This window comes from Vicia villosa, linkage group LG5 (genome assembly GCF_029867415.1).
Source record: "Vicia villosa cultivar HV-30 ecotype Madison, WI linkage group LG5, Vvil1.0, whole genome shotgun sequence".
Lineage (NCBI taxonomy): Eukaryota > Viridiplantae > Streptophyta > Magnoliopsida > Fabales > Fabaceae > Vicia > Vicia villosa.
The window spans coordinates 26,947,052-27,019,140 of record NC_081184.1 but is presented as its reverse complement, the minus strand read 5'-3'; the positions used below and the strand labels follow the sequence as shown (position 1 = coordinate 27,019,140).

The following is a 72,089-nucleotide window of genomic DNA, read 5'->3' as shown; positions in this document are numbered from 1 at the left end:
TAGAGATCAATTTCCCATAACGGTTTTTGAAGTTGTCAAGATTAGGAACCAAAGTTGCTAGCTCTTTCAATTCCTTTGCACTAGAATTTCTGAAAGTGTACTTCTTGATGCTTCTCTTTTGATCCATGGTACCTGTTATGTTTACAAAGAAAGTCTCTAAGTTCCTTGAAAACCATTTGTGAATGTCATTTTTATGAATGCATGAATGCATGGTTTATGCATCAATCACAATCAAGAGCACACAAAATCACAGCAAATCACACAAAATCACACAGTCCAGGTTCTTAGGTTCGACGTCACGAGCATGGAGCCATGGGTCTACCCATCCCACAAGGCGTGATCTAACGAATCTTGTACCTGCCAATCGGGTTCTACAAAGGTTCCCAGAGTTTTCAATCTTCTATCGGATATCACCGGCACGCACAATTGCTCATGGGCGCCAATAATATGCCTAAAAAGACCTCGTCTGAGCGTAGTATCGCATGACAACAAGCTCAAATTGGTACTTGATCTTGTTTCTGCACTACATCCTAAAAAGGCTTAGATTGGTTAAAAGGTTCTAGGCCATTCAGCTTCTACGGACACTCACTATTGAAAGTAATAGCGTTATCACGATGGTTCGTAACAACCTCTACTACCTTCCATGAGGCCTCCACTGATTGGGGTTCCACCATATGACGCTCATGGTAAGGATTGCTCCTGACATGCGACTATTGGTCTTACCACCTCCTATCTCAAGTTACTCACAAAAGTCCGGGTTAGAACTTTATCTCATCACAGAGGAACCATCGAGCACCAAAAAGAAAAAAAAAGAAGATAAACAAACAAAGCACACAACAATATATACAGATAAAAACACACAGATAAACAAAAATAGGCTTAACACACTTAAAATCTGGATCCCCAGTGAAGTCGCCATTTTTCTGTAGCGGGGAAAATCTGATATCGAAGCCATGGGATTAACTCGAATCAATATTTCGTTTGAAATCCCCACCGCGCTTTATTTTTTCAAAGGAAAAGGGAAAAGAACGAAAAACCCAAAGTTTTGTTTTTAAAACAAGAAAGAGAACTCAGGTTTGGGTGTTGATTATATGAGGGGAAGGTTTAAAGCACCCCTCATATCTGTGGTACTCCACAGGAACCTTTTTGAAAATCTGTGTCGTGTGTGCTAAAAAAAACGGTTTATTTTATTTTTAAAATAAGCTCGGCAAAGCATTAAGCTTTGTGCCTACATACCTCCTCGGTGCAATGGAGAAGTCAGAGCTAATGTAGTTCCGCTTAAAGGGAAAACATTTTAAAAACGAATAAACACTTTATCATCGTTGGAGAGAAATACTCAGCCATTGATCTTGAGCATGAGAACAAATGAGTTCTTTGCATCGCAAATGAAAGAAGGGCTCCAACTCGGATGAAATCAACGAGTATGCCACTAGCTCTCTCACGCGGAAAAGATCTCATTATATCAATCAATTTCAAAATCGTGGGGTATAACCACTCGTTTCGACAATTAACAGTGTCTAAACTTTTTGAAGAAAAGGCCATTGAAGGCAAAAGATATTTTAAAAGAAAAGGTTTTGAAAAGGTTTGCAAACATAAGAAGGTTTTTGAAAAAAGGGAGAAGATTTTGAAAATTTAAGAATGGGAGGAGATGAAGAGGCTATCCTATTGCGTAAAATAAAAGCTAAGGAAAAGAACGGTCTAACCGAAATAAGAAGCCAACACTTGACGTTATGAGTCAAGGTAGATTTCCCATCCTTTGGACTATCAATACCAAACCAATGCATTACCACTTGGGGATCCAGATGAACTTATTGTCTTAGCACCACTTTGCATTAAGCACATTAAAATTCTGACGAAAATCGGGCAGAGTAACGGCTGTTTTCGGGTAAAATCCTTATCTCAATGCCTTGGAATTAACCATCAAGGGCTTTCAAGGAAATACCAATTCTTGAACAAAACTTAGATCCACTTCAACAATCACCAACACAAATCTTGATCTCTCAACAATTGAAGAAAAAGGAGTGAAATGGATGGTGGTTTAGCTCAAAGTTTGTGAGGTTCAAGGTGTGACTCACAAACTTTATGAAAGAATAAAGAGCTTTGGTGAATTTGGTAGGGATGAGGAGAGAAATTGCAAGAGGTTTTTTGGCTCTCAAAGCTTGAGAAATGAGAGAGTAGAGGTCTCTATTTATAGAATTGGAGCAAGAGTAGTGGCAAATTGGTCTTTTTGTGTTTGGTAATTAATTTGTGGTTAATTGGTAATTAAAGTGGGATTTAAATGGCAAAATGATGTTTAAGTGGGTTTAATGAAGGAGTTAATTTTGATGAGGTGGAAAATTGATAAAATGATCAAATAAAAAGGTGCCAAAATGATGTCAAGCTTCCCTCCTTATATTTTTTTGAATTTTGCGCACAGGAAATCGATTTCCCACAGGGGTAAATCGATTTCCACCTTCAAATTTTCAAAAATTGTTTTCTTGCACTGTTTTGACTTTTGCCCGATCTTTCACCTGTAAAATATAAACAAAAGAGACAAAACACATATTTTTTTGAATTTTGGTTAGCACTAAACAAATAAAAATCTAAAAGTGCTTGATGATTCCCCTCAGAGACAATCACAGTATCAAAGACAAAGCCTCACAATGGTGCTTTTGATTGATGATTGAATGCAATTGATGTATGATCTTAGGGTCAAAAATTGGGGTATTATAAGATGAGGTTGAATGAGTTAATAGATGGTTCGACAACATTCACCCATGGTCTCCGGCAGATGTGGATAATGAAACACTAACATGGATGAGATGCTTCGGCTTGCCATGTCATGTCTGGAAAAAGGAATTTTTTGAATTTATGGCAAAACCGGTTGGGGTTTTCGTGTGCATGGACCAGGAAACAATGGAGGGGAAGAGGATGGATGTAGCAAGGTTTTTAATCAGAACAAAATATTCTATGGTATTGAATGAGAGCATCAATATTGGGGTCAATGAAAATACCTATAGCATTAAATTGATGGAGGATTCGCATGGGCCGAAGAGGATAATGGTTCTTAAACAGTGGGAGAACGGAGTGAGCAACGGTGGCTCATCGGAAGAGGAGGAGGAAGATTGGGGGGAGGGCGGCGGTGGCACTTTTGAAAAAAACCTGGAAAGTAGTGCTAAGGTGTCAGAGAGTTGGAGGCAGTCGCATGATAACAAGATGGCTATGAGGTCTGCAAGGAGTGGTGAGGGTGTAGAGGATCAAAACCAATTGGAGAAAACTAGCGAACCTATGATGGAAAAGGTGAATGAAACAGTGGAAATCCAGAGCATGGGGGAGGATATGGCCATAGAGAAGAACAAACATTTAATGCAAATGGAGAGAGATCATTAAAAGTTTGCCAAGTGGAAAAGCCAAACCTTGAAGTGTGTGCGATGCCTAGTTTTAGTCAGCGGCTGAGAAGTACAAAGGACAGAGATAATAATAGTGTGGGCCAGGGTGAGGATGTTGGACTTTTGGAGAAACAGTCACAATCTGGATCGGATCAAATCTCAACCTTTGGGCCTACTATCACTCCCAGGCCCAAGAAAAGCAAACAACTGGCACAAATTTATGATAATCTAAAAATCCCTTTTGCACCATCGTATTTCTCTGCTCTCTTACAGTCACAAGAAAATAACATTACTAGCTCCCATAGATTAACTCCGGCACGAGAAATTTCTGAAGGTTCGGCCACAGGTGGTTCAAAAAACAAATCCTCAGGGGGTGATTCAATAACAGACTCAGGTATGATGCAAGGAAATAGAAGGATTTGGAAAGCAATTGAAGGGGTGCCAAAAAAGGTATGGAGATCCATAAAAGAATTAAGGGTGGAAGGTGATGAAGATGACGAAGTGTTTGAAGGGATAGTACGAGATATCGAAACCAGGGAAAGGCAGTACTTTGAAGCGAGTAGGTTGGAGAAAAATAATGTCCAATGAATTGTATATCCTTTAATATAAGAGGGGGTGGGAATCTGGTCACGAGAAAGAGGATCCAACAGATTATGAAAAAAGCTAAGGTAGATATCTGTTATCTGCAAGAAACAAAAATAAGAAAGATGGAGGAACATTATATAAGAAGTTTGTGGGGGAGTGAGGAATGCGAATGGTCAGCAGTGGACTCTGAAGGGCAATCTGGAGGGCTATTAATAATCTGGAGGAAGGGTGTGATTAGGGCGGATTTCGGTTTTAAATCTAAAGGTCTTCTGGGTGTGAATGCTCTATGGAAAGGCACGAATTGTTACTTTGTAAATGTATACCCCCATGTGCTTTAGCCGATAAGTGAGTGCTATGGAGCCAACTGTTATCTTGGAAGAATAACTTTCCCAGTGGTGAATGGATAATTGGTGGCGACTTTAATGCTGTAAAGTCGGAAGAGGAACGTATTGGTAGGGGACTGGTCAACAGAACTGAGTTGGAGGAGTTCGCAGGATTGATTGAACTATTGGAGGTGGTGGACTTACCTGTTATTGGCAATAAGTTTACTTGGGTGAAATCAGGAGGAAATGCAAGAAGTAGAATCGATAGATTCTTGATGACAAAAGGAATATTCAATCAGTGGAAGGCAGTGGCTCAGGTCTCAGGAAACAGAGACATATCAGATCATAGGCCCATTTCGTTGAAGATCAGTAATAAGGATTGGGGAGCAAAGCCATTCAAGGTATTTAATTGTTGGTATGAACATCCTGACTTGGAGAATTTTGTTGCGAAATCATGGAATTCCTTTCAATGTAAAGGCACAAGTGCCTTTGTTCTTAAGGAAAAATTAAGAATATAAGGGAAAGATTGAGATGGTGGAATCACAACATTTTTGGAAAGTTGGATCTGAATATTGAAGAAGACGTGGAGGAACTAAATGAGCTGGAAGATGCGGTCCTGCTCAGTACCGACCCATGTGATAATACGACCATTAGTAGAAGGAAGGATATACAATGTAGTATATGGAAAAATTTACATCTTAAAGAAAGTATTCTCAAGCAAAAATCGAGGGTGAGATGGATTAAGGAGGGAGATAACAATTCAAAATACTTTCATGCATCTCTAAAAGCTAGAAATAGGAAAAACTCTATTGTCATGATACAATCGCCGCAGGGTGTTCTAGAAGGTGTTGAGGAGATAAAAGAAGCAGCGCGAAAGCACTTCTAGGAGAGGTTTAGTAAGATGAATAGACAAAGACCGACACTAAAAGGCTTGGTGTTCAATAAGCTCTCTCCCATTGATGCTGCCCTTTTGGAGGAGGAGTTCTCAACAGAAGAAATCAGGGAGTCGGTATTCAGCTGTGATGGAGATAGAAGCCCAGGACCAGATGGGTTGAATCTAGATTTTATAAAAAAATTCTGGAGCATTGTCGGAGAGGATGTGACACGGTGTGTGAAGGATTTTCATTGCAAAGCATCCTTGCCAAGGGCCATGACTGCATCGTTTATTGCCTTGATTCCCAAGGTTGATAATCCACAGGCCTTCGAGGACTTTAGACCTATTTGCCTAATTGGATGTATTCTCAAAATCATATCTAAATTATTAGCAGCAAGGCTTAGCAGAGTTATTGGGAAACTTATTTCTAAGTCCCAAACAGCCTTTGTGTTAGACGCTGGCCTTAGGATCTAGAGGGGGGGGGGGGTGAATAGATCGTTCACAGTTTCGCGGAGTTAAATGACTTTTCAGCGGAAGTGATTCTGAATCGACTCGCGTCTATTCCGAACCACTATCGAAACGATTATATATGTGTTTAAAAACCAGTCAAAGACTTGAGGTAAATGATAAGAGTATATGTTGCAGAATCAAAGCGTTTCTCTTATTGAAAATCAGATTAACTTTTTGTATGATGGACAATGTTTGCAATGCAGTAAGAGTGATAGAAACAAATATACAAACACTTGGTGATAATGATCAAATTGAAGGTAATTCAATGTGTGGTGGATTGTGATGTTTATGTAAGTTCTTAATTCACAATCTTAACACTCGAATCGTTGATCAATTTGCTATTATAACCAAATATGAACAGAATGTAAATGAAAAAGTAAAAGCGACAAGAACACGATATTTGTTTAGGCAGTTCGTCGATCGTCCTCGCTACGACTACGTCTGCCCCCAATTCCAAATTGAAATTGGGTAATCTTTCATTAATGTTGAAAGTAGTATATACAAAGAAGATAACAAAGCGATAAACGATAAACCAATTATGTCGATCCTTTGAATCTTCTTCCCCCTTAATCTTGAGCAAGATCAAGGTTATCCAAGAGCTTCACTTTGATTCCCTTCTGCAGTGTCTTGATTCCTTGAACTCCCCGTTCCTCAATCGTTACACTCAGCCGAATCCTCAATGAACACCTCTTGATAAAAACCCCCAAGAACCACCCGTCGTGGAGGACAAAACCCGCAGATTTTATTCACCAACAAACCCCACAAACCTTCACCCACTAGGAATCTTCAATTCCGTTCCATGGACGTTATCGAACTCATCACTAACCCGCAACGCAAGAATGATTATGTGTAATTGTGTTGGAGATGATGAAGAACGAAGATGAGAAGCGTTTGTGTATCTTTCAGTCGTTGGTGTTGTTTTGAATAATGAACCTTTGATAATATATAAGATAGCTTAGCAGTTGGAGATGAGAGAAACAGAATTTTTGGCATTCTTGATCAGTTAGGTCGACCTCTTGTAGAGCTTAGGTCGACCTAGCAGTGCTTGCAGAATTTTGCTCCCAGTTAGGTCGACCTGTTTAAGGAGTAGGTCGACCAGAATCCTCTCAAAATGCATTCTGGGAACATTTTCTCAGATTAGGTCGACCTAGTCGTTGTGTAGGTCGACCTAGCAGACTAGTGTGTAAATTTCATCAATTTAGGTCGACCTGGATGATGTGTGAGTCGACCTAGCAGAAGTATGTGGATTTTTCTCCATTTTAGGTCGACCTGGGTTGACAGTAGGTCGACCTAACTGCTGGTTTTCTGCATTCTTCTTGATCTGCTTGTGTTGAGTCGACCTAAAGTATAATAGATCAACCTGTACTGTCATGAGTGATCAATGCTTGCTTTTCTTTGAGTTTTCTGCTTCCGCCTTGTTGTTTGAATGCTCATTTGAGTTTGCCATAAATCAAAAACATCTTTGAGTGTAATCTTGTATTCACATGCTCCCCCTTTTTGATGATGGCAAACCATTAGTCGAAGCTTTGGTGGTAAGTGATAAAGACTCAAACAAAGCTCCCCCGTACATCCAGCATCTATCTCTCAACAAGTCAATCTCTCAACACAGCTCCCCCGTACACTCAGCATCTATCTCCCCCTTTGTCAACATCAAAAAGAGATACAACGAAAATAGAAGAGTAACGAGAGAACCATAGATAAAATGCTAGCATTCTTAAAAAGGTAGTCAGTTATAGCATGAGAGTCAAATGAGCAAGAGCGATATATGTATGAAGTCACTATAAGCATGTTAATTGATAGCATATTATAGTATCAATAATATTTTTGGAAGTGAACAACAATAACGTTACCGCTTTCTCAACTTTAATGGCAGCCTTTAATCAATGTGGAATGACGCCTGGCTAGATGATGAACTACCTTTACGCTAAGAAAAATGTTAGCAAGAGAGAACATATATATATATATATATAAAGTAAAGGAATAATATTAAGAGAGAACAAACGTAATTAGCCCAAATTAGAGATATCGAGTATCCCTAATTCCCTACGAATGTTGAAGTATTGCTCCGTTGCTAGAGGTTTGGTGAATATGTCAGCTAGTTGCTTCTTGCTTTCTACATGTTCAAATGTAACGTCTCATTTTTCTACATGATCTCGTAGAAAGTTATGTCTTATTTCAATATGCTTGGTACGTGAGTGTAAGACAGGATTTTTACTCAAGTTTATGGCACTTGTGTTATCGCACATGATAGGTATGCGATCAAACTTAATACCAAAGTCAAGAAGTTGTTGCTTGAGCCATAATATTTGTGCACAGCAGCTTCCAGCAGCTACATATTCTGCCTCAGCAGTAGATAATGCAACCGATACTTGTTTCTTGCTATGCCAGCTTATCAATGAATTTGAGAATAGATGACACGTTCCACTGGTGCTTTTTCTATCGGATTTGCAGCCAGCAAAATCAGAATCAGAGAATCCTACCAAATGACACTCATTTCCCTTTGGATACCATAGGCCATATGTAGTAGTTCCACGTAAGTATCGCAGAATTCTTTTGACGGCTTTCAAGTGAGATTCTTTTGAACAAGATTGATATCTTGCACACATACACACACTAAACATGATGTCTGGTCTTGAGGCAGTAAGATACAATAGTGAACCTATCATACCTCGGTATAATTTTACGTCAACCTCTTTACCTTTCTCATCTTTGTCTAGATTAGTATTTGTTGCCATAGGTGTGTCAATTTCTTTTGCTTCACTCATTCCAAATCTTTTGAGCAGCTCCGTACAGTATTTAGTTTGATTCACAAACGTTCCATGACTGAGTTGCTTGATTTGTAGGCCAAGGAAGAAATTTAGCTCACCCATGAGACTCATCTCAAATTCACTCTGCATAAGCTTAGAAAAATCTTTGACAAGTTTTGCATTAGTCGACCCAAATATAATGTCATCTACATAAATTTGGACTAAGAGAATATCTTTATCTTTTCTTTTAATAAAGAGAGTAGTGTCAACTTTACCCCTAGAGTACCCTTGACTAAGGAGAAACTTGCTCAAACGTTCGTACCAAGCCCGAGGGGCTTGTTTAAGACCGTATAGAGCACGTTTCAGCTTATAGACATGAGTTGGATACATGTAATTCTCAAAGCCGGGTGGCTGAGCAACATAGACTTCTTCATTTATATAGCCATTTAGAAAGGCACTTTTAACATCCATTTGGAATAGTTTGAAGTCTTTAGAACAAGCATAAGCAAGTAAGAGACGAATAGCTTCGAGACGTGCTACAGGAGCGTATGTCTCTTCATAATCAATACCTTCCTCTTGATTATAACCTTGGGCAACTAATCTAGCTTTGTTTCTAGTAATAACGCCGTTTTCATCAAGTTTGTTACGAAAAACCCATCTAGTGCCTATTACTTGATGATCTCCCGGATGAGGGACTAAGTCCCAAACATCATTCCGTTTAAATTAGTTTAATTCTTATTGCATGGCCATTAGCCAATGCTCATCAAGTAATGCATCCTTAGCGTTTTTCGGCTCAACTTGTGAAACAAAAGCAAAATGATGACAGAAGTTACTTATCTTTGAGCGTGTTGTAACGCCCCTTGAGATGTCTCCTATTATATTGTCGATTGGATGGTCTTTCACGTTTGTCCAGGCCTTGGGAAGTTCTTCATTGTTTGAGATGCTTTCTTTTTCATTTTCATTGTGAGACTCATCTTTCTCTCTCTCAGCATCTTTCTTTACAATACTTTCATCCTCATCTTCCTTATCCTTGACAATGTCTTCAGTGGATGGACCTGCACCATTAAATGAAAGACCTTTCTCGACATATTTTGCATAAGATTCATCAAAAGAAACGTGTACTGACTCTTCTACTATAAGTAATCTCTTATTATATATTCGATATGCTTTGCTAGATTGTGAGTAACCAAGGAATATGCCCTCATCAGCTTTAGCATCGAATTTGCCAAGATTATCCTTACCATTGTTCAAAACAAAACACTTGCAACCGAATACATGGAGATGAGATACATTTGGTTTTCTACCTTTTAGTAATTCATAGGGAGTTTTGTTCAGTATAGGACGTATTGTTATCCTATTCAAAACATAACATGCTGTACTAATCGCGTCAGCCCAGAAATACTTTGGTAGATTACCCTCATTCAGCATTGTTCTTGCCAGCTCCTCTAGAACCCGATTTTTACGTTCAACTACTCCGTTTTGTTGAGGTGTTCTAGGAGCTGAAAAGTTATGCTCAATTCCATGTTTATCACAGTATTTTTCAAAAAGAATGTTTTCAAACTCTCCACCGTGATCACTTCGAATTGCAACTATTTTGTTGTTCATTTTGTTTTGACATAATCTTGCAAATTGTGTGAAAGCTGTAAAAGTTTGATCCTTACTAGGTAGAAAGATTGTCCAACAAAATCTCTAGTAATCATCGACAATGACAAAACCATAGGTGTTTCCACCTATGCTTTTAGTCCTTGAAGGGCCAAAGAGATCCATGTGAAGTAGTTCAAGAGGGCGTGATGTTGAAACCACGTTCTTTGATTTAAAAGAGATTTTTGTTTGCTTTCCCTTTTGACAAGCATCACATAGATGATCTTTTGAAAACTTCATTTTAGGTAAGCCGATTACTAAATATTTTGAGACAACTTTATTAAGTAAGTCAAAATTTATGTGGGCGAGACGTCTATGCCACAGCCATGAGTCATCGCCCAGAGCAACTAGACACTTGGTACTAGACTTAGATACCTCATCCAAGTTTAGCATGTAGATGTTGTTTACTCTTAAGCCCTTAAACATAATGTCTCTTTTCTTAGTATGTTCTATTGTGCAGCCAGAATTTGTAAACATTACTTTAAATTCTTTGTCACACAATTGACTTATACTTAAAAGATTATGTTTAAGACCTTCTACTAGCAGCACATCAGTTATAGTAGTGGTAGAAGGGTTACCTACACTTCCTTTACCAAGTATGGCTCCCCGATTGTTATCTCCATAGGTGACATACCCCTTTTTCTTTGCTTGAAACTCAACGAAAAGAGATAGGTCTCCAGTCATGTGTCTTGAACATCCGCTATCAAGGAACCACAACCTTTCGGCAATGTCAAGACACTTTTCCTGCAAGATTAATTTAAAGAGGGAGGTCCCCAATTTTCATTGGGTCCTTGGTAGTGAGTACACAATTTGTTGCACTTAGGCAACCATTGAAATACTCCTTTAGGAACTAAAATTCTCCTAAATTTGCATTTTTCAATGGTATGCCCCTTTTTGCAACAATAATGACAGGTAATATGATGAGAATATGGAGTTTTGCTAGTTGATACTTTTGGTACAAAAGTGTATTTGCTATATAAAGGAGTATACGATCTTTTGAACTTGTTTGGATCAACCGCAAAAGTCACTTTTGGTTGTAGAGCCTTGTCTAACTTCGCTTTTAGATCTCTTACTTCTTTTTGCCAAATGTGACATGTCTCACAACCAAACCATGATGTAGGATCTATTTCAACTTTGTCCTTTTGAATGTCTAGCATAGATTGTTTTAAAGCTTCCATATCCTTTTCGGTTTTCTCAACTTTTGATTCAAGATATGAAAATATTTTCTTATTTGAGGCCAAAAGTTTGAAAGCTTTAATTGCATCTCTATGTAATTCTTCAAAAGCAAGTTTTAGTTGAGAATGAGATACCTTATCTACGAGTTCAGGTTTAAGATGACTTACAGCTTTCTTTTTCTTGTTTTGATGAGCCATGAAACATAGGTTTGCTGATTCTTCTTCATCGCTTGATGAGCTTTCACTAGATGAATCACTTTCCCATGCTATGTAAGCTCTTTTAGATTTGTTATGACCTTTGCTTTGGTTCTTCTCCTTTTCTTTCTTAAGGTATGGACAATCCGGTTTGTAGTGACCGGCTTTCCCACAATTGAAGCAAAGACCTTTGATCTTTCCTTTGTTGTCGTCATCTTGTTTGAACATGTTTGATTGCTTTCTATAGTTGATCAAGCCTTTGTCGGAATGTTTTGCTCCATTTTTCTTTAGATATTTGTTGTATCTTCGCACAAACAGTCCCATTTCCTCATCATCGGAGTCTTCGTCATCACTTGTGTCACTATCCTTTGGCTCTCGTTTTGAGGTCTTGGAGCTCGAAGCTTTTAGAGCTATTGACTTCTTCTCTACCTCTTTCTCCATGTTCTTTTCTTTCTTTGTCCTTTTCTCATGCATGTCAAGGCATTTAAGGTGTTGTTCATGTTCCTCTAGTTTACCAAATAGAGTTGTGATGTCTAAAGTGTTTAGATCATTTGCTTCCTTTATTGCTGTAACTTTGGGTTGCCATTCCCTGTTCAAGCATCTTAAGATTTTGTTAGTAGCAACTGCATTGGAAACAGGTCTATCAAGTGAATTTAACCGATTTTTCAGATGAACGAATCTCTTCTGCATGTTTTCGATGGATTCACCATCTTCCATGTGGAAGAGTTCGAACTCTTGAGTTAACGTATTGATCCTAGCTAGTTTGACATCATCCGTTCCCTCGTGGGCAACTTGCAATGTGTCCCACATAGCTTTAGCTGATCTACAATGGGAAACGCGATAGTATTCATCAACTCCTAGAGCTGAGATTAGAATGTTTCTCGCTTTCCAATCGTATGCATATCTCTTTTCATCTTCAGCATCCCAAGTATTTTCTGGTTTTGGAACAACTGCACCAGCTGCATTTGTCATGGTGATCTGAAAGGGACCATTGACAATAGCTGTCCAGATGTTCCTATCAATTGCATTGATGTGGACACACATACAATCCTTCCAATAGCCATAGTTTTCACCGTTGAAAACTGGAGCTCTATTATGAGCCCCTTTAGGTACGGAAGCCATCTTTCCAATAAGTGTTTCACGTAGCACGGAATAAACCAGAGCTCTTGATGCCACTTGTTAGACGCTGGCCTTAGGATCTAGAGGGGGGGTGAATAGATCGTTCACAGTTTCGCGGAGTTAAATGACTTTTCAGCGGAAGTGATTCTGAATCGACTCGCGTCTATTCCGAACCACTATCGAAACGATTATATATGTGTTTAAAAACCAGTCAAAGACTTGAGGTAACTGATAAGAGTATATGTTGCAGAATCAAAGCGTTTCTCTTATTGAAAATCAGATTAACTTTTTGTATGATGGACAATGTTTGCAATGCAGTAAGAGTGATAGAAACAAATATACAAACACTTGGTGATAATGATCAAATTGAAGGTAATTCAATGTGTGGTGGATTGTGATGTTTATGTAAGTTCTTAATTCACAATCTTAACACTCGAATCGTTGATCAATTTGCTATTATAACCAAATATGAACAGAATGTAAATGAAAAAGTAAAAGCGACAAGAACACGATATTTGTTTAGGCAGTTCGTCGATCGTCCTCGGTACGACTACGTCTGCCCCCAATTCCAAATTGAAATTGGGTAATCTTTCATTAATGTTGAAAGTAGTATATACAAAGAAGATAACAAAGCGATAAACGATAAACCAATTATGTCGATCCTTTGAATCTTCTTCCCCCTTAATCTTGAGCAAGATCAAGGTTATCCAAGAGCTTCACTTTGATTCCCTTCTGCAGTGTCTTGATTCCTTGAACTCCCCGTTCCTCAATCGTTACACTCAGCCGAATCCTCAATGAACGCCTCTTGATAAAAACCCCCAAGAACCACCCGTCGTGGAGGACAAAACCCGCAGATTTTATTCACCAACAAACCCCACAAACCTTCACCCACTAGGAATCTTCAATTCCATTCCATGGACGTTATCGAACTCATCACTAACCCGCAACGCAAGAATGATTATGTGTAATTGTGTTGGAGATGATGAAGAACGAAGATGAGAAGCGTTTGTGTATCTTTCAGTCGTTGGTGTTGTTTTGAATAATGAACCTTTGATAATATATAAGATAGCTTAGCAGTTGGAGATGAGAGAAACAGAATTTTTGGCATTCTTGATCAGTTAGGTCGACCTCTTGTAGAGCTTAGGTCGACCTAGCAGTGCTTGCAGAATTTTGCTCCCAGTTAGGTCGACCTGTTTAAGGAGTAGGTCGACCAGAATCCTCTCAAAATGCATTCTGGGAACATTTTCTCAGATTAGGTCGACCTAGTCGTTGTGTAGGTCGACCTAGCAGACTGGTGTGTAAATTTCATCAATTTAGGTCGACCTGGATGATGTGTGAGTCGACCTAGCAGAAGTATGTGGATTTTTCTCCATTTTAGGTCGACCTGGGTTGACAGTAGGTCGACCTAACTGCTGGTTTTCTGCATTCTTCTTGATCTGCTTGTGTTGAGTCGACCTAAAGTATAATAGATCAACCTGTACTGTCATGAGTGATCAATGCTTGCTTTTCTTTGAGTTTTCTGCTTCCGCCTTGTTGTTTGAATGCTCATTTGAGTTTGCCATAAATCAAAAACATCTTTGAGTGTAATCTTGTATTCACATGCTCCCCCTTTTTGATGATGGCAAACCATTAGTCGAAGCTTTGGTGGTAAGTGATAAAGACTCAAACAAAGCTCCCCCGTACATCCAGCATCTATCTCTCAACAAGTCAATCTCTCAACACAGCTCCCCCGTACACTCAGCATCTATCTCCCCCTTTGTCAACATCAAAAAGAGATACAACGAAAATAGAAGAGTAACGAGAGAACCATAGATAAAATGCTAGCATTCTTAAAAAGGTAGTCAGTTATAGCATGAGAGTCAAATGAGCAAGAGCGATATATGTATGAAGTCACTATAAGCATGTTAATTGATAGCATATTATAGTATCAATAATATTTTTGGAAGTGAACAACAATAACGTTACCGCTTTCTCAACTTTAATGGCAGCCTTTAATCAATGTGGAATGACGCCTGGCTAGATGATGAACTACCTTTACGCTAAGAAAAATGTTAGCAAGAGAGAACATATATATATATATATATATATAAAGTAAAGGAATAATATTAAGAGAGAACAAACGTAATTAGCCCAAATTAGAGATATCGAGTATCCCTAATTCCCTACGAATGTTGAAGTATTGCTCCGTTGCTAGAGGTTTGGTGAATATGTCAGCTAGTTGCTTCTTGCTTTCTACATGTTCAAATGTAACGTCTCCTTTTTCTACATGATCTCGTAGAAAGTGATGTCTTATTTCAATATGCTTGGTACGTGAGTGTAAGACAGGATTTTTACTCAAGTTTATGGCACTTGTGTTATCGCACATGATAGGTATGCGATCAAACTTAATACCAAAGTCAAGAAGTTGTTGCTTGAGCCATAATATTTGTGCACAGCAGCTTCCAGCAGCTACATATTCTGCCTCAGCAGTAGATAATGCAACCGATACTTGTTTCTTGCTATGCCAGCTTATCAATGAATTTGAGAATAGATGACACGTTCCACTGGTGCTTTTTCTATCGGATTTGCAGCCAGCAAAATCTGAATCAGAGAATCCTACCAAATGACACTCATTTCCCTTTGGATACCATAGGCCATATGTAGTAGTTCCACGTAAGTATCGCAGAATTCTTTTGACGGCTTTCAAGTGAGATTCTTTTGAACAAGATTGATATCTTGCACACATACACACACTAAACATGATGTCTGGTCTTGAGGCAGTAAGATACAATTGTGTTGATTGGTGCTTTTTGAAAGAGATGCTGCAGTGTATGGGATTTGGCCGTAGGTGGAGATTATGGATGGAAGCGATTGTGTGCGGTAGTAATATGTCTGTCTTAATCAATGGAAGTCCGTCGGGAGAATTCAAAGTCCAAAGGGGGTTGAGACAAGGTGACCCCCTATCACCTTTTCTTTTTACCATTGTGGCTGAAGGCCTTGCAGGAATGGTTAAAAGAGCCACGGAGACAGCTCTGTTTAATGAATTTAAGGTTGGTTCGGGGTGCTCCTATGATATCTTGCAGTTTGCTGATGACACGGTTCTGGTTGGTGAGGCCTCGTGGAGGAATTTATGGGCCATAAAGACGATTCTGCGTGGGTTTGAACTAGTTTCCGGTCTAAGAGTGAATATGTGGAAAAGCACCATATATGGTGTTGCTACGGAGAACCGATTCCTTCTGGCCGCAAGCCAATTCCTGTGCTGCAATTGGGGAAATATTCCATTCAAATTCCTTGGAACGATTGTAGGAGGGAACCCAAGAAGCATAGGATTCTGGAGTACAATCATTGACAATGTGAGGGCCAAACTTTCTCCATGGATAGGAAGCCTCCTGTCAATTGGAGGTAGAGTAACTTTGATAAATTCGGTGCTTACAAACCTACCTGTATATCAAATGTCTATGTTCAAGATGCCAAGGCAGGTAGCTGAAGATATTGTGAGGCTTCAACGGAATTTCCTATGGCACAACTCGGTGGAGAAAAGGGGCGTAGCGTGGATAGGGTGGGATACGATATGCAGGAATAAGGAGGTGGGGGGGCTTGGAATTAAAGATGTCGTCAAATTCAATATGGCTTTACAAACTAAATGGCTTTGGAGAATGTTAAATGAAGAAACGACAATATGGCAAGGTATTCTAAAGGAGAGGTATGGTCATCTTCATCAAAGACTGTTTTTCAAAAGAACTAATGATAGGCTGCATTGTGCCTCGACGTGGTGGAGAGATCTAATGCTTATAGGGGAAAACTCAACAGAATTGGGATTTATAAATCAGGCAACTCTTAGACTTGGCAATGGACACAATATTCCCTTCTGGTTATGCAGGTGGCATGGACGATACGCATTGCAAGATGTGTTTCCCGTACTGTTTTCTGAGATCGTGAACAAGCATCATAGTGTGTTGGAAATGGGGAGGTGGGAACAATTAAGATGGCAGTGGAATGTTGTGGAAGATGAAATAGCTCTTAGTTAGGTTGCGAGAGAGGAACTCCTGGAATTGAAATAGCTCCTAGTGGGCGTGGAACCGAAACTCTCCGGCGAGGATAGTTGTGTTTGGTCTTTGAATGGTACAGGAACTTTCAAAGTAAAAGATTACTATAACTTGCTGATGAGGAATCCGGCTGGTGGTCTTATGGAGCATAGAAAGATCGAGGCTCTGGACGTTGTGTGGAATTCATGGCTACCATCCAAGGTGCGAATTGGGTGGAGATTGATTAAAGACGGCCTGCCAACAAGAGAACAACTGGTAAAAAGGGGAATAATTGCAGGGAATGAAGATAGCTTTTGTGTTTTTGGATGTCAATGCCAAGAGAACATCAATAATTTGTTTCTTTCTTGCCAAGTAGCAGTGGCCGTGTGGGAAAAGATTTATCTTTGGCTTGAGCTGGACATTCATCCACTAGTTGAATGCAGTGAGGACCTCTTGCAAATGATTGATATTCTTCATAGAGTAAGGTCGCCGAGGAGGGTGGGTGCCATTTGGTTAACGGTATGCTGGAGTATTTGGCGACATAGAAATGATATTGTTTTTAACAATGGTGTTTGCGACATAGCGGAGGTTATATACAATGTCAAGATGTATTCTTGGTGGTGGCTGGCGATAGGTAACAAATGCAAGGTTACTTGCAACTTTTATGAATGGAACCAATGCGCTATGTTGTATTTGTAGGATTGTAGGAATGATTGTGCAACTTTGATTTGCACTTTTGATGGACTGACTGATAATTGTAACTTGCTAGGCTGAGTTTGATTTTCTTGTACTGGTTTTGCTGTATTGGTTTGGTTCTGCATTTGTTTGGGTGCAGAATTATATGTATATATACATGTTCCATTGTTTATAAAAAAAAATGTGTATACTATAGATCCACGCATTCCAATGAATGCATGTTCAGAGATTTTGATGAGATACAAAAGTGAAGATATATAATATATACCTTGAATTCTTCAAAGTCGATGACACCATTTCCATCTACATCAGCTTGATTCCATAGATCTTGCAACTGTTGAAAGCATGGTCCATAAGGCACACCAATTAACTTGACCTGTAAAAGTTACGAGATAATCAGACTTTCAAAAAGGTAAAATGTGTCATCTTTGGATAATAATACCTTCCGAAGCTGGAACTGAAATCCAAAGGAGAAACTACATTTAGTATACTAAATACAGCTTCAGCCCAACTTGTTTTCAAGGCGTTAATTAAATTTTAAAATACTAAATACTAAATTCAGCCCAACTTGTTTTCAACTTGTAAATCATAAATACTAAATTTTAAAATTGATGCAATGAAAGATTATTAGAAACATGAATTATACTTACTTGCTTTTCAACTTTACGCCAGCATTTCTCAATTCTATAATCCCCGTCATATCTCACACCAGCTTCAGGTGCATAATTGGAGCGTTTCTCCTTGTGGGACCTAAAGCAAATAAACGAATCAATAAACAATACATCATACCAATTCACACAAAATTGTGTCAATTTAATCACATAACATTGCATTGAAATTGGAAATTCAACAATTAAGGAATCAATCTATTGAAATGATTTCATGATTAATCAATACAGACCTTACAACACGAACTGGATAGCCTTTTTTGCAGCTGAGTCTCAAAGCCTCATTCATGTTCTCAAACTGTTGATCAAAGGACTGATTATTTTGGTTCATTTGTTACCACTGAGATCGCTTCCACCACTTCCAGTATAAAGGAACCACTCACCATGGTCTTCGTCATCAACATATCCGCCAGAGAGAGCAATAGATTGAGCACCATGATTACTCTGACTAGCAATCACAGCAACATGAGGTAAATGAGCTCCCCACTGCCTGCATTCCATCCTATAGCAGCACTTTTGCCTAAAAGCACTTTTGTCTAAAAGCGCTTTCGTAGCTGTGCTGGCAAAACTCAAATTTGGCGTAGAGAAAACATGCTCGGCAAGACATATTATCTTGTACCTACATACCTCCTCAGTGTAATGGAGAAGTCAGAGCAAATGTAGTTTCATTAAAAAAGAAAACAAAAGATTTTAATTTAAAATGGAATATATTTTATCATCTTAGAGGAAAAACTCAGTCAATCATACTTGAACAAGAGAATAGATGGATCATTTACATCACAAATGAAAGAAGGGCTCTAATTTGGATAAATCAACAAGTATGCCACTAGCTCTTTCAAGTGGAAAAGAATCAATCTTATCAATCAATATCAAAGCTTTTGGGGGATTACATCTCCACTATGAAAATTAATCATGCCTAAATTTTTAGAAATAGGATTTAAAGAAGAAATGCCATAAAAGGCAAAAGATTTTTAAAGAAAGTTTTAAAAAGAGTTGTAAAAGAGTTTGCAAACATAAGAAGATTTTGAAAAGAGGGAGAAGTTTTGAAAATCAATTAAGATGAGAGGAGATGAAGAAACTATCCTAAAGCATAAAGTAAAAGCTAAAGAAAAGAACAATCTAATCAAACAAGAAGTCAATATTTGACATTAAGAAGTCAATGTAGAATTCTCATCCTTTGGATTAGCCAACCAAACAAGTACAATACCAAGATATCAGATGAGAACATCTCCATATGTATAACTTGCACAAAATTTTGGAAGTACATCAATAAGATATTGAGACAAAAATTGGGCAGAGTAACAGCTGTGTACAAATGAATTTCCTATCACAATGCCTTGGTATTAAACTTCAAGGACTTTATACAGAATAACCTGCACACACAAAGATAAACAACCTAATGTTTTAGGATGAACTCCAAGGACTTCCAAAATATCAATAGAAAATAATCAATGTATCAAGGTCTCAGTCCAATAGTCCATCCTCCAAGTTCAGGGTATAGTAACCAAAGTTCAAGTCTTCATTAAATTTTTTATGGTACAAGTTGATTATTAATGTCTTAAGAACAAAGCAAAATAAAAGTCCAATGAACAAAGACAAAAGTACATAAGCATAAACAATGATATATGGATGATGGATGGTAATATAAAATATAAAGCAAAAATAAAAGATAAAGAAAGAAAAATAATAAAAGCATAAATAAAAGCTAGATGTTAATGGTTAGTCGTTAGTAGCCAACATGAATGATTAATGAACTTAGGTCAAAGTTAATGAAAACTCATCAGGGGATTGATAGAATCAAAGCATCTACACAACAAGTTTTCAAAGGTCTTGAACCAATTGTCAAACAATCAATCATCCTTAGGCTTACAAATATAAGTTTGGGCCACGAATGATCATTTTCTGATACGTGACAACTTTAGCGCTATGTTAAGCAATCTTCAAGTAACTTATATAGAAGCCACTCTACAATGAGGTCGGTCAATAACAATTCATGTGTTTAAAAGCAAATTAGAGAAATGATATGTAAATCATTCTCCTAAAATTTGCAACACATGTGAAATAAAAAAAAATCAAGAATGGGATTGAGATGAAGAGGGAGGAGAATGGATTGAAATCAAAATCAAAACCACAACTTCAAATGAATTCCTTTTGATTTTTATGAGATTTCATCTTAATGATGCATTACAAGAATGATAGAACCATAGCCTCTACACAATGGATTTATTAAGACTTACACCCACTAATAAAAAAGAAGATAGATGGAGGAAAGAAAACATCACAAAAAATATTTAAAAAAACATAATCAAATATTAAAAGAAAATAAAAACCAAATAAAGAAATAAGAAAAGAGATTTTAAATGATCAAATAACAAGAAATTATTGATGAAATACTTAAGGAGTATGACAACACCAAATAAATTTCAAATAAGACCATAATAAAATCAAGGAAACTAAACAAGATTTTTAGAAAAAAGGCTTCATAATTTTCACAAAATCAAAACTATTTAAAAATGATAAAAAATGATTAATTAATTGAAATATATTGATGAATTTAATACACAAAGGGTATCATGAAACCAAATAAAAATCCCAAAAAATAATCAGAGGTTAAACATAAGTCAACAAGTGTTGACAAATGATTTCATAAATTTTAGAAGTCAGAAAACAATTTAAAACCAATTAAAATAAAGCTAACAATGCAAAAATCAAGAAAAATATCAAATCTCAGAATAAAATTTCACAAAAATTTTCATTAAATCAGAAAAAAGATAAAGAAATTTTAAGATGGATTGTTAAAAATTATAACAACAAATGTCTTGAAGTTCTTCAAAAGAAATGTATTGGTTTGTTTTGGGTTCCCCCAAGCTATTGTACTAAATAATGGAACACAATTAATAGATAAAAATTTGAAGAGTCTATTAGAGGAGTTGAAGATCAAGCAAAATTTCACCTTAGTGGAGCACCCCTAGACAAACGGGCAGGAGAAGCGGATAACCAGGTACCACTCACAAGTTTAAAGCAAGGACTAGAGGAGGTAAAGGGAAACTAGGCTGACGAACTACCGAGTGTGTTGTGGCCTTATCGCACAACTCCCTAGTCAACTACCGAAGAAACTCCTTTCTAACCTATATACATTATTGGAGTGGTCATTCCATTAGAAAATGAACAATTGAGTTGGAGGGCAAGTAACCCTTTGCTAGGGAAGAAAATAACAAAACGATCAGGGAAGAGGTTAACCTTGTGGAAGAAAAAAGGATGCTAGCCACCTTCACCAGCGAGATTTTCAAGCAAACCATGACCTCTAAATACAATTAGCGTGCCCGATCGATAGAATTTCAGGCAGGGGACTTGGTAATACGAAGAACCGACATAGGAGGATAGAATGCCCGAGATGGAAAATTTGCAAAAAATTGGGAAGGACCATACAATGTGTAGGCCAACACCGGGAAATGGGCCTACATCTTGAAATCTCTTTTAAGAGAATGGGTACCAAGGACTTGAAACATCGCCGAATTAAAGCAACATTATAGTTAAAAGGGTTGTAAATCTACTTGTTCCATTCCTTTTTATGTAACAGATTGACATATTAATAAATGCAATTACTTTTCTGTTATCATTTTAGTCGCATTATTTCCCGTCCTTATTATCTCTTTTTAGGATACAATAAGCGGAAAAGACTAAGCACATTTTTGCGTAACTGGTGCACTCCTCTTCAAAACTTGTCACTCTAAGGGCGTAGGCGGTGGAACCCGGAGACGTCCACCTCGATCTGAGTCATAACTCGAAGTAGGGAGGGGATCCTACCATTGGTTAGGGTTGTCTTATGTGACATGGAGCAGTCATTAATTCGACTGCAATTGCATAATTATTATCAGATCTCTCTGATCCCCACCAAGGGAATAGGCACCATAAAGAAAACATCATACATAACAGACTAAGCTAAACATAACAAGTAAACATTTTGGCAAACATCCTTTATGAAATTATGTTCTTCTTTTGGAAAGATTTCAGACACTATGTGTCAAACAATGCGTGTGACAAGATTAATGTTGCAACACTTAAATAGAAAATAAAGTAAAATGAACAAATAGAGTTGGTAACTCGATTCGGTGCAATGTCACCTATGTCTGAAGGGCGTTAAACATTTAACAACATAACTCTCTCTCTCTCTCCTACATATTTATAAATACCTACCTTTCCATCTTGATAATCTCTTCCTCAAAGTTTCTAAAATCAGTTTTCAAGTATAACTTCTTCTTGAAAGCTTCTATTGAAACGCCTAAAAATTTAAACGAGACATAATCAATGCAACAATATATAAATGATTAAACTGTTTGAAAAACATTGTGGTCCAAATTAATTCCTTAAAATTTGCTTTTGAAGAATTTAATCCTTAAACCTGAAACTAATTCAAACCCTCGAACGATACGCTTCATGCTCTAAAGGTTGTTTCATGAGCCGTCACCCACAAATATAGTGTCATTTCCAGAATGTAGTAGATGAAAATAATTTTGGAGTTAATTTGGATTCCTTTGTAGCCTTCATTTTGCCCCAACTTTTTGTACCAGGCCCACCAACTCTTCAAGTGCAATGAAAAACAAAAAAGAGAGAGTGTGTCGCCTTGTCGTAGACGCCTTTAAACTTCAAATTTTTTTGTTGGACTACGATTCATAAGAACCGATATAGAGTTGGAAAAGACATAAGCATTAATCTCAGACATGTCTTAAGACTTTTAGAGGTTTTGTGTAGCTTAGTCACGATTTTAACATGACAATAAATAAGGGTTTTATTCTACCACAATTTAATCTAAAAAGTATTTTAGAAAACTCTTTTTAAATACGATTTAACCATATCAAATTCTAAACTTTGTGCAGTTGTCCGTCTTACACGCTCTCAACTTCTTTTCCATTAATCCAAATCTCATTCTAATCATAAATCATGTATTTTAAATACTTATTACCGTTTAAAATTTCGATTATGAAGAAATTTTATCTATAATTCTAAATTGAACTTGGATTTCTCCACATGTTTTGAATAAATATCAGCCACTAAAAAAATCTTAAAATAAATTGAAATTACAATTAGTCATATTCTTTTTTTGTGATATTATCGTACTACACACACAGTAACCTTGATCTTACCACAAACAACCTAGAAAGAATTACACTAGTTCTAACATTAAAAATATATAGCAATAAATAAACTAGTTAAACAAAAGACAATATTTTTTATCTTCAAACAAGATTTGATGGACGCGTAGAAAATGATAGGACATGGTTTTGTATATGTGTTTCACTATAAGGCACTATAAAGACACGTAAGAATGAGTCATCACCATTATATAAACAAGTATCATGCATGCATGCAATTATTACCAATAATAATGGCTTCCATTCAAACCCAAATGATCTCATTCTATGCCATATTTCTCTCCATTCTCTTACCAACAATCTTTTTCTTCAAAGTGAACTCAACCGAAACCACTTCCTTTTCCATCACCAAGTTTTCTCCAGACCAGAAAAACCTAATCTTCCAAGGAGATGGCTACACCACAAAAGAGAAGTTAACCCTCACCAAGGCAGTAAAGAACACTGTTGGCAGAGCTCTCTATTCCTCACCTATCCATATCTGGGATAGCCAAACAGGCAACGTTGCTAATTTCGTAACTTCATTCACTTTTGTCATAGATGCACCCAACAGTTACAACGTTGCGGACGGGTTTACGTTCTTCATAGCACCGGTAGATACGAAGCCACAGACCGGCGGGGGATATCTCGGAGTTTTCAATAGCAAAGATTATGATAAAAGTATTCAAACTGTTGCTGTTGAGTTTGACACTTTCTATAATACTGCTTGGGATCCAAGCGATAAAGAAAGACATATTGGAATCGATGTTAACAGTATCAAATCTAAAAGTACTAAGCCGTGGAAGTTGCGGAATGGTGAAAAGGCTAATGTTGTGATAGCTTTTAATGCTGCTAATAATGTGTTAACTGTTAGTTTAACGTATCCTAATTCACTTGAGGAAGAAAATGTAACTAGTTATACTCTTAGTGATGTTGTGCCTTTGAAGGATGTTGTTCCTGAGTGGGTGAGGATTGGTTTTTCTGCTACCACTGGAGCGGAATATGCAGCACATGAAGTTCTTTCATGGTCTTTTTATTCTGAGTTGAGTGGACCTTCAGGTTCTAAGCAAGCTGAAGATGCATAGTTTTTAGCTTCTCATGTTCATGCATGTCAAGTAATGTGTGACAGATCCAGTTTTTATAAATAAACTGCGCATGTAAATGTATATGCAGTATTAGTATTTGTAATGTTGTTATGTATGTTACTTGTTGATGCGTTTATTAATTAATGTTTGTTATTAATTATTTGAGTTGTGTGTGTGGATCGGATAATAAAACCCCAACAAAAAAAAGTTTTCATAGCTCACATATTATTCAGAATCATGGTAAAGGTCAACCTAAGAATGGTAAAGGTCAATCTAAGAAATATAGAAGAAATAGTGATTATTATTTTGGGGTGTTTGCGGTACAGTTTAGACGATTTTAACACTGAAAAATCATGATTTTCGAACCACAAAACAAAAAATATCCGGTGTGGTTTGATTAGGTTGATTTTTAAAAATAAAATAAAATCAAATCAATGTGGTGATTTAGGTTGATTCAATTTTTTATAAATTTAAAATTTGATAAAAAAATTGTGTCTACAAATATATCTCAAGTCTAAATAATAAATAATATTTTATCAAAATTTATTTTTTCTTAAATAAATATCATAAAACAAATATTAAAATTTATTTTATTAAAATAGTATTTATAAACTATTTTATAAATAAATTACAAGTTTTATTTTAAGTATATAGAGTAAAGAGTATTTTATTAAAATTTATTTATTCTTAAATAAATATCAAATAAAAATAAGATAAAATTTATTTTATCAAAATAATATTTATAAATGAATAATATTTTATTTTTTATATGTAAATTAAAATAAAAATATGATAAAATATATACTTGTTGATTTTCTAGTGAAGTATATAATGAATAGTAAGATTTTGTAACATTTTGATTCGGTTTGGTTTGCAAAATACAAATTACAAATTAAATCGAACCGTGCGGTTCTATTAAAAATTATTCAAACACATTTAAATCAAATACGGTTTTTTATGATTTCGATTTAGTTCAACTCGGTTTTACAGCTTTTAATTGGGTCTGTTTCACCTCTAATTACCACTATAGTGCCTAATACAACCCATTCTTGAGAATTGGAACATGCATTCTGTGGAGGCGGGAGCCCCTTATCTTGTACCCAAATGGTTGTTATGCACTCCATTTTGGATTTTCCTAATGCAACCAACGTTTAGAAGCCTACATAGATAAAGATAAAAGTAAGGGTGTCAAGATTAAAATAATTAACATTTTGGATTTTGGATTTTCCTAGTGGCTAGTGCAATGAACGTTTAGAAGCCTACAAAGATAAAGATAAAAGTCACCTCTCAACCTTCTATGTCACTTCTGATGAAAAACCACGTATATCCCTGACTTCAGAAATGCATTTCCGTAATGCAAGAAAAAAGTGTTTTCGGAGATGCATCTCCGAAAGCGCCTTTTTTTTTTTTCAAAATTTGACTTATTTCGGAAATGCATTTCCGAAAACACCATTTCGGAAGTTCATTTCCGAAATATTGCGCGTTTTGCAGATTAAGCAAAACAGCCCCCTCTCCCCCATTCATTTACCCTAATTCAACATCAAACACAACCCTAGAGAAATTTTGTGCAAACACATTCAAGGCTACATCAAAGGCTCCAATAACCTTGCTATACTACATTCAAAAGCCCTTCAATCTCTTCAATCGGTAAGCATTTCGAGTTTTAGATCTATGATTAAAATTCATATTAGGGTGTTCACAAATAGCAAAAAATGTACTAGGTTAGGTTGGTACTGATATTTAGGGTGTTTAGAATGATTAAACATAGTTTTGAAGTTTGTTTTTGGGGTCTGCCATGGAAGTTGCAGAAAACTTCCTCGCAGGGGTGTTTCGGAAGTTCATTTTCGAAAACACCTCCATTCCCAGTTTCGGAAATGAATTTCCGAATTGTATCAGAAGTGCAATTTTTTTTAGTTCTTTATGTTGTCTCGCATATTAATCGATTTCAATTGTTTTCAGGAACATGTCAGACATTCAAGCACGCATCAGAAAGGGTAGAGAGACCCAGACTGCGTCGGCAAGACGCGAGCGGGCGGCGGCGCAGCAGGCGTTGACACAGGGACGGGGCAGGGACGGGGGCGACGTGTGCGAGTTCCCGTGGAGATGGACGAGGGTACCTCTACATCTGGATCGAGGAGTCATCTGGCTCGGGTATCTTCTTCCCGCCAGCGAGAGGAGGAGGATGAGGTGGCAGTGTCATACCACGAGGCGGAGGAGGTACCGGATGTTGACCCTCCACTCGGGGAGGAGGATGAGCAGGAGGAGGGCTACCTGGGAGGGAGAGGTATTTTTTATAATTTGCCCGACTACATTATTTAACCGTTTATAATTTAGACGTTTATTCAATATTTTCTTAACGGTCTATTTAACATACTTTTTTATTTGTTTTTTTTGTAACAGGAGAGAGAGCCGTTGAAAATGGTGAACCACGCCCGGAAGGTTTTCAGTCTGTTTAAACCGACTGCCGAGTGGTTTAACGACGCGGTGAGAGCTTCAGGGTTTAGTGGGCTCTGCATGACGGGGTATTCCACCATCAGCCACGGCATGCAGGGGGCCTTTGTGGAGCGGTGGCACAAGGAGACGTCTTCTTTCCACTTACCGGTTGGGGAGATGACGATCACCTTGCATGATGTGCAGTGTCTTCTCCACCTGTCGATCAAGGGGACGCTGTTGCACCACTCCCGGATCCAGAGGATCATGTGAGTATTTTCTGGGAGCATCATGTGGTACCGGAGGAGTATCGTCGCATTCGGGTCACCCAGGACTGGCACAGTGTGGAGGGATACGTCACATGGTTCTATCGGGTGTCACATCCTCTGCTGACACCCGACGCTCCCGGCGCTCCTAGGCCAGCACACGAGGAGATCCTGGAGAACCAGCAGGCCGAGGATGACCACGCCATTGATCTCCTGCCGATCTGCCAGCGGATAGAGATGCTTGGGCGGGACGCGTTAGATCGAGGTGTCGTTCATCAGGGCGGTCCAGAGGCTGTCGCCGTGATGGAGATGATCGTCACTGATGTGGGCTGTGCGGCGGCATACAGGCGGCAGAGGAGGTCCCAGGGAGAGAGGGTTAGGCATACTCAGTAGTGGTCGGGTTTATTTTTTTTTTGTTTTCGGATTGTATCTTTCGCACACTATTATTATTTGGATTTGGATCGGCTTGTATATATTACTATTTTTATCATATTAGTATTTTTTGTTTATATGTCGCTTATTTTATTTGCCGTCTTCCTTTAATTAAAAATACGAGACTGTTTCCAAAAACATAAAAAAAAATATAGTTTCTGCATAATTCGGAAGTTCATTTCCGAAATCCCCCAAAATCTGAAAAAAGGTGTTTTCGGAAGTGCATCTTCGAAAACACCCCCCATTTGGTGTTTTCGGAGATGCACTTCCGAAGTCTGAAAATTTTTAAAAAAAAATACTTCGGAAATGCATTTCCGAAGCAGGAGTAAAGTGGGGTTTTCGCTGGTGGTGACCCCTATAGGGAGGTGGGTAAAGAAATTTTCAATAATTATTCATTCTTTCAAATATATAATAAAAAGTTAGTTCAGTATATGATAAGATTGTTAATACTCTAATTAAATGTACTCTAGTTTAGATATTAACTTATTAAGTAGGGAAACTAGACGGCTTTCCGCGCGATGCACAGATAAGTTTTATTAAACTGTTATCGATAAATAGAAAAAATGTTTTTATTAATATTTTATATTAAATTTATTTTTCTATATAAAAAGTTAACAATAATAATAATTTAGTTGTTTACAATATATATATATATATATATATATATATATATATATATATATATATATATATATATATATATATATATATATATATATATATATATATATACCATTGGATTTTAAAATAAATGGTGGAGATTATGGGTGAATTTTTTTTCTCTCTCCTACATTTTGAAATAAATGATGTAGGAGAGAGAAAAAAAATATTCACCCATAATCTCCACCATTTATTTTAAAATTCAATGGTTCATATTCATTCTCATATGATATATATATATATATATATATATATATATATATATATATATATATATATATATATATATATATATATATATATATATATATATATATATATATATATATATATATATATATATATATATATATATATATATATATATATATATATATATATATATATATATATTGTTCAATACAATCAATTTAGTGACCGATCCAGTTTCTATAAATAAACTGCGCATGTAAATGTATATGCAGTATTTGTAATGTTGTTATGTATGTCACTTTATGCGTTTATTCTAATTAATGTGTTTTATTAATTAATTATTTGAGTTGTGTTTGTTAAATTAGATAGTTACCATAGTTTTAAATTGCGGACCGGATCACGTGATGCGACTGCAATGTTGCAGTTGTGGTAGTGTCTGTATCCGTATTAGGCTGTAATTATGGTGTGATTGCAAATTACAATAAAAACGTACCGCATCGTAACGCTGCAACGATTGCATCGTAACACCGCAACAGCTACATCAGGCTGCATCAAATTGCATTAGGTCGCAAGAGATTATTTAATGCTCACAAAAATTATTTGATTTACCTTCCTTTCTATTTATATGATAGATTTAAGGTATCTTTTAAAAAGATTAGTGATATTAAAAATGATGGCGAATTTTTAAGAGATGTATATATGAAAATTAAAGAGAAAATAGAAGACATGTGAAATCTAAAATACATAAAATATAATATTTTAGGTTCATAAATATAAATTTACGTCGCAACGACCTCTACTGCATTGCAATTTTGGATTACATTTTGGATTTACAGAGTGACAATGCCATTTTGACGTTTTATTGCATAGTGATAACAATAATCATGTGACCCCCTTTTAATAACCGGAGAATTCTATGGTGAAGTTGTCATTTTAACTTTTTTGTGCAGTCACAATTCTGGCCAATCACAAGTGTCCTTCAAATCCTAAATGCCACCTAGGATCAACTTATTATGTAATGTCATATTTCTGAATATTACAATTAAGTCCCAACATATTTGAAACTAAACCCCTAACCTTTCAATTGTTTTTTTTTTTAAATATTTCAGAAATCAAAATTAATGAATTTTTTTCATAAAACTTCAGCTTCTTCAACAAGTTCGTATTCGTCTTCTTTCTCCAACCAACAATAACTTTTCACCACTACCACCGTACGTTTGCAAAGGTTTTCACCACAAACACCGTACGTTTGCCAAGCATTTCACCGCCACCTTCGTAACTCTGCACCGTGCTTTTTCGTTTTTTATCGGAATGCCAAACACACGCTTCATCTTCCCGTTACAAAAACGGAAGTTCAATATCATTAAATACAATCGCTCTGCTCACACAGTTCGTATTGATAGCCGAGCTAAGGTATTAAGGATTAATATTTAATTATTTCAATTTCTTATATGGTTGATGTTGTAATCTGTAATTAGGGAATTAGGTTTTATGATTGATTGTATTTTGATGATTTCATTTCAAGGTGGGAATTATGGTTTTATGATTGGGGTTAACTTATGTTGTGTTATATATTGGCCGATTTCAGATGGATAACAATGGGGAATCTGTTGGGGTGGATTTGAACAATCTTCAAACTGATTCTTTTGATGATGAATATAGGTGTGATGAATATAGTTCTGATGAAAATAGTTCTGATGAACATAGTTGTGAGGAATTGGTTGGAACGGAGTTGTCGAATAGCCAAACAGTTGTAGTTGATAGATTGGTGAGTTTAAATTCCATTACTTCATATGAAATTTGTTCTATGGAATTTGGAACTGTAACACCTGAGGCCGAAGAAGGCGAGGGGTGGTTGCACCGCATGGAACACCTAAGGCCGAAGTGGGCAATGGTGATCGCCACATCGGAATGAGAGGAATCCTAAGGCCAGGCAGGTATGGGACTGCATGGTTGAAGGAAAGCTTATAAGGATTGATGGGTACTACCTATACCAACAAGATGCATATTCTTTTCGGTAGCTCATTCCATAAGAACTCCATAGTTAAGCGTGCTTGACTTGGAGTAGTATTGGGATGGGTGACCTTCTGGGAAGTTTCCCGGAAAGCGTGCGAGTGAGGTCAAAGCATGTTGAAAAGACTCGTGTTTTTTTGTGGGGTCAATCGATCATCCCGAAAGTAGTCTGGGGCGTTACAAATGGTATCAGAGCCAGACCTCTCCCCGTACGATGTGGTTCGAGGACGAACCATGCAGAAGCTGGTGGGCATGTAACACCTGAGGCCGAAGAAGGCGAGGGGTGGTTGAACCACATGGAACACCTAAGGCCGAAGTGGACAATGGTGGTCGCCACATCGGAATGAGAGGAATCCTAAGGCCAGGCAGGTATGGGACTGCATGGTTGAAGGAAAGCTTATAAGGATTGATGGGTACTACCTATACCAACAAGATGCATCTTCTTTTCGGTAGCTCATTCCATAAGAACTCCATAGTTAAGCTTGCTTGACTTGGAGTAGTATTGGGATGGGTGACCTTCTGGGAAGTTTCCTGGAAAGCGTGCGAGTGAGGTCAAAGCATGTTGAAAAGACTCGTGTTGGTTTGTGGGGTCAGTCGATCATCCCGAAAGTAGTCTGGGGCGTTACAGGAACTGTGGGAGAAGCTTGTGAATTTTATTATAAGTATGGAAGATGTAAAGCTTTTGCCATTAGGAAAAACGATGTTAGGTGATGAGGGCCCGAAAGTAGTGAAATAGTAGTGATGAGGCAGTTTGTATGTAACAAAAATGGATTAAGAGACAAGAAGCACTTGGCTAGGTTAGATAGGGAAAGAGAACACCGATGTACAACCCGTACTAGTTGCAAATCTAGGCTCCGTGTGCATTACAATAAGAAAAAAGGGAAATATGTTGTGTCATTTCTTGAAGAGGCTCATAACCATGAATTAACCCCGACAAAGTTTGTGCATTTACACCCCGGTTACCATCAAATATCTGAGGCAAATAGAGCTCAAATTGGCAGTCTTCAATCACATGGTATCAAAACGTGTCATATAATGGGGTACATGGTTGCTCAAAAGGGTGGATATAATGATGTTGGTTTTACAAAGAAAGATTTGTACAATTATTCCGACAAAAAAATGCGTGATGTTATTAAGGATGGTGATGTTGATGATGCCTTAAATTATCTCAAAGTGAAATCATCTACGGATCCTATGCTTTATGCAGAATATTGTGTCAATAGTGATGGAAGATTGAAGTCACTTTTTTGGGCAGACGGCGTTAGTAGATCGAACTATATCTGTTTTGGTGATGTTCTTGCATTTGACACAACTTACAAGAAGAACAAATATAATTATCCCTTGGTTATATTTTCTGGTTGCAACCACCACTCACAATATTCGGTGCTGCATTGGTGTCGGACGAAACGGCAGAGACGTATAAGTGGTTGTTGAAGTGTTTCTTAGACTGCATGGAAAATAAATATCCAGAAGCAGTTGTAACAGATGGAGACGGGGCTATGAGGGAGGCTATAAAAAAATTTTATCCTGATGCGACCCATCAGTTGTGTGCTTGGCATTTAAACAAGAATGGAGGTGAAAATGTAAAGAGTTCACAATTTATTGATGGTTTTAAAAATGCAATATACTCAAATTTTACAACAGAGCAGTTTAAAGAATTTTGGTGGGAGATGGTTAAAGAGAATGAACTTGAAGGAAAAGCTTGGGTTGCCAAAACATATGAGAACAAGTCACTCTGGGCTATTGCATATCTACATGATAAGTTTTTTGGTTGTATAAGAACTACATCTCAGCGTGAAGCTGTCAATGCAATAATCAAGTCTTATGTACAGAAGAAAGGGTGCATTTTTGAATTTATGCATAATTTTGAACAAGCTTTGAGGGATTACAAAAATAATGAACTTGTTGCTGATTTTAAATCGAAGTTTTCAGATCCTGTGTTGACAACTCATCTTCGTCCGATTGAAAGCGACGCTGCTAAAACTTATACAATAGAGATTTTTAAAGAAGTAAAAGAAGAAATAATGAAGCCTAGTGCATTAATTGTAAAGGAGCGATTAATAGAAGGAGAATTGAAAGTTTATAAGTTGACAAAATATTGTGAGGATGGTTATGAAAGAGAAGTTGTGTATGATCCTTTAGGTAAAACATTGCGGTGTTCGTGTAAATTGTTTGACTCTCGCGGAATTCCATGTTCACACATATTTTACGTCATCAAAGAAGAGCATATGGATCACATTCCTCGTAGTGTGGTATTTCCGCGTTGGATGAAGGATGCCAAAATTGGTTTTCTCAATATGGATTCTAATGGGGGAGTATAATCGAATATGATTGAGCAAGCATGATTTACTTCTTACTGTTCGGTTTTTACAACTTTTTGCAAAGAAGTTTAAAAAAAATGGTGTTTATGGAGATGTAATGGATGACATCCTGAAGTTGCAGAGAAACTATTGTAGTTCTGACGAACCAATTGGGACCCAAAGTGCATCTGTAGGTGATCCAATGATAGTGAAAAGCAAAGATCCTCCAAAGCATAAAAAGACTGAATCCAAAACAATCAAACACTGCAAAAAATGCAACAGTACAAGTCATGATGCGAGGAATTGTTCGGTGATACATACCTTCTTTGTGATCCAAATCTTATTCTTATTATATATATCGCTTTTAACATTATATTCTACCTATTTGGTATATATTCCCGGACAAACAAGACGGGACACCTGAACAGAATTATGTGTTCGAGTCAATGTCGTTAAATGATTCTTCAAGCTAAGTCGCACAGAGCTTTGTCTATGACAAATTTTCCTATATTGCAGGGTATGGAGAAACTTCTTGGGTCTTTCAGCTTAGGTGGCATTTTATTTTGAATTATCGCACTACATTCGGCAGTGAGTGTTACGGTCTCATTGTCTTCTATCTTTTTCTTATTTGATAGGATTTCTTTGAGAAATTTAGCATATGAGGGTATTTGTGTAATAGCTTCTGTAAAAGTGTTAAGTGTCAAAATGTAGTTATTTTGTGTTTGTAAATAGTGGCACTTATCGATACTTTTTGCTAATACCGTTCGAATAATACCCCGTTTTGTGTATAAATACGTATACTTTGTGAATAGATGTACCTTCATATACTTTTTGATAGTTTTCTATTCATTTTGTAGGTATTGAGGCGTATTTGGAGCATGAGCAATAACATGGCGAAGACACGGCTTCAAACGCGCGATTTTGAGCGGCGGAATCAATTCATTTGGCGAATAAAGCTCAAAACCAAATAATAATAAATCACCAATTTGGTTGATATGTTGTCATTGTTAGATAGAGCATGAAATAAGCTTTCCAACGCTTCAAACCGGGCGCAAATTGGAGTTACGGTTCTCAAGATATGGCCAAAATAAGATTTCATTTTTCTGTTGAGCGGGCTAAGCGGGCTTGACCGTGCTAAGCGCGGTCTGGGAGCATTTTTGACAAGTTTGGCAGAAAGTTTGGCGCTTAGCGCGGGTTTTTGGCGCTAAGTGCGGTCTGGCGGTTTAAGACCAATAAAAAACAGCCCGCTTAGCGCGGTGGGCGCGCTTAGCGCGGTCTGCGACTTCAGTTTTTGTATATATGTTGTAAAATCAGTTTTTTTAGGTTTTTTATCATCTCTTCTTGACAAGTTGAGCTCTGATCCATTTTTGGTAGTTTATAGCTTGAGGAAACACCATTGGATGCTACACCATGTGGATTGATCATGGATTTGTCTCGATTCCATTGTACCGATGAGATCTTTCCGGTTCATCTTCTCTCTTCCTTTTGTTTCATTCCAATGGTGGTTATTGTATGTATATTTCTACTCTTATTGTATGTATATTTGTGGATCTTGGGATCGTTTATATATTTGCTTTACAAATCATCATTGTTGTTGTTCTTGATCTTTTTGCTTAAATGCTCTGGATTTGTGGTGTTGCAAACATGGGCATCATAGATCTTGATTAGGAATGATAACTGTTAGTTTCTGGATTGCAGACATGGATTTAGGGCTAACAATCGTAGTGGGTATCGAGTTTAATGCCTCCGTGTTGTTTGTGTCGGTGGAGAAATCGCTGATGTGAATAGTGTGGTTGAGCTTTCGTCGGTGTTGCAGACATGGGCACCGATGTGGCGTCTCGATTGATGCCCAGTGATGTTGATACGTATTGTGAGTGTCAAGCGATAGATCTTAGGATTTAAGTATTAGACGGGTAGAACGAAATACAATTCCATAACTCTTTCTCTTAGACTATTGAGAATGTTTATCTGCTTTTATTTACTTTTCCCGCATTTACCTTTCCGTACCCGAAATCATGAAACATAGAACGCGAGATAGTCGAACGACAGTTTTTCTCAACCAATCTCTGTGGACACGATAATTCCCGGATAAATATTTCCAAATCTTTTGTTGCTTGCCGCTTTACCGCTTCAACAAAATGGCGCCGTTGCTGGGGATTGGTTTTGAGATTAATCGCATTGCGATGGTTTCGCATTTTAAGTTTCGTAAATATGTACATATCGTATATTTTGTGCATATTCTCATACTTGTTTATTTTTGTATATTGATACATGTTTATGTTTTCATACGTGTACATGTTTGTGTTTGATTTTGTTCCTCTTTACTTTTGCTATTTAGCAAGGTGAAGTTGGCTAAACAAATTGAATCGGATAGTTCGTAAATTCTAGATCTTCACTTTTCAATTTGTTTAGCGAAATAAGGATTTTGTAAATATTGTGTTTTATGTATATTATGTTTTTACACATACTTGTATATACTTTTGCTTTTGATTCGTTTGTTAAGTGTTTGGGCAGGACGTTTCCTTTAGGTTGCGTTTGAGGCGAAAGCATTGGCGTACCGCGAGGAAGTTTCTTACCATTCGCGAAACAATAAAAGGCGTCGAGCTAACGACGTAAAACGAGCGCTTGTTGGGAGGCACCCCAACAGTTTTATTTTTCTGTTTATCTGTAAATGAGATGTAAATGTGTTAAGTGGAGGCACACTGGAATTTCTGTTTTGTTGCACTGGTTTTTGTCTTTCTGGTGTAGCGCGCTTAGCGTGCTAGACCGCGCTTAGTGCGGTCTGTAGCTTTTGGCTAATGAATTCTTTTTAATGATTCATTTGACTCGCCTTTTTCCCACTTACACCAAGGCTTTATAGTTTTGTATTTTATAGTTATAATTTTAATTCTTTTTTTGTTGTTTAGACTCAAATTTTGGCTCGATTACTTGAAGTCGCATTTGGTAATTCTTCAATTTTGATTGATTCAACATGCCAATTGTGCGGTAATGATTGTTCGAATTTGTACACAGCAAGGTACTCGTTTATCGTTTTCTATAGCATAACATGTTTAGGAGACTTTTCATTTGTACAATTTTCATATTATTCATTCTTTTTGCATAACTTGCTCATGACTTGAATCACATTAGCCCCTTTTTACCATAAATGTGAGGTGGCTTTCCATTGTGTACATATGCGAGTGACCGACATTTCTTGTTTTAACTGGATATTATTATGTTTAATCTGTCGTTTGTATTGATTTTGTGAATGCACGAAAGTGATCAAGGCACTTGTTTGATTTTGAGCGCAACTACCATAGCCAAATATCAATTCACCTTGTGAGTGTGTGACCATTAGTAACCCCCTTTGAGCCTTTTTGTCAATATCCATATTGTTTTTGCTTAATTCTTGTCTATGAGCGTTTGGTTTTCATTTGTGTATGGATGTTGATTCTTTATTTTCTTGAATCCTCAACTATGATTTATAGTTTGAATTTTTACCTTGCCTTAGAAAGTAGGGAGTATTCTTATTATGATGATAGTTGTATTCAAGTTGGGGAGAGGATGTTTGCTTACTTATATTATGGTTGGTGTGAGGTTGTGAAAAGAAAAAAGAAAAACAAATTGTGAAAAAGAAAGAAAAGAAAAAAGAAAAAAAAATTGAAAAAAGAAAAGAACAAAAAGAGTTTGGAATAAGATTTGTGTTAATAAGTATTGTGTTTGGTGTGAAACATGTGAGGAAGAAGAAGTTTGATTGAAATTATATTGTTTGAAACTTTGTGGAAGTAATTACTCCCTTAGGTTTAGGCAAGTTTTTGTTTCGATTAGCTTTAGGACTTAACACTTGTTTGTTAACCAAGCCACATTACAACCTTTAAAGCCCTTGTGATTCGTGCCGTTGCATTTTCGATACTATTTTTGGATTAACGCATAATTTTGTCTATTGTTTGCAAGTTTGTCGGGTGTGTGTCAAAGTCCTCACCTTTCGGTGTTTTTCATCTACCGATGAATGTTTGCTAGGCGTGATTCGTGATTGAGCTTGTTTTGTTTTAGAATGTTTTGTATGATTTTTGTACTTAGGATTCGTTTCTTTTTCATGTTGTCGTTGTAGGATTGTGGTACGTATTTACTTTGTTGGTACGTTTTTGTTTGAACCGTACAATTGTTTCGTTTTTCCTAATCTTGTTGATTCTTGATTCTTTGATTTTAACTTTTGAGATTTGAGTGTTTGGCCTTGTTTGAGGACAAACAAATTCAAGTTGGGGAGAGTTGTTAAGTGTCAAAATGTAATTATTTTGTGTTTGTAAATAGTGGCACTTATCGATACTTTTTGTTAATACCGTTCGAATAATACCCCGTTTTGTGTATAAATACATATACTTTGTGAATAGATGTATCTTCATATACTTTTATACATTTTGATAGTTTTCTATTCATTTTGTAGGTATTGAGGCGTATTTGGAGCATGAGCAATAACGTGGCGAAGACACGGCTTCAAACGCGCGATTTTGAGCAGCGGAATCAATTCATTCGGCGAATAAAGCTCAAAACCAAATTATAATAAATCACCAATTTGGTTGATATGTTATCATTGTTAGATAGAGCATGAAATAAGCTTTCCAACGCTTCAAACCGGGCGCAAATCGGAGTTACGGTTCTCAAGATATGGCCAAAATAAGATTTCATTTTTCTGTTGAGCGGACTAAGCGGGCTTGACCGGCTAAGCGGGGTCTGGGAGCATTTTTGACAAGTTTGGCAGAAAGTTTGGCGCTTAGCGCAGGTTTTTGGCGCTAAGCGCGGTCTGGCGGTTTAAGACCAATAAAAAACAGCCCGCTTAGCGCGGTGGGCGCGCTTAGCGCGGTCTGCGACTTCAGTTTTTGTATATATGTTGTAAAATCAGATTTTTTAGGTTTTTTATCATCTCTTCTTGACAAGTTGAGCTCTGATCTATTTTTGGTAGTTTAGAGCTTGAGGAAACACCATTGGATGCTACACCATGTGGATTGATCGTGGATTTGTCTCGATTCCATTGTACCGATGAGATCTTTCTGGTTCATCTTCTCTCTTCCCTTTGTTTCATTCCAATAGTGGTTATTGTATGTATATTTCTACTCTTATTGTATGTATATTTGTGGATCTTGGGATCGTTTATATATTTGCTTTACAAATCATCATTGTTGTTGTTCTTGATCTTTTTGCTTAAATGCTCTGGATTTGTGGTGTTGCAGACATGGGCATCATAGATCTTGATTAGGAATGATAACTGTTAGTTTCTGGATTGCAGACATGGATTTAGGGCTAACAATCGTAGTGGGTATCGAGTTTAATGCCTCCGTGTTGTTTGTGTCGGTGGAGAAATCGCTGATGTGAATAGGGTTGTTGAGCTTTCGTCGGTGTTGCAGACATTGGCACCGATGTGGCGTCTCGATTGATGCCCAGTGATGTTGATGCGTATTGTGAGTGTCGAGCGATAGATCTTCGGATTTAAGTATTAGACGGGTAGAACGAAATACAATTCCATAACTCTTTCTCTTAGACTATTGAGAATGTTTATCTGCTTTTATTTACTTTTCCCGCATTTACCTTTCCGCACCCCAAATCATGAAACATAGAACGCGAGATAGTCGAACGACAGTTTTTCTCAACCAATCTCTGTGGACACGATAATTCCCGGATAAATATTTGCAAATCTTTTGTTGCTTGCCGCTTTACCACTCCAACAAAAAGGAATTGTAATGTTTAACTGTTTAAGAAGTTCAACAAATTTCTTAAACTGCCCTATGCTTTTAGATTTTTTGAATCTTTGAGGGTATGAGATAGGTGGTTTATAGGGTGGTGGAGGTACGTATGGCGCTTCTTTTTCCTCAGTCTTGCCCTCCTTATCCTCTTTCTCTTTTGGGTTACTTGGTTTATCTTTATGTCCACTTTCCTCCTCAATTGTTTTACTAGGGCTTTGGAACATAACAGGGTTTTTAAGTCGAGGGCCAGTTGGTTTGTCCAGCTCTTTACCACTTCACAGAATAATAGCATGAGCATGTCCTTTCGGATTCGGTTGTGGTTGTCCAGGAAACATCCCGGCAGGTGCGGCAGTAGGTGCTTGTCGTTGTGCCACTTGAGAGATTTGTGTTTCAAGCATCTGTATTTTTTGGCTTTTTAGTTGAAGTAACCGGTTACTGGAGTTATGGTAACCGGTTACTGATGTTTTGAAAAATTCTCTCTCTGGTTTTTGTATGGGTAATCGATTACCCTAGTTTCAGTAATCGGTTACCCTGGTAAAAATTTGAAATATTTGAATGTTGGGATAGGGTAACCGGTTACTCTGCTTTTGGTAACCGATTACCACTGAAACATCACATCTTTTCATTGTTTCTTCAGCCACACGAAATTTGTTTTAAGCCATGAGTTTGCACCATTTTGAAAATGTTTTTGCAGCCTTTTGAAAGGGTGTTTAACCCTATATAAAGGCTTCTTTATTCCTTTTGAAAGAACACATATACTATCAATTTTTCATAATCATTTTGTTGTGCTCTTACTCTCAAATTTCCATTGTGTTCAAACTTCTTTAAAGAAAATTTTCAGCATACACTTTCATATACTTAGAAAATTTTCTTCATCATTTCCATTGAATACATAATAACCTATTGTGAGAAAACTTTACTTATTACCAAAAATATTAAATCATTTGTAATCCTTTAGGTTTGTATTGATTACATCTTATTATTCCAAGTGTGGATATAAGATTGTAAGGTTGTAACCTTGTTATCCATAGTTTTGGAAACAAGAGGTATCCTTAGGGAGGGTGTTATCTTAAGGACTTATTGAAATCCAAGAAGGGTGTTCTTGGTGGTTGTCTCTTTAGAAGGACTAGGAAGAGTCTTGTAAGAGTCATAACATTATAGTAAAATCTCTTGCTTGTTGGCAAGGGGACTGGAGTACTCTCGACCTGTGAGGGGAACCAGTATACACCGTGTGTTCATTTACTTTCCGCTTTTATTGCTTTTACCACACACAACAAGATCACAAAAGAATAAAAGGACAAAAATCTACCATCACCTAATTCACCCCCCTCTTAGGCGCTCATATTAACTTACAATTGGCATCAGAGCAAGTTATATGTAACTTGTTCCTAAAGATCCAGAATGGCTTCCGCAAATCAAAATCCAATTTTCAAAGATGGTGGTTCTAACAACAAGCCTCCATTGTTTTGTGGTGAATATTTTGACTTTTGGAAAATCCGAATGAAGGCTCATCTAGAAGCACAAGGAGAAGAAGTTTGGGAGGCTTTCCTACAAGGTCCTCATGTCCCTATAACGGTCGTTAATGGTGTTGGATCGGAGAAACCTAAAGGGTCATGGGATGATAATGATAGAAAAAGGGTTCTTGCTGACAAAAAGGCGGTCAATCTTCTTCAAGGTGCTCTTAGTATGGATGAATTTTTCCGAGTATCGGCATGTACAACATCAAAGGAAATATGGGATACTCTTGTAGAAACTCATGAAGGTACCACTGAAGTTAAAAGATCAAGATTGAATATTTTAAGCCAAGAGTACGAACTGTTTAGAATGAAGCCCAGAGAAACTATTCTCAATTTGCAAAAACGATTCGTACATTTGAAAAATCACTTGAAGGCACTTGGTAAGACTCTTACTACCGAAGAACTTAATCTTAAAGTGCTCAGATCTTTGACAAGGGAGTGGCAACCAAAAGTGACGGCGATATCCGAAAAGAAAAATTTATCAAGATTTACTTCCGCAACACTATTTGGAAAACTTCAAGAGTATGAGACGGAACTTGGAAGATTGGAAAAGCATGAGAACTTAGAGAAGAAATCCAAAGGCATTGCATTAAAAGTAGATTCAAAAGAAAGCAAAATGAAAGGTTAGGCAAATTTTTTGGTAATAAAAATAATATTGATAATGCTAACTATGTCAAAAGAAAGAAATTCTCAAAGCACAAGGATAAAGAAGCATCCACTTCATCCCAAGAAGTTACATGCTATGAATGTGGGAAACAAGGACACATAAAGCCGGAATGTCCAAAGCTTTCGAAGAAGAATGGATTCAAAGGCAAAAAGGAGTTCAAAAATAAAAAGGCCTACATAGCATGGGAAGATAATGAAGTAAGTTCCTCATCGGACTCCGATAGTGACGAAAGCGCAAACCTAGCACTAATGGCATCACACCACTACGACGATGAAGAAGGCGAGGTTAGTTATGATGATTCTCTTTTTGATAATGGTGCACAAGGTGCAATAGATGAATTATTAAAAGAATGCAAAATTCTCTATAAAACTATCTCATCTCAAAGGAAAATAATATCATCTTTAGAAGAGAAGGTTAAGATAATTGAAGTAGAACATAAATATGACAAAGAAAAGATGATTAGTGTTAAAGAGGATAATGTTGCATGCAAGAATTGTGAATCACTTTCCTTCCAAATTGTCTAATTAAAACGTGTTTTAGAAAGATATGAAAAAGGGCAAATTGGATTGGAAAATGTTCTTAGCACACAAAGATACTCCAATGATAAGAGCGGACTTGGTTTCTCTAAATTTGATAAACCAAGATCCAACAAGACTATCTTTGTCAAGGCTAGTAACCAACCAATTCAAGAGAAAGTGATCAAGCCTAAAGTAATGCAACATTATCCTAAAAAGAAGAATGTTGTTAAGAAGAAATCTCATCCTTCTAGATATAGAAGTAAATTTGAACCTACTTGTTTTTATTGTGGAATTATTGGTCACACACCCAATGCTTGTTATGTAAGTAACTTTAGTGTTCCTAGTGGACATTATGTATGGGTGAAGAAAGGAACTAACTGTGATGGACCCAAAGCCATTTGGGTACCTAACAAAACTTAATTTGTTTTGTAGGCATGCTTGAAGACCACTTCAAACCTATGGTATCTAGATAGTGGTTGTTCAAAGCATATGACGGGAGACCTAAACCAATTTTCAGATCTAAGGTTAAAGGCCAAGGGTTTTGTCACTTATGGAGACAACAATAAGGGAAGAATTCTTGGCAAAGGCAAAGTTGGTGCACCACCTTTCACATCCATTGAAGATGTTCTTTATGTTGAAGGACTAAAGCATAATCTTCTTAGCATTAGCCAACTTTGTGACAAAGGCTTCAAGATCAAGTTTACTAAAGAGGAATGCTTGATCATTGATGAAGTCACCAATGAGGTAAAACTCAAAGGTACAAAAATTAATAACATTTTTATGATTTCGTTAAATGATTTATCTTTGAAAGTAAAATGTCTTTTGGTAAACAATAATAATGATTCATGGTTATGGCATAAAAGAGCAGCCCATATTCATATGGATCATTTAAATAAGTTAACCAAACATGATCTTGTTATTGTCTTACCTAAGATAAAGTTTGTCAAAGATAAATTATGTGTCGCATGTCAAAAGGGAAAGCAAACCAAATCATCTTTCAAACCAAAGAATGTGGTGACTACAACAAGACCACTTCAATTGTTGCATATGGATTTATTTGTTCCATCAAGGACAAGAAGCTTCGGAGGTAATGTATACGCTTTAGTTATTGTTGATGATTATTCTAGATATTCTTGGACTTTGTTCCTTGTGCAGAAAAGTGATGCTTTTAAAGCCTTTAAAAAGTATGCAAAACAAATCCAAAATGAGAAGTCATTAAAGATTGTATCCATAAGAAGTGATCATGGTGGAGAATTTCAAAATGCATCATTTGAAGAATTTTGTGAAGAACATGGTATCTCTCATAATTTTTCAGCACCAAGAACTCCACAACAAAATGGAGTAGTTGAAAGGAAAAATAGGTTTCTAGTGAAACTTGCAAGAACAATGCTTAGTGATGCAAATCTTCCTAAATACTTTTGGGCGGATGCGGTTAGTACTGCATGTTATGTTGGAAATCGAGTAATCATTAGACCTATCTTAAAGAAGACTCCATATGAACTCTTCAAAGGAAGAAAGCAAAACATTGCTCACTTTCACATTTTTGGATGCAAGTGCTTTGTTCTCAACAATGACAAAGACAATCTTGGTAAGTTTGATGAGAAATCCGACGAAGGTATATTTCTTGGTTATTCTCTTTCTAGTAAAGCATATAGAATTTATAATAAAAGAACTTTAACTATTGAAGAATCTATGCATGTATCGTTTGATGAGACTAACACCTCCAAGGAGGAAATAGTTGTTTGTGATGATGATGATCCTTTAGATTTACCCTCGGAAGAACTTTCAAATGAAACAATTGTGAAGGCACCGAAAGTTCAACAAGAAAGTGTTCAACAAGAAAGTGTTCAACAAGAGAGTGTACAACAAGAATCAAACACCAATGATCTACCAAAAGAATGGAGAAGTCATAGAGATCATCCTATTGACAAAGTTATTGGTGATATTAGCCAAGGAGTTTCAACAAGATTAAATCTCAAAGATGCTTGCTTACACATGGCTTTTGTTTCACATATAGAACCATCCAAGGTATCTCAAGCACTAGAAGATGATCAATGGATTCTTGCCATGCAAGAAGAGTTAAATCAATTCGAGCGAAACGATGTTTGGGAACTTGTTCCTAATCCGGGAAACAAACGTATCATTGGAACCAAATGGGTATTCAAGAATAAGATGGACGAAAATGGTATAATTACTCGAAACAAGGCAAGATTAGTGGCACAAGGGTACAATCAAGAAGAAGGTATTGACTTTGAAGAAACCTTTGCTCCAGTAGCAAGATTGGAGGCGATAAGATTACTTCTTGCGTATGCATGCTCATTAGACTTTGAACTTTTCCAAATGGATGTAAAAAGTGTTTTCTCAATGGTATCATCAATGTAGAAGTTTATGTAAAGCAACCCCCCGGGTTTGAAGACTACAAGAATCCTACTCATGTCTTCAAACTAAAGAAAGCTTTATATGGACTAAAACAAGCACCAAGGGCTTGGTATGATCGACTAAGTACCTTCCTAATCGAAAAAGGGTTTGTAAAGGGTAAAGTAGATACTACTCTCTTCATTAAAAAATTCAATCGTCATACTTTACTTGTAAAAATTTATGTAGATGATATTGTTTTTGGTTCAACTAATCATGAAATGTGCAAGGAGTTCTCTTCAATGATGCAAGGAGAATTTGAAATGTCCATGATGGGAAAATTAAATTTCTTCCTAGGTCTCCAAATCAAACAACTCAAGCATGGAATCTTCATCAATCAGTCAAAATATTGCAAAGAACTAATCAAGAAATTTGAGATGGAAAATAGTAAAGATAGTGCAACACCAATGGGATCTGGCACCTACCTTGATCCAGATGAACCAGGCAATCCTGTCAACATCACAAAATATCGTGGAATGATCGGTTCACTTTTATACTTAACGGCAAGTCGACCAGATATAATGTTTAGCGTCTGCTTATGTGCCAGCTATCAAGCCAACCCTAAGGAATCTCACCTTGCAGTAGTCAAACGAATCATTAAATATCTAAAAGGAACAACCAATGTTGGCTTATGGTATCCTAAAGGTAGTATGAATACTTTAGTTGGTTATTCTGATGCTGACTATGCAGGTTGTAAAACTGATCGCAAAAGCACCAGTGGAACGTGTCACATTTTGGGAAATGCTCTAGTGTCATGGTCCTGCAAGAAATAAGCAAGTGTGGCTCTTAGTACTGCTGAGGCTGAATATATTGCAGCCGGAAGTGGATACGCTCAAATCTTATGGCTCAAACAACAACTTCTTGACTATGGTTTAAACCTTGGTTGTATTCCTCTAAGATGTGATAACACAAGCGCGATCAACATAACAAAACATCCAGTGATGCACTCCCGCACAAAACACATATATATCAGACATCATTTCATACGGGATCACGTGTTCAAAGGTGATGTCGAGATAACATTTGTAGATACGCAAAATCAACTTGCGGATATCTTCACAAAGCCGCTTCCGAAAGATGCGTTCTATAAAATTCGTCGGGAACTTGGCATTTTGGATGAAAGTGATCTAGCCTAAATCTTCACAAAACTATTAAGGTGTCTTCTCTCTATGCTTATCATGTTTTCCTATGTTTCTTTTATGAATTTTTGCATTTTTGGAAGCAGTAATCGGTTACCTAGATGGGAGTAATCGGTTACCCTGGGCATCTTTGCGCAAAAAATTGTTTTTTCATTTGAGTAACCGGTTACCCAAACCCCAGTAACCGGTTACCCTGCGTTCCAGACTTATTTATTTACGTTTTTAAGCTTTTCAAAGGTATTTTTTTTTATTTTTTATCTTGTCTTGCATATGTGGCATACATGCATGCATCATATTTTTTAATTTTATTTCCTCTCTCCTCAAATCTCCTTTTTATCTCTTCCACCTACCTCTCTTAAATCTCATTCAACTCATTCAAACCTCTCATAACTACACATTCAATCCATTCAACCCTCACATTCACTACTCTTAAAAAACTCTCAAATTCCCATAAACTCTCTACCTTTTATATTACCTCAAACCATCATCTCTCCATCCATAACCTAACATCTCTATCATCTTCTCCAAACCCTAACTTTCATCATGAGATCTTCAAGAAGCAACAAGCATGTGGATGGAAGTTCTTCAAGGCATCCGGCGGCACCATCCTTGAAAGCTCGTCGACTCACCTTCAATGTCCGCAAGAGACCTCTAATAGCAACAAAGTATGGTATGTTGCATAAATTCCCTAACACTAGTTTCCAATTTCCGGAATTGCTTAGATATCAAAAAGTGGATAGATTTGTTAGTGACCATGGAGAAGTATATGCGGATTTAGTGAAAGGTTTCTATTGTTCTTTTGAAATTGGGAATGATTTATCTTTGTCTAGTGAGGTTCAAGGGAAACAAATTTCCATGACCTTAGAAGAATTTAGGGAGTTTTCAACTATTCCTACTACCGGCTTGGTTATCCTTCACGGCATGACACCTCCATGGGAGAACTATTCTAGGTATGGCTACTTTTATGACATTTCAAGAGAATCGGTTAGGGAGAGCTTCGCGGCCAAGGCTAACGCGGCGGAACGTTTGGTATTACCGGCAAAAAATTTAACTGTGAGTGATCGAGTGCTTCACTTTTTCATTAGCTATATTTTGATTCCAAATTATTCCAACCACTCTCAAGTGAGTGATACCGAGTTGATGATTATGTTTGCGGTCAAAAACCGCATTAAACTCGATTGGGCAACTATGATCCTAAGGAATATGGAGCATCAACTTAAATTAACGGGTGGCCTACCCTATGCTAGAATGATTTCACGCCTTTTGCCTCAATTTGATATTGGTCTAAGAAGGGAACCTAAAATCATGATGACCAATGATAATGAGATCGACACTTCAACCATCACCAAAAATACCGGCATTTTTCAAAACCGTGAAGGTCGGTTTGTTTATCGAGATGTTGAACCACAACAACCAAATGTTCCCTACCAACCTCCCGCTATGCCCGAAGGAGGATACACAAATGAAGCTATCTACAACCTTCAAATGTTAACCTACACCAAAGTGTGTGCTATGGACACCTATATGATCAATCGGTTTAACAACATTCAACTCCAAATAGATATGCTTCACAACCAAAATGAAGAGGAAGAAGGGGAGGAAGAGGAAGAAAACATGGATGAGCAAGAATAGTCATTTCATCTCATATTATCATTTAGTTTAAGTTTTACCATCTTTTTATGTTCAAGTTTAATGTTATTTTCTTTAATGTTTGTGTGTTTAATTTGCATGTTCTAAAAACAATGTTTGCATTATGTTATTGTGTTTGAATTAATTAGAGCCATGTTTGGATTATATATATTCTCTCTATCTTTTTCACTATTTATACTCTACACTTTTATTAGTCTTTCATTCCTTTTTGTTAATGACAAAGGGGGAGAAAGATCTCAAAACTATATGATTGCTTTTACTAACCATATGTAGCTCAAGAATGCTTAAATTTCAAAATCAAGAAATACTCTTACATAAAGGGGGAGTATTGGTGTTAGGGGGAGCAAAAGTCAATCATAAGGCAAAAGCAATATTATTCATATTTTCATCTAAGATTGGTTTGTCATCATCAAAAAGGGGGAGAATGTGAAGACAAGCTTCTTCAAGAGTTTTTGATGAAGACAAAACATCAACATAGCTTTTGGCAAAGGACTTGGATCAAGACTTCTCTCAATATACAAGTTTTAATCTTCAATATATCTTGATCAATTGTAAGGTAAATAAGTTAAAGAAAAACTCACTTAGATATAATTATGTAATCAATGGAAATATCACACATATCATGCATTACATTTTAAAGGTTTTTGGTAAAACTCATTTTAGCATGAAAAGATTTTCTCAAAGTATTTTTTGGCTTTTTAGTTGAAGTAATCGGTTACTGGAGTTATGGTAACCGGTTACTGATGTTTTGAAAAATTCTCTCTCTGGTTTTTGTATGGGTAATCGATTACCCTAGTTTCAGTAATCGGTTACCCTGGTAAAAATTTGAAATATTTGAACGTTGGGAGAGGGTAACCGGTTACTCTGCTTTTGGTAACCGATTACCACTGAAACATCACATCTTTTCATTGTTTCTTCAGCCACACGAAATTTGTTTTAAGCCATGAGTTTGCACCATTTTGAAAATGTTTTTGCAGCCTTTTGAAAGGGTGTTTAACCCTATATAAAGGCTTCTTTATTCCTTTTGAAAGAACACATATACTATCAATTTTTCATAATCATTTTGTTGTGCTCTTGCTCTCAAATTTCCATTGTGTTCAAACTTCTTTAAAGAAAATTTTCAGCATACACTTTCATATACATAGAAAATTTTCTTCATCATTTCCATTGAATACATAATAACCTATTGTGAGAAAACTTTACTTATTACCAAAAATATTCAATCATTTGTAATCCTTTATGTTTGTATTGATTACATCTTATTATTCCAAGTGTGGATATAAGATTGTAAGGTTGTAACCTTGTTGTCCATAGTTTTGGAAACAAGAGGTATCCTTAGGGAGGGTGTTATCTTAAGGACTTATTGAAATCCAAGAAGGGTGTTCTTGGTGGTTGTCTCTTTAGAAGGACTAGGAAGAGTCTTGTAAGAGTCATAACATTATAGTAAAATCTCTTGCTTGTTGGCAAGGGGACTGGAGTACTCTCGACCTGTGAGGGGAACCAGTATACATCGTGTGTTCATTTACTTTCCGCTTTTATTGCTTTTACCACACACAACAAGATCATAAAAGAATAAAAGGACAAAAATCTACCATCACCTAATTCACCCCCCCTCTTAGGCGCTCATATTAACTTACATATAATATCTTGTTTACAAAAAAAAAAAATACTAAACTTCTATATTATATTGGATTTTGATTGTAATAAATTAAGTCAAATTGTTAAATTAGGTTGTTGATACTAATTAAATCAACTAAATTCTTTTTTGAATTTCTAGAAATATGGGTATTTGCGACGTGAATTTTACAGAGTGAATTTCACCTCAAAAAAATTATTATGCACAACTCACAATTTATTCATAATTCTGGTAAACATTACCGAAAGAAAACTAGAAATAGAGAAAAGTAGTGATTACAAGTATATTACCTAATACAAGTAATGCATACTATGGGATGAAACCACCTTGTTTTGTAGCCACGGGGTTCTTTTGCACCTCCTCAACATTTTGGATTTACTTAGTGACAATGAGATTTTCTTACATAGTGATAACAATACTCGTGTGGTCCGACTAGAATAATATGGGATTCTTTTACATAGTGATAACAATACTTGTATGGTCTGACTCGAATAATTGAAAATCTTTGATCGAACTAAGTAGAAAATTACAATTACATAGGCGTGTTTAAAATTAATTTGTTTAATTTAATTTATTCTATTAAGCTACATGGGTGTGTTTAAAACTAAAATGAGATAATAGAAAATATTTAATAGAACTAAGTCGAAAATTACTATTACGAAAATTGCATTTGGTTTGCATGTGTTTATATTATTTTTTAATAAAATCGTGCGGTTTAGTTTTGTTTGGAGTCTGTATTTTACAAACTGAATTAAAATAAATCAAACAATATTATGTTGCAAAATTTTATGTGAATATTTTATCGTGTTTTTTGTATGATATTTATTTTTACTTATTTATTTATATTCTTTTTTGATTAAAATAAAATTATTATATTTTTTATTTTTTATTTTGTTGACCTTAATCAGGTAAGATTAAAAGAAAAAATTTAAATATTTATAATAAAAGAAATTACATTGTTATCAGACTAACACAATGACATGCATGAATTTATGATTCAAATTATAAACATATTTTCAAAATTAAATGTTTATTTTAAGTCAATGTATGAATAATTAACATAAAATTAGGTTAACAACTATATGTGTATGTATGCCTCAATAAAAATCTTTAAAAAAGAAAGCGAACTAATCGAACCAATTCAAGTCGTATTAGTTTGGTTTGATCCAGTTGAATTTTATTTTTAAAAGATAATCTAACCAAACCAGTCTGTATATTTTTCTCTTGTTGTCCGTATGATTTTATCGCAAAACTGTCCAAACTGCACCACAAACAACCTTAGAGCCACATGTTTTCATGATTAAAGAACCGCATCAAATGGATAACTCATTTCACGATTTCATTTGCCTACTGTTTCCTCATGTCGTCGCCTCAATTTTTTTCTTTTCGTTGTCAGCTTCGTTGTTTCTTTTCACCATCGCCGCTTCATATCGTCATTCTTTCCTTTCATCGCGCCGCTTCATCTTGTCGTTGTTTCTTCTTTCCATAGCCATTTCATTGTGCCCCTACCATAATGATTTACAACCACCATAGCCTGAAAAACCACTCAATTTTAATGATAATTTGCTAATCACTTACCAATAAATTTATGACAATTAAGATGGGTAAACTTACCCTTCATATTACCTAATACAACCCATACTTGAGAATTGGACATGCATATTATGGGGCGGTGCCACCTTGTTTTGTAGCCAAAGGGTTCTTGTGCACCTCATCAACATTTTGGATTTGCATAGTCGCAATGAGATTTTCTTACATAGTGATAGCAATACTAATGTGGTCCGACTTGAATAAGCCTAGAAAGATTAACTTAAGATGATTAATATAAAAATAATTATTCATTCTTTTACATATATAATAAAAGATAAACTTAAGAGGGTTAATATAAAAATAATTATTAATTATATATATATATATATATATATATATATATATATATATATATATATATATATATATATATATATATATAAAATAAAAAGTTAGATCAATCAATAGTTGATACTAATTAAATATACTCTACTTCTATGGTATATAGGGTTGATCGAAATAATTATTCATTCTTTTACATACATTTTAAAAAGTTAGATCAATTAATTGTTGATACTAATTAAATATACTATAATTTTATATTATATTGGATTTTAATTGTAATAAATTAAGTTAAATAGTTAAATTAGGTTGTTGATACTAATTAAATCAACTAAATTCTTGTGGGCATTTCAAGAAATATGGATATTTGCGACGTGAATTTTACAGAGTGAATTTCATCTCAAAAAAAATTATTATGCACAACTCACAATTTATTGAGAATTCTGGTAAAGATTACCAGAAGAAAATTAGAAATAGAGAAAAATAGTGATTACGAGCATATAACCTAATACAACTCATGCATACTGTGTGGGGGGGAGCCACCTTATTTTGTACCCATGGGGTTCTTTTACACCTCCTCAACATTTTGTATTCGCATTGTGACAATGAGATTTTCTTACACAGTGATAAAAATACTCGTGTGGTCTGACTCGAATAATATGAGATTTTCTTACATAGTGATAACAATACTCGTGTGGTCCGACTAGAATAGTATGAGATTCTTTTCCATAGTGATAACAATACTCGTATGGTCCGACTTGAATAATAGAAAATCTTTAATCGAACTAAGTAGAAAATTACAATTACATAAGTGTGTTTAAAAGTAATTTGTTTAATTTAATTTATTCTATTGAGCTACATGGGCGTGCTTAAAACTAAAATGAGATAACGGAAATTCTTTAATAGACTAAGTCGAAAATTACAATTACGAAAAGTGCATTTGGTTAGCACGTGTTTAGATTATTTTTTAATAAAATTGTGTCGTTTAATTTTGTTTGAAGTTTGTATTTTACAAACTGAATTAAAATAAATCAAACAGTATTATGTTACAAAATTTTATGTATATATTTTATAATGTTCTTTGTATGAGGTTTATTTTAATTTATTTATTTATATATTTTTTTGTTTAAAATGAAATTATTATATAGTTATTTTATTTTTATTTTTTGACCTTAATCAGGTAAGATTAACGGAAAATGTATAAATATTGATAATAAAAAAGAAAATGTATTGCTATCAAGCTAACACAACGATATACATGCATTTATGATTCAATTCATATTTATACTATAAGGTGGACACCCAGGGGCATCAGGTGTCATGATAGGATGTGACACTTTAAAAAAACATGTCACGAATACATTTATAGAGGATGTATCATGCACTCCTTGTAGATGTTTTGATTGGCTGCATTTTGTGGTAAAACATTCATGTGTATTTTGTTGTCTTGACTAAGGTCATGATATGTGGAGTATAGTGTTAAAGGTTATGCAAGTTCTGGTTGTGTAAGCTAATACATACTGTGAGTTGGATGTCATGCTCGATGTCATGACATCAGTGTTTGACAGCAGTAGCTGCTACATTTTCTATTCTATTTCTATTATGTTTCCTTATTTATCTCAGTCTTTATTTTGGGAAACTAAAGATTGTGCTGATTGTACATCAGTAATAGAACAAATCATGGGCTGTCTTTTTGGCACCCTGATATGTGAGAAGCAGAGAATTGAAGTGAAGAATACTGTTTGCTGTGATTTATGCAGAACATGGAATGTCACGACATGCTCTGTGACATCAGTATTTGACAGCAGTTACTGTTATATTTAGCTGTCACGCGCCTGCTGAGCTGGAATATAAAGATTCAGTAAGTACTCAAAAGATGCAGAATTTTCTATGGAATATTATGCAATCCTATGTGGCGCAGGTTTAGAGGTCAAGAGAATCAAGATTAAAATATTGGAGAATTATGCAGTTTCCAATTATGAAGATAAATTAGGAAACTTATGATTGAAGACCTTGTTTGTAGCAGAAGAAATCTGCTGATTTGTAACAGCATGGAGTGCTGCGATTTTAAGCCCAAGTCCAACTAGGATCAGGTTATATATAGGAATCTTTGTAGCCTTGTAAACCTAACGATCATAATGTAGTCATTAGGGTTTGTTGTTTAAGTGAACCACCCAGGTTGTGGGATGGTCACTGATTTGTGCCTCGAAGCCTGTAGGTAAGAGGTGTACTTTACTCACTCAGAAGCTGTGAAGCAATGAGTGAAGATTGTGTTCTTGGAACTACTCCATTATGTATATTTAAATTGTTGGTGATTAAGCTGTCGATGCAGTGGCTGAGTTGCTGACTGCTGGACATCATTGCTATGATTGGGAGTGGAATGGAGATATTCTATATCTAGGGAGAACCTAGGTAGAGGGGTCATTGGGTAGTGATTAAGTGAGGAGTTGTAAACTGGGAGTTTAGCTCTGAATTGATACTGCTAATAGTGGACTTCATCCCTGGCTTGGTATGCCCCCAGAGTAGGTTGATTGAACCGAACTGGGTGAACAATTCTGTTGTGTTGTTTATGTTTCTGCATTGTTTATTTGTAAGTTCAGTTTGGATGTCATAACATCGTGCATGACATCAGTGTGTGATTTAATGACTGTGCTAACACAGAATCTCTGCTAAGCAGATTTGTTAATGTTAACTGAACTGATATGGGATCCCAACACTTCCAGACTTCTGGATGTTAGATGTAATAAATAATTGAGGGATCTGTATGTACTGCCTCAGCCAAGCTGATGACAGACCAGATGTCACAACATCGTATATGACATCTGGGGTCTGTCTTACCAGAATTTCAATTGGTATCAGAGCAGGCATCCTGTCTGTTTCTGGATGAGATCCATGGGAGATACTTTCTGGTTGTTGGAGGTAGTTGATTGTTTAAACATTCATGTTCATATTGAATGGTCCCTAGAAGTGGAGGATGGACCTATGTGTGGAAGACTGGACCAAACTGACCATAACAGGTGTTTTCTCTTGGCAAGGGAAGATGGTGTTACTGATTTCAAGGATATCCAAATGATTCATGCGGGAGTGAAGAATTTGGGGTGTTTTATTCAGCATATAGCAAGGTACAGAGAAGAAGATTGTCAAAACCTTCATGCGGGAGTGAAGTTAATGATAAGGTATTCTTTGTGCTTATCTGTTTCTTTCTGGTCAGAATATTGGTTAGGTCTTGTTGTGTTGCTTGAAGAAGAAGCAAGCATATTGTTGGATTGTTCAGCTGCAATTCTTGGATGTCATGCTTACAACTGGTTCTGGGAGTAAGCATTGTGTAATCTCTGTTGATATTTGGCTATTTTCTGCTGCATAGCATCTGATGCATAATCCTATCTTTGAAAGAAGATCTCTAGGGTTATATGGTTTTCAACAGAATTTGTAGCAGATTGTTTTCAACTTTAGTACAAGTGTCAAAGATACTTGAGATCTTTTCTCAAGTCCACTCATAAAGGCATGGTTATTGAGGTTGAAGAGGTTCAAATGATCAGTGCTCCTCATATTCATCTGCAAAGTTGTTTGATGATCTTCAAGATTGTCAAGAATTGTGTGTTCCAAGAAGAAGGAACTGATGGCATACTGGTATGCAGCTACCAGTTGAAGAACAAATGTTCTGGTGCTAAACTTATGTAGTGTGAGTACATTTGTTTGGAACCTACTCCTGATCTGGAAGAGGAGACATCTGCTTTTTATGTTGATTGGTCAGAATACAATCAACTGAACCTTCCATCCCAAATGTCAGTTTAGTTCAGGCATAAGCTTATGGGAGTTGGAAGTAGAGCTCAGTGCAAGTGAAAGGATTCATTCAGGTTTTCTTTTCAAGACCTCTATGAAAATTCAAGATGAGCTTATATCTGGTATGTTCTTTTGATCAAAGGAACCAGATGTGTGAATTGTTTTCTTAACCATAGAACAGTTAGTGGTGAAAACTGAATACTGTGTATCGTGCATAGTGAAATATGGTTTTGTATATTGTGTGATGATTCAAGGGAGTCAGATTACTGTGTGGAATCTGAGGTATTTTCAGGAGTTATGTCATAAGTGAATCTGTTCCAGAAACCTTGTTGAGATATGGCATATATTATCCCTTAATCATGAATGATGTGCAGCTGACTGATGCAAAGGTTATTGTTTTAGGCCTGAGGTTTATTGAGGATAAATTTTAGTTGTTTTCCGCTGCATGGTATCTCTGTTAACCATGGTTTATGTAAGTATAGTATCCTCAACTGGTGTATGAAGTATGTATAGGTATAACTCATGGAGTTAGTTGCCTCTAGTAGGGATGTTGTATAATGAGACTTTTATGTACAATGCATGGATAAGCGGTGTGGAGTTTCCATGATTGTTTGTTTGAGGGGGAGATTTGGTTAACCTCCCCACGTCTGATTCAGCCTTGTGTTTAGTTGGCTATTGAACGGTGTCACATGGGTTCTGGTTGTTGTGTGACACATTTGTAAGGAAAGATTCACCTCTCTCTTTCCTAAGGGTGAATCTAACTGGGAAAGGATTTAAGATCAATTGTTATTTGTGCAAAGTACAAGTATTTAATTGATTATCCTTGGAAGTTCAAGATAACTGATGTTCTTAAAGATGTTGGAACATCTCTTCTTCAAGACCATGTACAGGAAGGATAGTGCAATTGTTTTAAGATCTATCTCTTTGGTGGCAGCAGAAGCATATGATCACTGAAAAAGGTTTCCTGGCAAGAAACATGTTCTGCTTTGGAGTGCACAAGAAGAAGAAGACATCATAATCTTGATGGTGGTTACTTGGATCAGTTTATTTCTGATCTAGGTAAGGAAGTGCATTGGCTAATGCACACTGAGAAGTCAAGAACAAGTGGCAGTATTCTTGACATCATGGAAATAGCTTTGCTCAAGGAAGTGGCATCCTTGGTACAGCTAGAGGATTAGTCTCTAACTAGTCCTTCTGATGTCTCATGCATCAGAGTGTCTGATGTTGTTGGAAAAGAAGCAGGGATTCATAAAAGTGTGAGCTTGGATGACATAACTGCATAACTGCAGGATGGAGGTTGCGTACTCAAACTTGGTTTCACAATCAGGTCTATGAGAGCATTGAACTCTGGTTCTGTAAAGGGAGGAAGTTCTTTCAAGTGGCAGAAGAAGGAGCTGAATTCAACAGCTAGATGTTAAAACACAATGTGTTGACGTTTGGTTCATCTCAGAAGTGGGTTCGAAGGATCAAGATAATCAACATATGGCAGCTGATTATTCTTGAGGATAGTCTTAGACAAATTACTTTTGGGCAGAAGAGTAATAAGTTGAAGACAAAAAGGAGGTGTTTTCTATTCACCTCTTGGAGCTTGTGGTAGAAGTTATGAGCTATCTATGAAAGAGTGCATCTTGTAATATAGATCTCCCATTGTGGGTGACTTATTGTATTCTAATCAAGCTGATGGCGAAGTGGTATCTAAAGATTATCAGATGGTGTTTTTTTGTGTGTGTCGTGGTCATGTCATGCAGAGTAACTTTTAAGGGGGAGCTGTACGTTGCTTTGGCAACATTTATGGCCAAACAGGGGGAGAAGAGATTGTCACCCCATATCATTTTGAACAAGTTATTTCTATTCATGGTATGTGATAGTGTAGCTTGTGGAACTTATTCAGCAAGTCTGATGTTTTGATGTGCTTTAGCAATTCTGCATAACTGATAGTTTGCTAGTTGTTTTTGTGCTGCTGTGATGACAAGATGTTTTAGCCAAAAATTTGCCAAAGGGGGAGATTGTAGATGTTTTGATTGGCTGCATTTTGTGGTAAAACATTCATGTGTATTTTGTTGTCTTGACTAAGGTCATGATATGTGGAGTATAGTGTTAAAGGTTATGCAAGTTCTGGTTGTGTAAGCTAATACATACTGTGAGTTGGATGTCATGCTCGATGTCATGACATCAGTGTTTGACAGCAGTAGCTGCTACATTTTCTATTCTATTTCTATTATGTTTCCTTATTTATCTCAGTCTTTATTTTGGGAAACTAAAGATTGTGCTGATTGTACATCAGTAATAGAACAAATCATGGGCTGTCTTTTTGGCACCCTGATATGTGAGAAGCAGAGAATTGAAGTGAAGAATACTGTTTGCTGTGATTTATGCAGAACATGGAATGTCACGACATGCTCTGTGACATCAGTATTTGACAGCAGTTACTGTTATATTTAGCTGTCACGCGCCTGCTGAGCTGGAATATAAAGATTCAGTAAGTACTCAAAAGATGCAGAATTTTCTATGGAATATTATGCAATCCTATGTGGCGCAGGTTTAGAGGTCAAGAGAATCAAGATTAAAATATTGGAGAATTATGCAGTTTCCAATTATGAAGATAAATTAGGAAACTTATGATTGAAGACCTTGTTTGTAGCAGAAGAAATCTGCTGATTTGTAACAGCATGGAGTGCTGCGATTTTAAGCCCAAGTCCAACTAGGATCAGGTTATATATAGGAATCTTTGTAGCCTTGTAAACCTAACGATCATAATGTAGTCATTAGGGTTTGTTGTTTAAGTGAACCACCCAGGTTGTGGGATGGTCACTGATTTGTGCCTCGAAGCCTGTAGGTAAGAGGTGTACTTTATTCACTCAGAAGCTGTGAAGCAATGAGTGAAGATTGTGTTCTTGGAACTACTCCATTATGTATATTTAAATTGTTGGTGATTAAGCTGTCGATGCAGTGGCTGAGTTGCTGACTGCTGGACATCATTGCTATGATTGGGAGTGGAATGGAGATATTCTATATCTAGGGAGAACCTAGGTAGAGGGGTCATTGGGTAGTGATTAAGTGAGGAGTTGTAAACTGGGAGTTTAGCTCTGAATTGATACTGCTAATAGTGGACTTCATCCCTGGCTTGGTATGCCCCCAGAGTAGGTTGATTGAACCGAACTGGGTGAACAATTCTGTTGTGTTGTTTATGTTTCTGCATTGTTTATTTGTAAGTTCAGTTTGGATGTCATAACATCGTGCATGACATCAGTGTGTGATTTAATGACTGTGCTAACACAGAATCTCTGCTAAGCAGATTTGTTAATGTTAACTGAACTGATATGGGATCCTAACACTTCCAGACTTCTGGATGTTAGATGTAATAAATAATTGAGGGATCTGTATGTACTGCCTCAGCCAAGCTGATGACAGACCAGATGTCACAACATCGTATATGACATCTGGGGTCTGTCTTACCAGAATTTCACTCCTAAACATGTCGTTAGTCTACAACAGGTCATGATCTTAGCCATGAATGTGATGGAAGTAAGAGATGATTCAGCTCTGAAACACAACTAGAAAAATATGTTAGTACAAGTTAATAAAAAACAGATTAAACGTCATATAATTGAAAAGAAAGGTACCGTGTAGAGTGTGCAAGAACCAGTCAACTGTCCGGTCCTCCAGTTGCATGCTTCATTTAGCTTCTGGTATAGGTATACCAAAATGACGGCCCCCTAGTTCCACTCATGAATTGTAGTCAAATCCTTAAAATATTGGAGGTATGTCACGTCCACGTAGGTTTCACTTTTGTCCACAAAGAGGGACGTGCCAAAGAGATCAAAGATTTAAAGAGATCCGGCAACAACATCATCAAACCACTCAACATGCAGTTTAAAGAGATCAAATATTTTCCGCGAATGGTTCACTAATTTTATGGGCATTAGTTCCTGTCACAAAAAAGAATAACAATGTTAGAATAAACTGTTTAAATCCATCCCAAATATTTGTAAGTAAACCATTTAAATTAAAAAGTGAAATAAGAAAACAACCTCGCCATCCTAAATATGTCGAGCGTCATGGTCATAATAGTAATACAAGACGAAAGTGTCAGAAGGTCATTTTGGGTAGCTGTTGTTTTCCCTTCCTGTGCATCATGTACATCCTCCTGAGAAACATCGTCATTCTCATGGTGAACCTCCTCCTCAGGTACCTCACATTGCTCAGGTACCTCCTCCTCTCGAGTAACCTCGCGATAGGAAGACGCCCAAGATGGGAGACTCCTCGGTGCAGATGAGGATCCCGCAGGCGCTTCCTCCACGCGGACTCGACCCCGTCCTCGAGTCATTCCCTGTTGTGCGGCTCTCTCGCGCCGAGCTTAGGCATAGTGACAATGATATTTTCTTACATAGTGATAACAATATTTGTGTGGATTTACATAGTGACAATGAGAATTTCTTACATCATGATAACAATACGTGTGTGGTTGTGATTCGAATAATAGAAGCCTTCTTTTATCTATAAGAAAAGGATATGCGAAAAAGAACCAGTAACTTTGTTTAATTTAACTTATTCTATTGAGCTACATAGGCGTGTTCAAATGTATTTAGGCTATTTTTTAATAAAACCATTTGGTTTAGTTTGGTTTGTAGCTTACATTTTACAAACTGAAGTAAAATAAATCAAACTGTATTATGTTACAAAATCTTATATATTATGTCGTATTCTTTGTATGATATTTATTTGTCATATTCTTTGTATGATATTTATTTTAATTTACGTAAAGATAAAATCATAAATATTTATAAATTCTTTTTTTGTTTAAAATGAAATTATTATATAACTATTTTATTTTAATTTTAATTTTATTTACCTTAATAAGGTAGGATTAAAAGAAAAATTGAAATATTGATAATAAAAAAGAAATTATATTGTTATCAGACTAACACAATGACATGCATGCATTTATGGTTCAATTCATATTTATGTATCAAATTATAAACATATTTTCACAGTTAAAAATTTATTTTATGTTAATGTATGAATAATTAATCATAAAATTAGGTTAACAACTATATGTGCATGTATGACTCAATAATAATTTTGTAAAAAAAACCAAACCAATGGAACCAATTAAAATCGCGTTACTTTGGTTTGGTTCGATTCAATTTTATTTCTAAAAGTTAATCGAACTAAACCAAACTCTATGATATTCCCAAAGGATTTCCACAAGGGAAAGAGAAATTGTGTTACCCAATTGCAATAGGAAAATGAAAGAAAAAGTAGTTTTCCAGACGCCACTGTACTTTGAAAGGGCGTGCCAACCTATGATGGGCTTTGAAAAAGAGGATGCCCTGCCTAATGCAAAAGGCATATAAGACTTACAAAAGGTAAGTACGAAAGAGAAACTTTTCCATTTTGGAAGTGAGAATAAAAACAAAACCTATTGGGAAGTGAAAAACACCACCAAACTCTGCTGGAGAAATAAATTCATTAAAGATCCGACTGAGGAATGGAATGATATTCTCAAGACTTCAATGAGGAAGAGAGCAGATATCAGCAAAGATAACTGTGCATTGTAAAACACTTTTTTTGGAGTACATGACAATTATCCACAACTCAGTGATTGGAAACTCACAACTCAAAGGTAGGAAATGAACAAATTACAACTCAAGGGTTGGAATCTCACGACCCAAGGGTCAGAAATGAACAAGTCATAATATGAGATTTGGAAACTCACAACTCGAGGGTCAGAAACTAACGAATCACAACACGATGGTTGGAAGCTCACGCCTCGAGGGTCTGAAAACAAAGGGATTACGACTCAAGGGTTGGGAATGGGCAAATCACAACATAGTTGTCCAAAGGTTGTTGCCCCCAGGGTATCCTCTAGTAGCTTAAAAGTGTTCGCCCATAGGGATGACACCTGATAGCCCAAAAGTGGTCGCCCCGGGGCTTTCACCTTGCATCCCAATGGGGACAAGCCCCTTGTGGGACTTAGGTTTAAATACCTTATCCCAAGAGCCAGTCAAAGGGAAAATTGCTCTTTCCATCATTCTAGGAAGAACTAGTCTTCACTTGACCACTTTCTTGGTCATAGAGCTAGAGCATAACCATCCAGTAACTGTGCAATCCAGACCCATGAGAGTCTCTATATACACCTAAACCCATAACAAGTGAGAAAAGACGATTCATTATATCGTAGGCATAATGTTTATACACAAAGCCTCTCACATTACTTCAACAAGCCCTCTCTTACCACTGTAAATATCACCAAATAGGGTCTCTCACCATCGTGAGCAAACCCTGACCATCATCAATTAATAAGGCCTCTGAGTATCCCTTACACGTGTAGGGATACCATGCACACTTGTACTTTTTAACAATTAGGTATATCCTTATTTATCCCGTATGATTGGGTTAAGAGTCTGGTCCATCACGCATCCTCGCTTATCCCACTTGGTCGGGTTAAAAGTCCAGACCATAACACGTCCTTGTTGATCCTATTACATAGCAAGCAGAGCCCATTCTAACCAAAAATAACAGGGATGTTCAAAATCCTGAAGCAAGGGTTTTTATCATAAAAAATAAGTAGGATGTACACGCCCTCTCAAAGATGAGACATGTTAAGACGAGATGCTTTAAGTAGAGTCTCTGTCCCAAAATTATATATATAAAATAAAGAAATTTGGTGTTTATTAGTAAACTAATATGGGTGTGCTAACATTAATATAGTTTTTTTACTATAAATAAAATATAGCTTAAAGATTATTTATTCACAGTTACTCACTAAATTGAAAAATAAAAAAATGTTAAAATTTATTTTAAAGGTTGCTAGATGATTTATATTGCATATTGAGTTAAATAGTTGTGCCTAATCGAAGTATTTGTTAGATAAAGCTTTTAGATTAAATGAATCAAGGTTGAAATCGTGAACAAACCATTTTTTTATAGTATATCAAGCACTCTCAATTGTCTTAGAGTTTCTACGCAGAAATATCCAAGACAATTTAGCCTATACTCGAGTTTGCACAAAATTGATGAAAACTCGAATGTATGGAAGAAAATATGAAATTTTATTGAAGAGGATGTATGTTTTTACAATGTATTTTCTGAATGCAGAATGATCAATTTATAGGACAAGGTAGTGTTGTTTCACAAGATTATGACCCTCCATGAAACAACACCATTTTAGTAACACTTTTACTAAAAGTTGTATTGTTTCGCCTACAACAATATTTTTCAAGTGTTGCCTATTTTCATTCTGCAATACTTTTTTCCGAATTCAAAATTCAAACAAGTGTCGTCTACAAGCCGCGACTAACGCCTCTACGTCCATGCCTTCGGATCCGGTCCCATCGTCGGTGAGAGAGTGTATAAAGAAGACAAGTGACATAAGGCTTGTGACCACGACACTTGTTCATCGGTTACTTTATTCTCTTTAACTCTTTTATTAAGTTAATGAAAATATCTCTATAAATGCTATTAATGTTAGTAACCTTTTTATGTGAGATTATTTCTCATCTGTTTATTGACTTTTACCCACTTGTATATTCTCTTATATTTTGGAAGACATCCGTGAATATTTATTATTAGTTAATTAGAACACTATCATATCAAGTCAAAAATGAGTATCATATACAATGCATAAAATTTCATTAGCTTCTCCCCATATACAAGAGTCGAGTCAAATGAAATTGCACCGTGTTAGCTTAGATCACTACATATATTCAAATAACAAAACTTGAATAACTAGATTAATTAATTCGATTTGTAGAAAAATTGAGATGAGATCTTAGATTCGACCATCATAAAGATACTATTAGCAAACAATGGTATAACTATAACGTGTGCGTGTGTGCTTGGGAAGAATCATTTGCTTACTAAATGCCAAAATTATATTCATTCAAAATTTTGAGGGAACATAAGACATTCAACATAATTGGTGCCCGCTTGGACGGCAGAAATAGAATGCAGAGAATCTAGAATACTAGCCTCCCTCAGTTGCATTCCAAACTCAAAAAGTCCAAAAACCTCGTAAGAGTTAAATTAATATTAATCATTGAAAAACTCTTAATATTTTAAACATTTTCAAACCCTTAAACCCATGAATCACGATGTTGGAGCGTGACAACACTTGTGTTTTATTGTGAGATGTTGTGGGTTCAAGTTCCTATGGACTTTTTCTTAGTCGGTTCACTTGAATCTAAGTGAAATAAGATAAAAGTAATTATTTTAGTAAGTAGTTAGTACATTTGATGTCCATTTAATCAATAGTTGTTTTTCTTTAGAGTAGCATTTTAACTCGACAAATGAATCGAGGTAATGAAGGACATCATAAGAAGTAATTACTTAACACAACGGTTTTTGATACACTGAGGTAAAGGGTTGATTATGTCATGGATTCGAACCTCAGCTTATGCACTTTTATTATTTACAAAAACTATCGCCTTTTTTTTATCTCGGTCTATTATAAAAATCGAGGGATCATTAGTTTTTTTAATTTTTTTTAATAAATCTAGTAAAGTGTTTTCACATAACATTAATAAAATGATTTTTTTACAAACTAGAGTGTTTACCTAGAATACAAAATTTATTGTCCATGAAGATTTGATATTCTCCAAAACAAAAAAAACAAAAAAAAACGTATTCTCTATGACTTTTGCTTGTATTTGTTTCTGATATGAACAAAAAAAGGGGTTAGATAAATAAATAAAGTTATGCTCAAATAAGAACACAAACCTTATACCCAAATAACCTTCTGCTCATGGCAAACATTCTTGCAAACTTTAAACTCTTCATGATGTTAGATCTTCAAATCTTTGTTATTTTGGGAATATAAAATCATGGCTGCATAATATTCTAGGGAACAAAAAAAGGTTAGATAAATAAATAAAATGATGTTGCAAATCTTAAAGTAGAGGATAGTTTCAAGGGCTTTATGATATTTCATAATGCTTTTATAATGGAAGTTACTTTTGTTTCACGTTGATCACTGATGGTAATGTCTTGAGCGTTGATAGTCATGAAATGGACAGCCAGGATTTGATTATGAACGGGTTAGAATATTTATTTATAAATTAAAAATACAATTAAAATAGAGGTTGCAATGTTCCCTTGGTTTTTTGAAAAATTGACGCGTTAGAACATTTATTTACAAATAAAAAGTACAATTAAAAAAGTGGTTCCAATGTTCCCTCTATTTTTTTGTAAAATCGACAGGTTTGGACATTTATTTACAAATAAAAAACACAATTAAAAGAGAGGTTAGAACACCGACGTGGCGCGCATGGATTGGAATCATATCACTAGAATAGCAATGATCAGTCGTAACGTCTCTTTTGAATCATCAAGGAGGCTTTTGAGCTATTTAAATGTCTAGTTGTGATCTTAAACAATATTTCAAAATCTTTTCCTATCTTCAACGTCTCATTACCAACTCTGAGTTTCTTGTTTCCTTATTTCAAAGACCTATTGTTCCAAAAATGGATGCAAATCTGTTGTTCAATATCAATGAGAAGTATGTAGATTTCAATGATTTCGTTAAATTAAAGAGGTTGACTGGTTATTTTCAAATTCTTCATGGCCCTATATACACTAATCTCATTAAAGAGTTATGGATGAATGTTAGGAGTAAATTAATGGTAAATTCATGTGTTAATATAAGTAAATTCTTTTCTAAAATAATGCAAATTGTGATAGATCCATAGGTTTTTAGTAAGAATTGAACTGAATAAGTTTAGTTCATTTGTAAAGCAAAGCGAATCACTTATGGGTACTATTGATGCAGGTTTGGAGATGAAAAGGAGCTTTATAAGAACATGAAGAGGAAAGAAAGCTGAAGTATTAAAGGCAAAGCAAAAAAGAAGGAGTTTTAGCAAGGGCGCGCTGCGGGAGTCCAAGACAGCGTTGCGCCAAACTCACTGTTTGTGACCGCGCCGCGGTAATCCGTTGTTGCGCCGCGGACGCGACGTTTCAGGCCCAAAAATTATAAATAGAAGCCCTAGTCTTCAAGTAGAGGGAGTGATTTTTTGTGAGCGAAATTAGGAGAGCATTCTGATTCTGAAGCTGAGAACAACAATTGAAGGTGGATTCTTTACCAATTGAAGACATTCCTTTGATGAAGATGAATCCCTCCATTAATTCTTGTGTGTTCTTCATGTCTATGGAGAGCTAAATTCCTCTTGTTGAGTTTAAGGTAGTAGTTATCCTATGAATATGCAATACCATTGATTAATTCCTATGAACAATTGTTTGAATTTATTATCAATAAGAAACCTTGTTTTTATATTAAATTATTGTGGAGTCTTTGATCGAAAGAAAAGATTCTAACTTTTGCCCTAGGTTACTATATTGATGCAGTCCCAATTTGCAGAGATGGAATTGTGATTGAGTTTTCATAATTATCGTTCTTTATTACTATTATCGATATTGATATTCTGAGAGATCGAATCTCATAACGGTAAAAGTTTATCTAATTTGATTTGCAGACATGGAATCATATTTGAGGATAAGTGAAGATAATAATTCAAATGATTGTTCAATTGTGATTTAATTAACAACTTGTATAGGAATAGGTTGATGAACCCTAAAGCTCAACATATCTCTTTAATCGTTAACAAACTTTCAGAATTTGCATTTAAATTATTGTTTAGATTTAATAGCATAGTTATAACCACAAAACAAATTCAACTACTTTTTCTCACTCAAAATAGCCAACTATAGAACGGCAGTAATATTAAACCAATCCCTGTGGATACGATATAGACCGAAAATATTTACCCATAAATACTTTCAACAAATTGGCGCCGTTGCCGGGGATTGTTGTCAATATTGCACGCATTGCAATAGTTTTATTTTGAGTTTTTGTTACTATTTTATTGAGTTGGTTGTTTCACTCGTTTGTTAGTTTGTGCAGAAGTTCGTGTATGCGCAGCAAAGTTCCAAGTGATCAACTTCTTTTTGATCCCGAGATCGAAAGGACCGCTAGGAGGTTAAACAACAAAACACGAAGAAGAGCAAACATAGCAAGAGCAAAAGACAACGCAACTGCGACATCGTCACAGCAACTGGAAACAATTGATGAGTCGTCAGAAGAACTTTTCTTTCACGAACTATTTGCTGAAGAAGAACAGGAAGTTATTATACAACCAACTGTTGTCAACATGGCTGCTCCTAGTCCATGTGCAAATAGTCCAAGACTCAACCCACAGTTCGCTAGAACTGCCGCCAACGGGCGAACGTCAGAATTGAAGACCGGTATCATACAGTTGATATGTTCAAGTCCTTTCGCCGGATTGGACCACGAAGATCCGTACACGCATCTTACTCGGTTCTATGAGTTAGCGGGTACAACTGGTGTAGCTCAAGCTGATGAAGAGACACTACTCAAGAGGTTGTTCCCACATTCTTTGTTATCTAAGGCAAAAGATTGGTACTTGGATCAACCCGAAACAGTGATGACCGACTGGAATACCTTAGAGGAAAAATTTTTAGAAAGGTTTTACTCTCAAAACCGATTCTTTGAAGTAAAAACAGCAATAGCCGTATTCTCTCAAGGAAGTAATGAATCATTGAATGAAGCATGGGAAAGGTATAAAGCTATGTTGAGAAAGTGCAAAGGACACGGTTTTGCAGAAGTTGATCAAATCCACATGTTCCGTAATGGTCTCACACCTACAAACAAGACACTCTTGGATGCCACAGCCGGTGGTTCACTCATGTCCAAGACACCTGCTGAAGCTACTCAGATAATTGAGCGAATGGCTCTGAATGATCGTCAGGGTAATCATGATCGAACTGTCAGAGATAAGAAAGCCGGAATTTTGGAATTAAATAACAGTCATGCTTTGCTGGCCCAAAATAAGTTACTAACATCGCAAGTGGAACTCTTAACACAACAAATGTCTAAATTACCACAACAACTCAAGGAGCTGAATGGTGTATCTAATTCTTATCAAGTTGCAAAGTGTGAGTTATGCAAGGGAGAGCATCAGACAGGATTTTGCCCACCGGAGTTGGAAGAAGAAGTGAATTACATGAACAACAACCAAGGACAAAGGCAAAATCAATATCAGAATCCTCCGTATCAACAAGGTTATCCACCAAGGAATAACAATCAAGGTTATCAACAAAGGCCACATAATCAAGGGTATCAACAACAAGCCTTCCAACCTTACACTCAACCACCACCGCAACAACAAGGAGGACCGTCAAAGTTAGAAGAAACTATGACACAATTAATGCAAATGTCAATGACAGATCAAAAGAATCAAGAGGCAGCTATAAAGAATCTGGAAACTCAAGTGGGCCAACTTGCGAAGCAGATTGCAGCTAATCAATCAAACGCAACATTCTCTGCCAACACTCAAGAGAATCCAAAGGAGCATTGCAAAGCGGTGGTGACAAGGACTGGGCAAAAAGGAAGTAAGGATGAAATTGAAAAGAATGATGTTGAGGATGATACAGAAAAGAAAGATGAAAAACATGATGGAGAGGATGAAGACTATGAAATTATTAATAAAGAGGCTGATGAAGAAAATTTGAATAAAGAAAGTGAAAAAAAAGAAAAACTAAAAAGAAAGACTGTTAGAGAAAAGATGGCAAGCAACATGATACCAAGTCAACATTTGCCATATCCCCATGCTCCATCAAAGAAGGACAATGCGAGGTAATATGCCAGGTTTATGGAAAATTTTAAACAACTACAAATTAATATTCCATTCTTTGAAGCAATTGCTCAAATGCCAAAATATGCGAAATTCATGAAAGATATCTTGACAAATAAGAGAAGACCGGAAGAAGAAGAAGAAGTTGTTATACTTGATGCACAATGTAGTGCTTTAATATCACGCCTTCCTCAAAAGGCAAGAGATCCTAGAAGAGTCACATTGTCGGTTACAATTGGCAATCAAAATATTGGGAATGGATTGATCGATTTAGGATCAAGTATAAATTTAATTCCTCTATCAATAGTGAAGCGGTTGAGAAATATTGAGATGAAGTCAACAAGAATGAATTTACAATTAGCAGATAAATCAACCACTATTCCTTATGGAGTTGCACAAGACATGTTAGTGAAAGTTGACAAATTTTTGTTTCCGGTAGATTTCGTTGTGATTGACATGGAAGAAGACAAGGAGTCACCTATCATTCTTGGAAGACCATTCATGAAAACAGCCCGAATGATGATCGATATTGATGATGGTATAATAAAGTTAAGAGTTCAAGATGAAGAGGTATGTTTTAATCTTTTCGATGCCATGAAGCAACCCAAAGACAAGAATGTCTGTTTTCGCATGGATGTTACTGAAGAGAGTGTAGTAGAAGTGGCAAACCAAATTCATCTATCTGGCCCTTTAGAGATATCTCTTGTTGAATCTTTTAATGTACTTACTCAAGAAGAAGAAAAAGAAATTGAGTTATTTTTAAAGGAATTAGAGAAAGGTGGCAACACGATCACAAAGGAGGACAATGTAGAAGATTTGGGGCTAAAAAAGGAGTTAAAGAGTCAAAGATAGAATTAAAGCTACTCCCACCTCATTTGAAGTATGTCTTTCTAGATGAAGAGGGAAATAAACCGGTCGTTATCAGTTCCAAGCTGACTACAAAAGAAGAGGCAAGACTCATCCAAATTCTCCAAAAGAATAAAGTTGCAATTGGATGGGTATTGGCGGATTTGAAAGGTATAAGTCCTGCATATTGCATGCACAAGATCATGTTAGAGGAAGAATTCAAACCGGTAGCTCAACCGCAAAGAAGACTAAATCCAACAATGAAAGAGGTAGTAAGGAAAGAGGTGATCAAACTCCTAGAAGCATGTATGATTTACCCAATTTCTGATAGTGCATGGGTCAGTCCAATACACGTTGTGCCAAAGAAGGGAGGCATGACTGTAATCCGTAATGAGAAGAACGAACTTATACCAACAAGAACTGTAACCGGGTTGAGAATGTGCATCGATTATCGTAGACTCAACAAAGCTACGAGAAAAGATCACTTCCCTCTACCATTCATGGATCAAATGCTTGAGAGGTTATCAGGACAGAATTACTATTGCTTCTTAGATGGGTATTCAGGATACAATCAGATTGTGGTAAACCCAGAAGATCATGAGAAGACAGCTTTTACATGTCCATTTAGAATTTTCGCATATAGAAGGATGCCATTTGGATTATGTAATGCTCCAGCTAATTTTTAACGGTGTATGCAAGCGATATTCTCAGACCTCATTGAAAAAAGTATTGAAGTATTCATGGATGACTTCTCAGTATTTGGAAAAACTTTTGATACATGCTTGAATAATTTGGATGTGGCACTTGAAAGATGTATTGAGACCAATCTGATTTTAAATTGGGAAAAGTGCCATTTCATGGTAACTGAAGGAATTGTACTCGGACACAAAGTATCTTCAAGAGGACTTGAAGTGGACCAAGCCAAGGTGGAGGTAATTTCAAAACTCCTACCTCCAATAAATGTCAAAGGAGTAAGAAGCTTTTTAGGTCATGCAGGATTCTATAGAAGATTCGTAAAAGATTTTTCAAAGATTGCCAAGCCTTTGAGTAATTTACTCAACCAAGGTACATGTTTTAATTTTGATGAATCTTGTGTACAAGCTTTCAATGACCTAAAAGAACGGCTAGCCACCGCACCTGTGATCGTAGCTCCCGATTGGAAAAACCATTTTGAACTTATGTGTGATGCTAGCGATTATGCCATAGGTGCGGTATTAGGCCAGCGAAAAGGAAAAATATTTCATGTCATACACCATGCAAGCAAGGTGCTAAATGATGCTCAAGTCAATTATGCTACCACGGAAAAAGAATTGTAAGCTATAGTGTATGCACTTGAAAAATTTAGATCCTATCTCATTGGGTCAAAGGTGGTGATTTACACAGACCATGCGGCCATTTAATATATGCTTACTAAACCGGATTCGAAGCAAAGACTCATTCGTTGGGTTCTTCTTTTGCAAGAATTTGACATAGAAATCCGGGATAAAAAAGGTTCAGAAAATATGGTAGCAGATCATTTATCCCATTTGGTCAATGTAAATGTCACCAACCAAGAAGCTGAAATAAATGATGAGTTTCCAGATGAACAACTTTTTCAACTCCAAATAAGACCTTGGCTCGCCGATCTTGCTAATTATAAAGCAACCGGTATGATACTGGAGGACTTTGATTGGAACAAAAAGAAAAAGTAGTTAGCCGATGCAAAATACTATGTGTGGGACGACCCATATTTGTTCAAGATAGGTAAGGATGGAATTTTAAGAAGATGTGTTACTGAAGAAGAAGCCCAACAAATCTTGTGGCACTGTCATAATTCACCTAGTGGTGGGCATTTCAACGGATGGAGGACGGCAACAAAAGTTCTCCAATTCGGGTTTTTCTGGCCTACTATTTTCAAAGACGTCCAGCATCATGCAAAGAATTGTGACAAATGTCAAAGAGTTGGTGGGATAAGTAAACGAGATGAGATGCCGCTTCAAACCATTATTGAAGTAGAAGTTTTTGATTGTTGGGGCATCGATTTCATGGGACCATTTCTTCCTTCTTTTGCTAATGAATATATTCTAGTTGCAGTGGATTATGTCTCCAAGTGGGTATAAGCCATCGCCACACCAAAAGCGGATGCCAAAACTGTGCTAAAATTTTTAAATCGAAACATATTCACACGTTTTGGCATGCCTAGAGTGATTATAAGCGATGGAGGATCTCACTTTGTTAATGAGCAGGTAGCGAAAGTGCTGGACAAGTATCATATCAACCACAAGATAGCGTCACCTTATCATCCCCAAACCAATGGGCAAGCAGAGATCTCAAACAGAGCAATCAAGAATATTCTAGAGAAGACTGTGTCAGAATCCCGAAAAGACTGGTCGGTAAGGATTGATGATGCCTTGTGGGCCTATAGGACAGCATACAAAGCACCGACTGGTGCATCTCTGTTCCAAATGGTTTATGGTAAGGCATGTCACCTCCTAGTAGAGGTGGAACACAAAGCATTATGGGCCTTACGATTCTTCAATAGAGATGATAGTTTGGCTTATAAGAAAAGGAAGAATCAAATCCATGAACTGAGGAATTCAGGTACCTAGCATATGAGTCTAATAAAATGTACAAGGAAAATATGAAAAGGTACCATGATAAGAGAATCAAGAAGAAAGATTTCAAAGTGGGAGACCTGGTTCTATTTTTCAATTCTAGACTTAAGCTCTTCCCGGGAAAACTAAAGTCTAAGTGGTCCAGACCGTTCGTAATTAAGGAAATCCGACCAACTACAACAGGAAGGATCTGAACATCCATGCGAGGGGAATTCTGTCTGTGATCTTGTACAATATCAGGCCAAGGACGCATGTGACCACACTTCCTTTAGATGTGGCATTTCTGATGACCGTCATCATGTCTGAGCATACCGTTGATGTCGCATTCATTCTTTCGAATGAATTGCGCCGAGCAGCATTGAGTGACACACAACATGGCATTAATGCCAAATGTGTGCTTCCCCTTCCCGGTCTAATTATGGGATTATGCAAGGAGGCAGGGGTAGAGTGCTTGGGGCAAGGGCATCATGTGATTAACACTTTTATTGATGATGTTTTTATTAACAGGTTTTATGCAAAGCCATTTTACAGGGACCAAAAGGCTGCAGCTGCCGCGTCTCAGGCTGGACCTTCTGCATCTACAGCACCACCACCTAGTAGTGCATCTGCATTTGATCCTCTAGTTGCTCATTACTATTAGTCAGCCATGTTTGAGGCTAACAAGAGGTCTCATATCTTCCTGCATGATGCTATGCAACAGCAGTACAGGAACCTTTCTGCTGCCCCTGAGGAGAGAACTTTCCCGACCCGGGAAAGCTATTTCACATATTGTGGTTGGCCGAAATCCAACCCTTTTCCTGTAGGGGGGGTGCAGGTGTTGAAAATAATAACCAGGCACAAGAGAATGAGGCGGAGGAGGATGCAGATATTGATGTCGAGATTGATTCGATGTTTGATAACTGATATGATGATAATTTCTGTTTTATTGTTGATCTTGTTTTTAGTTATTTTATGAATGGCTGACATGTACTCTAGTGAACCTTAGGGTCACTATGACTTGCTTTTCGTCTTGGTATTAAAGTTTATGTTAAGTATTGCAAATTGTTTTGTTTTTGTATTTGTCTCAATTTAGAGTGAGTAGTCCTGAAAACACAAAGAAAAGCTCAAGTGAAGAGTAATGAAAGTACCAACAATGGAGCAACATGTATAAAAGTGGTAGTGAGTGAATTTTCAAACAAAATTATTTTTCACTTTCTTTTTCAATAAGTGACAAGTCAGGTATGAATTTTCAAACTCAAACTCCGAATGTGTGCATGAAACATAGGTTGTTAGTAAATACTTAGCAGAAGTTCTTTATGGTACACTATTTTAGTTGGATCGGCTTAGCCTTAACCATTGTGAGGAAAGCTTTCCATTGTTTACTATATTTAGGAGACCATCGATTATTTTGACTTGTTTGTATCATGCTAAACCTTTTGTCGTATCGTTTGTGGAAATCTGTGGAAATGATTTTGGAACTTGTTTGAATCTGAGAGTTCTTTGAGCTGGTTTCATCCTAAAACTTATTTTCTTCTGTGAGAGTGTGATCCTTTGCTAACCATTCTTTGAGCCTGAGGTCAAGGTAAGTTTCATCATATGCACCAAGGAAACACCTGGTGAGTTTTGATCTCAATAAAAAGTTTTGTTTTGGACCATCGACCATAAACTTTGGTGATGTGTTTTCTCTTTGACCTTCATAGAAAGTAGGGGAGCATTCATATAATCTAAATACAGGTTGATCTCCAAGTTGGGGAGAGTCATAATCAAAAGAAGAGTAAGTATAGGCCGTGATTTGCAAAGAACGAAAGAAATTCGTAGCTTGAAAAAAATAAAAAAGGAAACAAAAGAAGAACAACGTTTAAAAGTAAACAGTTGTTGAAAAAATAGAGAGAGAAACATCGAGCTACGAGTGAAAAAGAAGAATGGGTGAAAAAGTTTAAGGTATCAAGGAAAAGGAAAGAAGTTGTGATTCGGATGCTTCCCTAGAATAGGAACAACCATCGTTTATCTTCTTTTCTTTGAATCTAAACCACATTACAACCCTGGAAAGACCTTCTGATTCTCAGATTCCACAGGACTTGATGCTAACAATATGGTGAACGTATGATATGGATCCTTGTTGATTTAATTGTTTGGATGAGTGTTTAACCCCTCTTTTATTCATCATAATTTTTGATGAGAGTGATTAGTGTTGATTCAACTGCGGTTGTGTAGTGTTTTGAACTTCTGGAGGTAATTTTCAAACAAAATCTGGTTCATGTGTATGTTCTGAGTTTGCAGGGAGATGAAGAGTATCTGAGGTGGTCACTGAATTGAACCATTTGAAAAATCTTTTAGAAAAACTTGTTGCATGATTGTTGGTATGTTTTGTTGTATTCATTGAGGTAAGTAATTTTGTTTAGGGACAAACAAAACTCTAAGTTGGGGAGAGTTTGTTAGGAGTAAATTAATGGTAAATTCATGTGTTAATATAAGTAAATTCTTTTCTAAAATAATGCAAATTGTGATAGATCCATAGGTTTTTAGTAAGAATTGAACTGAATAAGTTTAGTTCATTTGTAAAGCAAAGCGAATCACTTATGGGTATTATTGATGCAGGTTTGGAGATGAAAAGGAGCTTTATAAGAACATGAAGAGGAAAGAAAGCTGAAGTATTAAAGGCAAAGTAAAAAGAAGGAGTTTTAGCAAGGGCGCGCC

At 36.4% G+C, this 72,089-nt stretch overlaps 4 protein-coding genes across 4 annotated transcripts; all 4 read left to right on the top strand.

Moving 5' to 3' along the window:
- Positions 1 to 16,679: 16,679 nt before the first annotated feature.
- LOC131604412 (uncharacterized) lies at positions 16,680 to 17,315 on the top strand. Its single transcript, XM_058876854.1, has 2 exons — positions 16,680 to 17,060; positions 17,241 to 17,315. Exons 1-2 carry the CDS (start codon positions 16,680 to 16,682, stop codon positions 17,313 to 17,315), a joined length of 456 nt encoding a protein of 151 aa, XP_058732837.1.
- A 5,952-nt stretch (positions 17,316 to 23,267) lies between these two features.
- LOC131606421 (lectin-like) lies at positions 23,268 to 24,276 on the top strand. Its single transcript, XM_058878652.1, has one exon. It carries the CDS (start codon positions 23,271 to 23,273, stop codon positions 24,117 to 24,119), a length of 849 nt encoding a protein of 282 aa, XP_058734635.1. The 5' UTR covers positions 23,268 to 23,270; the 3' UTR covers positions 24,120 to 24,276.
- Positions 24,277 to 30,853: 6,577 nt separating this feature from the next.
- On the top strand, positions 30,854 to 31,546 carry LOC131604411 (protein FAR1-RELATED SEQUENCE 5-like). Its single transcript, XM_058876853.1, has one exon. The coding sequence runs from the start codon at positions 30,854 to 30,856 to the stop codon at positions 31,544 to 31,546; it is 693 nt and encodes a 230-aa protein (XP_058732836.1).
- Positions 31,547 to 31,563: 17 nt separating this feature from the next.
- Positions 31,564 to 32,433, top strand: LOC131604410 (protein FAR1-RELATED SEQUENCE 5-like). The gene has a single exon (XM_058876852.1). The coding sequence runs from the start codon at positions 31,564 to 31,566 to the stop codon at positions 32,431 to 32,433; it is 870 nt and encodes a 289-aa protein (XP_058732835.1).
- The last annotated feature ends 39,656 nt before the right edge of the window (positions 32,434 to 72,089 follow it).

Excerpts from the sequence above, each read along its gene's own strand:
- LOC131604410 (XM_058876852.1), top strand. The coding sequence starts at position 31,564 with ATGGAAAATAAATATCCAGAAGCAGTTGTAACAGATGGAGACGGGGCT.
- LOC131606421 (XM_058878652.1), top strand. The coding sequence starts at position 23,271 with ATGCAATTATTACCAATAATAATGGCTTCCATTCAAACCCAAATGATC.
- LOC131604412 (XM_058876854.1), top strand. The coding sequence starts at position 16,680 with ATGAGGAATCCGGCTGGTGGTCTTATGGAGCATAGAAAGATCGAGGCT. Across the intron at positions 17,061-17,240 it reads TGGGTGCCATTTGGTTAACG|GATTGTAGGAATGATTGTGC; the intron begins GTATGCTGGAGT and ends TTGTATTTGTAG.
- LOC131604411 (XM_058876853.1), top strand. The coding sequence starts at position 30,854 with ATGAGGCAGTTTGTATGTAACAAAAATGGATTAAGAGACAAGAAGCAC.